The sequence below is a fragment of the Talpa europaea genome, assembly GCF_964194135.1.
Source record: "Talpa europaea genome assembly, chromosome: 15".
NCBI lineage: Eukaryota > Metazoa > Chordata > Mammalia > Eulipotyphla > Talpidae > Talpa > Talpa europaea.
The window spans coordinates 17020614-17092702 of record NC_140083.1 but is presented as its reverse complement, the minus strand read 5'-3'; the positions used below and the strand labels follow the sequence as shown (position 1 = coordinate 17092702).

The 72089-nt window shown below is 37.9% G+C and overlaps 2 protein-coding genes across 5 annotated transcripts; one reads left to right on the top strand and one right to left on the bottom strand.

Annotated features, from left to right (window-relative positions):
* Positions 1 to 21170: 21170 nt before the first annotated feature.
* On the top strand, positions 21171 to 48122 carry METAP2 (methionyl aminopeptidase 2; the record flags this gene model as incomplete). Of its 4 annotated transcripts, none has more annotated exons than XM_084256457.1 (11): positions 21171 to 21388; positions 23101 to 23205; positions 29507 to 29572; positions 33314 to 33416; positions 39586 to 39747; positions 40515 to 40696; positions 41484 to 41578; positions 41813 to 41909; positions 45555 to 45658; positions 46484 to 46599; positions 47870 to 48122. In XM_084256457.1, the coding sequence occupies exons 1-11, from the start codon at positions 21238 to 21240 to the stop codon at positions 48120 to 48122; spliced, it is 1434 nt and encodes a 477-aa protein (XP_084112583.1). In that variant the 5' UTR covers positions 21171 to 21237. The 4 variants fall into 4 exon arrangements, with proteins under 4 accessions (XP_084112583.1, XP_084112584.1, XP_084112582.1 ...); XM_084256458.1 differs by having other exon boundaries at positions 23098 to 23205; positions 33383 to 33416; XM_084256456.1 differs by having other exon boundaries at positions 23098 to 23205.
* Positions 48123 to 51984: 3862 nt separating this feature from the next.
* On the bottom strand, positions 51985 to 63539 carry USP44 (ubiquitin specific peptidase 44; the record flags this gene model as incomplete). The annotated part of the gene is made up of 5 exons (XM_084254643.1): positions 51985 to 52184; positions 53054 to 53259; positions 56144 to 56252; positions 58224 to 58419; positions 62115 to 63539. 5 exons carry the CDS (start codon positions 63537 to 63539, stop codon positions 51985 to 51987), a joined length of 2136 nt encoding a protein of 711 aa, XP_084110769.1.
* Positions 63540 to 72089: the final 8550 nt, after the last annotated feature.

Genomic DNA, 72089 nt, shown 5'->3' with positions numbered 1-72089 from the left:
TATCTAATCCTATTTTACAGATACAGAAAAGGGGATACAAAATTGCTAACTAATGGTTACTGTCTATTACTCATTACTATATTCTGCAGATTGTGCCATTATTTAGCAGCATTATTTCATTGAATGCTATCAGCAACTTTATGAGGCAGATTCTAGTAGGATGCCCATTTTATATGAGGAAAGTAAGGCTTTGAGAAGTAGAGTAATTGCTTCAAATGCCAATGTGGGCAAGGGAGGTGCATGAGGGGCATGTGAACGCCAAAGCTTGGGCTCTAAACATTTCACACAACCTAGACCCTTGAACACTGCTCAGGAGCTGCAGAGTCAGGGTTGGCAGCAAGCCTAGGATGGCCAGACTACTTTCATACCACCAAGCTCTACCAGTGAAGATGAGTTAACTCAGAGTACCCTCCTTCACCAACTACAAGTCAGAAATTCAGGCCCAGACAAAAGGTCAGGGAGAGAGACCCTTTCTAGAGAATGTACTTGGCTTCAAAGAGTAATTTGGGGTGCTCTGGGATGGGAGGTTTCATTACGTTTGTCAGATCCGACTTCCTGGGATAAATCCAGAGTCCATACCTGCCATTCAGATTAGAGAAGAACGTTTTTCACTGTCCTTCATTTCCTTGAATGTGACATGATATTAAAACTTCTATAATGTACTGTTAAACGAATGTGATAGAAATTTGTTTGAGTAAAAAAAGTGAGAGTTCTGATTCGCTTAAAATTTCATTTTATCCAGCAAACATACATTTCAACTCCATGCTATCTCTAACCCCAGTGACCAGAGGATGCTAAGATTTGGCTGCTTTTCTTTAAAATGTTTTATAATGCACATATGGTAAAATGACATGTCTGGGTTCTGGATATATGACAGATCACTTGGAAACAAATTCTACCAAGGTTAGTAGTTCTCATTGTTAAAAAAAAAAACAAAAAAAAACAACCACTCTTGACAGTTTATTTCGATGGGTCATGCATAATAGCCTCTTACTCATCCCTGTTGCTGGGTGTCGGCTAAATTCTCCTCCTCTATCTACTCTGCCAAGACATTTCTTCTTGGTTCTAAACTTATTTGTTTCTAGAAATCACTTTTAATGATATTGGATTGTTATTTAAAATGATTTTTACTTGCTTTGTGCTTTAGTGTCTACAAAGCATATTTATATATTTTACATCACAACAATTTGCTGCAGTAAATAGAAAACATGTTATTATCCATAAGTGGCTGTAGAAACAGAGGCTCAGGGACTTACACAAGATCCTCCAACCACTGACTAATGAACCAGAGTGATAGGACTCAAATTTGGGTTTTCTTTGTTCAATATTACTTAGACTTGATTTTATTTTTTAATCTTCTATTTCCTATCCCAGACAACCTATTTCAGAATGGAAGGCAACATACTGTATTTATTTAACCTAGAATAGTGATTTAAAATAGCATCTCCAGCTAAAAAAGTGTGCCAGACAACTATTGGGTACTTATCCAACAGCCACTTCACTTCTTCCTTATTCTTTTTCAAAAATTTATTTCTTTATTTATCTATTGGCTTGACATTCTAAAAAAAGCATTTTTTACAATGAGGTAGATTTCTTTATTTTTTTAGAGCTGCTTTAGGTTCATAGCAAAATTAAACAGAGAGTAGATAGAGTTCTCAGACACTCCCCACAAATTTGGTTTTCTTTCCATTAAAATATGGTTCCTGTTCCATATCATTTTGAGGCCTTTTTAAACTTAAGAAATGAATTCTAATTTCTGCTGTAAGAATAAATTATAGTAACTGACTAATGGGCTTCCTTGGTGGCACAATGGGTTAAGACGCAACATATGAAGCAGTCCGCAGCCACTGCAGCACGAGCTCGACCCCCTGACCAGCCAAGGAACAGCACACACAGCACAGCAGAACTCTCCTGACTCGCCCACTGCTCCCCTCAGCAGTGTACTTCGGTCGGTCTGCCTGTTCTGTTCCCCACTGTGTCTCTGGTGAATCCTCTCACCCCCACACCTCTGGCCTGTGCCCTGGTTCTTGTATGCATAGATAAATAAATCTTTAAGAAAAAAAAGAAACTGACTAATGTTTTAATGTAGAAAGAGTACCCAGGGAATATTTGCTATACCAGATATTAAAATAGTAATAACATCCATCCAGTGCTAGGAATCTTTACAACACTAAAATGTAGCTACTATAATTATCCCCATTTTACAGATGAGGAAAGTGAGGCAAAGGGGTAGTAAGTGAATTTCCCAAAGTGACATGAATGGATGGAGCTGGGATTTTAGCTCAATTAACTGGGCTTCAAGGTCTTCTTAACACCATACTCTTAACACCATACTCTGGCTCTCTCATATAATATGAATAATTAAAATAGCTTAAAACTAAAGGTATGATCAGTTTAAGAATCCAAATCAGGGGATAACAGAGAACGTACTCAATAAATGACTTCAGAGAGATAATAGAATGTTGTGGTTAAATAAATGCACAGGCTTTGGTAAAGACAGACGTAAGCTTATGTAGCAGCTCACCTACTTAATAGCTCTCTGATCTCAACAGCAGCAACTTACTCATGGACGCATGTCAATTGCTTCATGTAGTGCTTCATATAAAACAAGTGCCCAATAAACATTAGTGATCATTGTTAACACTCAATAAATACTTGCTATGATTATTACTGACATGGAAGAAAAAAAGCTATAAGATCATCATCTCCCATCAATACACAACAAAATTCCAGCTAAATGTAGAAAAGAAAAGAAATAAAAATAGGGTAGGTATGTCTAAACTCTAAATGAGGAAAGTTTTTCCAGTTATAAAAACAATGGGGGAAAAAACTGAAAACATTGGTTATTGTATGATAATAAACGTTAGAACACCTATATCTTAATCATAAAGTTAAAAATCAAACAATGAGCTAGAGAAATAAATATTGCCACAAATAAAAAAATTAATATCCTTAATAGATTAAAAAAACTTAAGTGAACAGATAAGAAAAGATAGTAAAAACCACTGAGATTAAAAGATGCACAGATTAGGAAAATCCAGTTCAGAGAATTTTTAACATGAAGAAATTAAAAAGGTAAATCTTTCTAGTTAGCAAAGAAATATATAGTTAATATATTTTGTCCATCAATTTAGCAAAGTTGAGTACTCTTAATAACTATATTCAATGCTGCGTTGCTGAGGTGGGTCCCCACACATTGCTGTGAAGCTGGCATGGTTTTCTTGGAAAACATGGGAAGGAATCAAAGAAATGCCAAGTGTTTATAGGAGAGTTGAGCAAACGCAAATGCTCAATAATAGGAGAATGATTAAAAAAACTGAGTTAAATCGTTTCTTAAGACTTTCACAGCATGGGAAAATGCTCGTGCTTGAGTGAAAGGAAAAAGGCAAGGTAAAATCACCATTCAAAAGACAATATCTATTTGTTTGTTTGTTTTGAAGATTTTATTTTTATTCATACAAGAGCTGGGGTTCAAGCCAGAGTTGTGGGAGGGTGAGAGGATTCCCCAGACAGAGCAGGGAGCAGAGCAGGCAGATGAACCAAAAGCACTGCTGAGGGGAGCAGTGGGCGAGACAGGAGAGGTCTGCTGCGCCATGTGGGATTCTCCCTGGCCGGCCAGGAATAGAACTGGCGCTGTGGAGGCTGTGGACAGCTTCACAGCACTGCACTCAACCCGCTGCGCCACCGGGGAGGCCCAGATAACATATATTTGTAAAGGCAATATACACACATATAAACTACATAGTGTAAAATACATATTTACTACAAGTATGTGTGCATGTATTAGGAAAAGAAAACTGCAAGGAAATATGCCCAAATGTTTTAAAAGGGTGATTTTTTAGGGAAAAGGTTATGTGATTTCAATTTTTTCTTACACTTTTCTAAATAAAAAAAATTTCAAAACAGAGACTGTATTACATCTAAAATACACTTCACTGAGGCCAGGTGAGCAAATGGAACAGAAATAAAGCATGGTAGAAAGTGAACCAACCAGTCAGGTGGTGCTATGTTTCACCCCTGGCTTTGCTGTTGTCTTGCTGAGTAACTATGAACAAATTGCTACACTTAGTGACACACTGACTTTACCATCAATAAATTGGAGTTGAGGGGGGCCTCCCTGGTGGTGCAGGGGTTAAAGACACAGTGCTATCAAGCAATTTCCAGTCGCTGCAACATGAGTTGGATCCTCACCAAGGAGATAACCCACATGGCACAGCAGACCTCTCCTGTCTCGCCTGCTGCTCCCCTCAGAAATGTATTTCAGTCAATCTCCTGTTCTGCTCCCCACTCTGTCTCTGGTGAATCCTCTCACCCCCTCTCCCATACCTCTGGCCTATACCCCAGTTCTTGTATGCATAAATAAATATTTAAAAAAATTGGAATTGAGAATTGTACCTCTCTCATGGGTGGTTGTAAGGAGTATAGACAACACATGTAAAGCCCCAGGTCCACTGTATAGCACTGTTATAGAGTAGATATTTCATCATTACTTGTTATTGTTATTATTACCTCCTCCTAATGGTTTGATTTCTCCTTTGTTGATTGTTACCTTCTGAGATATTCAGTTTCCCATTTAATTAATTAATTAATTAATTTATACAAGTGCTGGGTATAGTCAGAAGCACTGGAGGGTGAGAGAATTCACCAGAGCCAGAGGGGAGAGCAGAGCAGGCAGACTGACGAAGTACACTGCTGAGGGGAGCAGCGGGCGGCAGGAGAGGTCTGCACGCCATGTGGGACCCTCGCCCGGGCGGCCAGGGATCAAACCGGCACTGCAGAGGCTGCGGGCTGCTTCATAACCCAGCACTCAACTGCTGCGCTACCGGGGAGCCCTCAATTTCCCATTTTAGATGACAAGTTCTTTGAATACAAGGCCTGGTTTTACGTTTCCTTAAACAATGCTAAATGAAATAAGTCAGAAGGAGAAAGACAACGAAACTAGAAAGACAAAGAAATGGTGGCTTTTCTTTGCCTAAGGTCTTTTCTTTCCACCTCTTCCCCACTATTTCAAATATGATCCTGGACTGGTTATCTGACAAAGCTGAGTGACAGGTAAGTCATATATCATATAGTGACTCTTGCATGAGTTACCAGGAGAGAAGAGTTAGTGTATGTATTTTTCACATTACAGATACCATAGGCAAATGATAGGGTAACTTGTCCAAGATACCATAGGCTCTGCTTTTTGCTATGGGTAAAAAGCATGCTTGCTTATGCTTCTTGCCTATCTACCTTATCATACGCCTCATAAAAGTACATGACTCCAGGGCCTCCCTGGTGGTGCAAGGCGTTAAGCACAGCTCTATGAAGCAATCCCAAGCCTCTGCAGCACGAGTTCGAGTTTGATCCTGGCCAGCCAGAGAACTACCCATATGGCATAGCAGACCTTTCCTGTCTTACCTGCTGCTCCCCTCAGCAGTGTATTTCAGTCAGTCTGCCTGTTCTGTTCTCTACTCTGTCTCTGGTGAATCCTCTAACCTTCCTCCCCCTGCACCTCTGACCTGTACCCCAGCTCTTGTATGCACAAATAAATGAACCTTAAAAAAAAAAAGTACATGACTCCAAAGACTGCAGAGGGCTCCCTACATTTGAATTATGGCTACTTGTAGTCTCTTCACAGCAACATCGAAGACTGTCTTCCATTTCAGAATTTCTGACGGTGAGTAGGGATGTTGAAAGATCCAACCTTTAAAAAAAGACACACATTAACAGAAAAGAGAGATTTCAAAATTTATACCGAATCAATACTCACTGGGTAAACCTTGTCCAGGCAAGCCTCCCAAAGCTTAGTTGAAAAAGGAAGCAAAATCCATTCATATCCAAGTATAACTAATTATCAGCTTAAAAATTACCTCTCCTTGAGGATTATGCTAAATGAAATAAGTCAGAAGGAGAAAGACAAATACCAGATGATTTTACTCATTTGTGGGATATAGAGAAACAGAATTAGGAACTCACAAAACTACATCCAAACAAACCCTAGAGATATGACTGCAGGATTGAGGCTACCAGGTGGGTGGCTGGGGTGCCCAGTGGTCTCTGTTAAAGGTCTATGGGAGCTCTGATGGTGGGTGTGGTGTGGTGACATTCATCTGAGGTATTCTGAACCTGTTCTAGGTCACATACTGTGTTGTAAACCAATATTTCTTCAATTAAAAAAAAGAAAAGGGAAAAAAAACCTCCCCTCAAGATTAGCATTAAAACAGATCATAGTTGTAATTCCAAGCAATTAAGCCCCTATCGTGACATCTGTAGTATTAGTGGCCTTTCAAGAATCCATCTATATAACCTGGGGGCTTGCACATCAGATTTTTCAGCATCCCCCAGTCGAAGGACAGAATTCTGTCTCCCAGAGAGAACATTTTATCAGAAATTCTTGGATCCCAATCCTGACTCTCTCACTAACCAGAGTCTGGGTACTGGACATGTCTGGATTTCAGATTTCTCATCTCTAAAATGAAAGAACTGAATGAGATGATCTCTAAGTCCTCTCAGCTTTAACATTTTTCTCTTATAAAAATTCTACTCTTGCCCTTCATTCCTCTCAGTGCTGGGTGCCTACTGCCTGCATTCCTTTTTTCTCCGCTGCCAACCAATTCCGTTATAGCCAACACACTGGATTTTGGAGAGCTGAAAAGCCCCATTGGCTTCAACATACTCAACGATTACCTGGCCGACGAGCTACATCAAGGGGTGTGTGCTGGTGTGGCAGTATTTGAAGCAGTTTCAGGTCTACCACCTGCAGTCTTGTATCACACCTTATGCTGGTATACTCACACCAAGTCTTTGGAAAGACAAACCACTTGCCAGGAGTTTGAGCAAGTATGGTCCTGTTAATGTGAAAAACGCCACAGGAAGTGGAGTGACAGATAGTAAAGAGTATGATGACACTGCTCTCTCTGGATCTGAAGAGGAGGAAAGGGAAAAAGCAAGGAGGCTGGGAGAAGAACACCTTGCAATTATGAGTGAAAGAAAATTCCAAACCTTGTACCATTTTTTGCCAAGTTTCCCATCTTATTAGATGTGTGACCTTGGAATGACGAGACAGATATTGCAAACTTAGAGGAGTGCATCAGAAGCAGGCTGCAGTTGGCTTGGTTTGGGGCTCTTTAAACTAGTGTCTGTGGGGCCTCCGTGGTGGCGCAGCGGTTGAGCGCTGGGTTGCGAAGCTGCTCGCAGCCTCTGCAGAGCCGGTTCGATCCCCGTCTGCTCCCCGGCCACCGGTGGAGGGTCCCACATGGCGCGCAGACCTCTCCTGCCGCCCGCTGCTCCCCTCAGCAGTGTACTTCGGTCCTTCTGCCTGCTCTGCTCCCCGCTCTGGCTCTGGTGAATTCTCTCACCCTCCCGTGCTTCTGACTGTACCCAGTGCATGTATAAACAAAACAAACAAACAAACAAACAAATAAATAAATAAATAAACATGCCTCTATAAAAAAAATAATAAAAAATAAAAAAATAAACTAGTGTCTGTGGGCTATGGAATGAAGCTTCAAATAGTATGTGATTGAAGATGACAAAGTTGGAACAGATATAGCATATAGATCCACCCTAATTTCAGTGAGTAAAGGTATCTTACCATTTTCTAAACAGATCTTGGATCTCAGTGAAAAGCGGATGACAGCAGGTATACTGCTATTCTGGGAGGTCTGGGAATTCGGTATTTGTTTAACAAGAACTAGAGAAAAGAAGAAGGAACATGATGAGGAAGAAGGGAAGGAGAACAAAAAGAGCATTTGCTAGATAATTATCAACAGAAATTCAATTGTTAATATTTAAATACTCTTACCAGGGGATAAGCAAAATTTCCCATAAACATCCACAAGAACCCATAAAATATTTTCATCATTTGTTCTGAAAATGAATCATCTCTATAAATTAAAAATTCCTCTGAATAATTTCTTGGTTTATTAAAAGATTGTGCTTCAATTATGCTTTGGATCTAAGAACTGTCCTTCCACATGAGAATTACTGGAACCCATTTGTTTTATTGTCAATACTTCTTTTAGCAATTAGCTAACAGTCAGAAACCTATTGCTAGTGGAAAAAAAAAAGGCTACCTGATATCCTGTATCATTACTTAGTTTTGTGTTAAATTATTATTTTTTAAAAAAGATTTATTTACTTATGCATACAAGAACTGGGGTACAGGCCAGAGGTGCAGGGGGTGAGAGGATTCACCAGAGACAGAGTGGAAAACAGAACAGGCAGAGTGACTGAAATACACTGCTGAGGGGAGCAGCGGGCGAGACAGGAGAGCTCTGCTGTGCCATATGGGTCAGCTCCCTGGCCGGGGATCAAACTCATGCTGCAATGGCTGCAGATAGCTTCACAGTGCTGTGCTTAACTCCTTGCGCCACGAGGGAGGCCCTTGTGCTAAATTATGAATCCAAGACAGGTAGTTTTATTAATCTATAAAACAGAACGAATTTATCCTGTGCAAAAAAAAAAAAAAAAAAAGATGTTTTAAAAGCTGCCTGAAAAACAAGCAAACAGAATGGGGACATTTTGAAAAGAAAGCAAAACTTGTAGGAATTCTTAAACTTCATATATGAATTAGGAGGTTGTAAGTCCAGGACCCAGTCAGGCTGCATCTAAAATAAATAAGACAATACAGTGATTATGATAAGAAAAAAAAAAAGATATAAGGCTACAGGGAAGAATTTGCAAAATAATCGTGACTTATTGAGCATTTACTACATGCTAGGCTCTGTGCTAAGCACCTTACACATATTATATCACTTAATTCTCTCAATAAAGTTCTAGCATTAATTATTCTCATTTTATAGATGAGGAAATCAAGACTTTAATTTCCCCAATAGTACAGAACTGGTCAGCAGCAGAGCTAGGATTCAAAACAAAGTCTTTCTAAGACATTTGCGATCAACTGGATGGATCTTGAGAGGATTATGCTATGTGATAAAAGTCGGAGAGAAAGACAAATACTATATGATTCCACTCATATGTGGAATACAAAGAAACAAAGTAAGTAGACGAACTATACTCTTAGATGCTGAGAACAGATTTGTGGGAAGGGAAGGGATTTGGGGAGTGGGTGAAGTGGGCAAAGTGATCAATTACATGGTTGTAGATGGAAACTAGAATTTTGGTGGTTATCATTATGTAGTATACACAGATGTGAAAGTATAAATGCTTTACGCATGAAACTCATGCAACATTATAAACTAATGTTGTTTCAAAAATGAAAAAAAATTCAAAAGGCTATGACTTTCTAACTCCAAATAAAGGTTGTCTCATATGCTGTTGGTGGGAATGTAGACTGATCCTGCCTTTAAGGAAAACAGTATGGAGATAGCTTAAAATATTAAAAATAGATCTACCACATGATCCAGCAATTCCACTCTTATGTATCTATGCAAAAAAATTAAAAACATTAATTTGAAGGGATATATGCACTCATGTTTACTACAGCACTTATTTACAACAGCCAAGCTGAGGTAAAGTGAAGTTAAGAAATGTGTTTAAAGTTATACACCTGGCAGTGCAACAGCCAGAGAGGAACTCAGGAATCCTAAGTAAAACCCTACACTAGGTTACTCCTCTAGCTCAGATGGATCATTGTAAGGATAGGCGCACTACTATTTATCCTTCTTGTTAATAGTATTACCATTATAATAGCAGAATTGGAGTTAGGGACAAAGTGGCAGAGAGACAGAATATTGGGAGTCAAAAGAACAGGGTTGGCTGAATTATATTCCAGTGTATGCACATACCACATGTTGTTTATCCTTTCATCTATCAATGGGCTTTAGGGTTGTTTCCACTTTTGGCAATTATGAATAATGCTGCTATGTGCATTGGTATACAAGTATATTTGAGTTCCTGCTTTTAATAACATCCAGCTGAAGACAACTTCATTCCAGACTGCATATTATTTTTAGAAACAATTTTCCAAATATGATAACTAACACAAAATAAAAAATAGTCATTTTTACAGGAAGTCAAGAGAACATGAATGAGAATCAGCATTAAAGAGGGGATGGAGGTAGGAGGGACATAGGTGTAGGTTGTGGAAGGACAACTTAAATGATCCTTGCTGTGATGGAAAGGATTTGACTGCGTCACTGTCATATCATGGTTGTGATGTTGTATTACAGTTTCGCAAAATGGAGGAAATGATACATCTGCATGTGGGTCTACAATTACCTTAAAATTAAGACGTTCAATTTAAAATAATACATCTGTGGTTGGCAATGTATTTCTGTTGGACCATGGTGCTATAAGAGAATTTGTAGGACCCCCTGAGGCAGAGTTCATGTCACATGAATGAAGCACAATATTCTATTTAAGTGAAAGCATTATATATTTTTGTATCTTTCTTTTGACAGGCATTTATAAATTTATTAAAATGATCAGCACACAGCCTCCCTGGTGGTGCAGGGGTTAAGTCTCAGTGATACCAAGCTATCGCCAGCCACTGCAGCATGAGTTCGATCCCCAGCCAAGGAGCTAACCCCCATGGCACAGCAGACCTCTCCTGTCTCATCTGCTGTTCCCCTCAACAGTATATTTCAGTAGATCTCCCTGTTCTATTCCTCACTCTGTCTCTGGTGAATCCTCTTACCTCCTGCACCTCTGGTCTACACCCCAGTTCTTGTATGCATACATAAATAAAATAAATCTTAAAAAAAATGATCACATAAACTAAATATCGCTAATATAATGTTTTGTCAGTATCTCACTTGCTGCTTTCGTCCTTTTTTTTTGAAACCTAGAGGACTATTTATAAGTCTAGTAACTTATATTTACATATTTTTTTCCATAGACTTACCTGACACATGTTTTGTTTGCACCAGTTTATTTTCCTTATGATATTCTTCCATGGAAGAGCTGGGGACTTGGTATTCCTTTAAGTCAGCTATAGGCATAGATGTGGACTCTTTTTGCAAGATACTGTGTTTCTTCAACCTTGGAGCTTTGGTTTCACACTTATAAGCACCTTCAGTAAGCTCAGACCAACTGTAATTTATAAGATTTACAATTCCCACAGGGAAAGTAATGTTATACTCAACATATTTCTGCAATATCTCTGCAAGTTCATTCAGTATTTCAGAAGCAGTAAGTTTGTATTCTTCAAGTAGACGCTTTTGCAGGCATATTTTGGCAGATTTAAGATGAGGAGAAAACTTGGAAACACTATAAAATGGTGAGATGCCAGATGAGTGGGACTCATAGTTCTCCTCAGGTATAGTTATTGTAGATAATGCTTCTAGTTCTTTAGATTTTGTATTCTCTGTGTGACTGTAAAAAATATATATAAATCTTAAAGATATTTATACTCTTTAACCTAGCAATCTGATTTACATAAATTCAACTTAAAGTATAATTAAAAAGATATGTAACATATATGCATAAAATTGCTAATTGGTACATCATCTTTTTTCATATTTTAATTAATTTATTTATTTTTAATATTTTATTTTATATAATTCTTACATCATTTTTCATTTTTGCATAATGTATGCATTTTCATTTTGGTTATATTCCCCATACAATTGCACCCCCCCTTATTTTGACCCTAATCCTTCCTCTCCCCACCCTTCCCAGTATCCCCCCTCATAGTGTGTCCCTGGTTTATAGTTGCTTGTTGATTTTGATTTTTACTTTGTATTAATTAGTCTTTTTCCTGGTCCCTTATTTAGGTTTTCTAAATTCCTGCTATGAGTGAGACCATCTGGTATTTTTCTTTTTATTTCTGACTTATTTCGCTGAGCATGATCCCTTCTAGCTCCATCCATGTTGCAGCAAACTGCGTGTGTTTATTTTTTTTTGATTGCTGATTAATATTCCATTGTGTATATGGTACATCATCTTTTGATACAAGAAAAATTGAGAAGAATATTTTAGTATACAATAGTAGTAAGTAAATAATGCCATACTCATACAATGGGAAACCTATAAACAGTGTTTGGAAAGAAAATTGTTTTGAATAAAACAAAATTTGGAAAACTGCTTATGTTATAAAATTATATAAAAAGTATACACAATTAAATATGTGGAATGATCTCAAATGTATAGTATATATATGCTGTATCTGGTAGTAGAAAGATGAAGCAAATTTTCACGAGAAAGTATACTGTGGGATTATGGAGGTCATTAAAAAATTTCTCCTTTATATTATAGTTTTCCACAATGAACATTTACTATGTTTATACACAGAAGATATAAATCAATATTCCGTGTTGTTTATTCACTTGTTTAATTATAAAATAAGACAGAGGTAATTTCTTCTAGAAAGTCCTCCCTGAATTTCTTATGTTGGTTTACAAACACATTCTGTTCCCTCAGTCCATCCTTCAACCCATTAAATATCACTAAATTTATACTGAAATTCCAAAGCAGACAATACAAACAGATCCACAAATGGGGAAAATATATCAAATATTGAAATTTTAAGCCACAGTTTATAAAACACGTATGTTTTATTTAAAATTTATAAGTGATTGTTTCCTTTTGGTAATAGCAATTAGGTAATTCAAAGTAACCTTCCCTTGGAAGACAACTAAAGAAGCAGGGCAAAAAAAAAAATAAATAAACAAACAAAACACCTTCTTAACGGCTATGGAGAGATAACAAGACAGTTAAGAGTTATTGTCTGAGTATCTGAGAGAAGATGGAACTCCAAAGAGAAAAACTTCATATTTCCCCTTAGTGGAGATATACGGGTTGGGAGAGGGAATTTACCAGTTCTAGAAGAGGCATCTGAGAAGCTTAGGGTCTAAACAGGTCTTTCCATAGCTTTGTGGTGATTCAAGTTTGAAAATTTGGTATATGATAGGAGATCATGGGTTTACACCCAAAGGCTATATCCTAGAAGTAAGGGTTACCCAGAAATAGACCTAGACCAGCACACTGAAACACAGCTTCACATGATCTCACTTCTTAAAACTGAATTAATGTGACTCCCAAGGGTTGCCATCTCCAAGGATCTGTCATAAAAAATGTGATCCACAAAGGGAGGCCAGGAGGATAGGAGAGAGAGAGGGAAGGAGGGAGGGAGGGAGTTATGCTGAATTGTTTTTCAAGCAAAAAAAGTTGGAAATGAAGAGACAACATAGTTCTGAAAAGAGCAGCAATTTGCAATGGTCTTGAGAAAAGTTAAAGCAGGACCAAAATTGAAAAATACAGATCTTCTCAACCATGCACTATTTGAATTTTGAGGTAGATAATTCTCTATTGCAGGCGGAGTCCCATGCATTATAGAATATTTAGCAGCATTTATAGTCTCTGTCCCCTAGATGACAATAACATCATCCCCCCATCCCTTGCTGAGCCAACCAAAATGTCTCCAAACATTTCCAAATGTCCCCCACTTGAGAACTCACTGGTATAACTAATGAGTATTATACAGTCTGTGATTTATGCTTTAAGGCAGCGTGGGGGTACTTTAATTTCTACTTCACAAGTAAGGAAACTATAGAAGCCAGAGGAAAAAAACATGAATGACTAGTTTCATTATTTCATTCGTAATTGTGGGCCTGACACAATTTCATGAATGTTAATTACAAATATTCATTAAGCACACTCTATATGCCAATACATATTCTATGTGTTTTGAGGACTGGAGCTAGAGAAGTGATCAAGGAGAGTAAAAAAAAAATCTTCCTTTTGGGCTTCCCTGGTGACCTAGGGGTTCAGTCTCAGCACTATTACTACTAAGGCCTAAGTTTGATCTCAGGCCAGAGAGCTAACCCACATGGCACAGCAGACCTCTCCTGTCTTTCCTGCTGCTCCCCTTAGCAGTGTATTTCATATTTCAGTAAATTTGCCTGTTCTGCTCCTTGCTCTGTCTCTGGAGAATCCTCTCAACCCCCTGTACCTCTGGCTTACACCCTAGTTCTTCTATGCAAAAGTTAAAAAAAAAAATTTAAATCTTGCTTTTGCAGACCCGATACTCTTGTGAGGAAAGAGGGCAAACAAATAAATAGGGGTATCGTTAAAAATGTTAGAAAGCAATAGGTGCAACAGAGAAGTAGGAAGGGGTACAGAAAATGGCAAGAGAACAGGGTGGAAATTTGAGCTAGAAGGTTAGGAAGTCTCATCACAAAGGTGAAATTTAAGTAAAGACTTAAAGGCAACAGAGGTAAACTATGCAGAAAATGGGGTTGAGGGGGAAGAGCCTAAAGTTCGAATGCCCCAAGACAAGAGTGGGGCTGGGTTTGCTGTGGAATTGCAAGAAAACTGGGATCAAGGGTGCCTTAATGAATCATTAATCTGGCTAAAATAAAGTTCTCTGGTTAACTTTATGATCAACTTTGAAGTGGCAATTCCTTGATGTAGTTTCTGGAGGAAAGGAGAATAGGGAAAGATTGATACTGAGCACCTTCTAATTCCTTGAAAGTAACTCCAGCAGCTGAAGAATATCTAAATGTTTTACCTATACTCATGTCTTAAGCGGTATTTCAGATGAGGGATGCAGTCTTCATGTTTTGTCTTTTCCCATCTTTTCCTTTTTGGTTTCATCTAAAATGAAAGAGATCTTTTTGATTAAAAGCTGGAGAAAAATATTGGTTAAAAGTGAATTTAAAGAATACTACAATTTGTTGAGACTGAACAGATTTTACCTGATCAAAGAAATAGATGGGCCCAATGTCCAAAGGTTTAGCTTCAGTAAAGTCTCCCATTTTGCCATGAGATCTAAGAGATCTGAAAACAAATATCATGTCTACAGGTGATATTTCAAAAACATTTAATGGTTTCTGTGTCTCCATTTTCACTTCATAAACAATGGACTTGACATAATTGCACTGGGAAGGATTGTGAGCTATTAACAAACACAGCAATTAGCATATCAATTATCATATCAACCTCATTAGTATTGACATTTTGGCCAAGATAATTTTTTGTGGTAAGGGGCTACCTTCAGCATTGTAGAATGCTTAGTAGCATCCCTGGCCTCTATCTACCTGATACCAGCAGCATAAATCCTTACCCAGTTATGTTACAGGGCAGGGGGAACGAGCATCCCAGGGCCCCCAAATCTGCCTGCTCTAAATGGATTCTGCCATTCACTGCGTAAAGACATAACATACTCTAGTATGTTGTATATATCATAACTCTAGTGTGTAAGACCTTCAGTAAAAAATAACTTTAATACAATAGTATGCAATAAAGAGAAGAGAAAGAATCTAGTTATGAAATTAAGCACCTGAAGTTAGCCATCTCCTTGTGTGTGAATGCCCAGCCAAAGCAGGACTGCTGAGACCCAAAAGCTTGCCACAAATCTGAGGCAACTTCTGGTATGGACCCATAAAAAAGGGGGCAGAATGGGCCAGACAAGTCTGGAAGGAGCAAAATCAAAACCCAAGTCAAGAAAAAGGCTGCCACTGTTAGCCTCCTTGTGGGTTTTTCACCATGTCTGTCTCAAGTGTCTCCTTCCATGTTCCCCAAGTCCCTGGTACTAGTCCAAGGCCCAGATGCAAGCACAGCTTCTTCACATGTCTGCTCCATGTGCCTCTTTAAAAAAAAAAAAAATTACATTTTTACTTATTTATGCATATAAGAACTGAAGTGAAAGCCATAGGTGCAGGGGAGCGAGAAGATTCACCAGAGACAGAGTGGGGAACAGAACAGGCAGACCAACTGAAATACACTGCTGAGGGGAGCAGCAGGCAAGACAGGAGAGGTCTGCTGTGCCATGTGGGTCAGCTCCCTTGCTGGGATCAAACTCATGTTGCAGAGGCTGGTGTTAGCTTGAGAGCACTGAAACCTTAACCCCTGTGCCACCAGGGAGCATGTACTTCCTTCTTGATCTCTTTTCTCCCTCTTGTCTTCTCTAGCTTTTCCTCCCTGCTCAGCTCCGCCCCTCCCTTGGGTGGGGCAGAGAATCCGGGATGTTTCCTTTCCATGGGGATTACCCTGTTACAGTTACAGCAGCTGAAATTGTCTCATGAGATTACTAAATGTGCCTGTGGTATCAAAATTGTTCCCAATTGAGAATGACTGTGCTAGTAGAAAAGCCAAGTAAATAAATAAATAATTAAGGTTTGATAAGGTTTGATAATAAATAATAAATAGGGTTTGATAAGGAATAGTGCCCGTGAAGATGAGTGACACTGTGCAAGGCAGGGTCATGCCATTCAAAATGTTGTCCCTGAAAAGCAGAGAAAGATATCACAGGAAAAGAAAATTAAAAAAGACCAATATCACTGATGAACGTAGATGCAAATATCCTAACCAAATCTTAGCAAACCATTCAATAATGCATTAAAAGGATCATACATCATGACCAAGTGGGACTTATATCAGAGATGCAAGGACGATTTAACATCTAAAAATCGATCAATGTAATTCAAATCAACAAAATTAATGATAAAATGGTAGGATCACCTCAAAAAATGAAACATTCCTCAATATCTATAAAACATTGTTGAAAGAAATTAAAGAAAAATCTTAAGATTATAAATGGAAATGTATTCTGTGTCCATGGGAAGACTTACCATTAAGATGGCAATACTCCCTGAATTGATTTACAGAGTTAAAACACAAGGGTCCTTTTTGCAGAAAATAAGCAAGGTAAAATTTCTAAAATATGCATGGAAATTCAAATACCCAGGATTGCCAAAACAATCTTGAGGACTCACACACTTTCCAACTGCAAAACTTATTCCAAAGGCTATAGTAATCAGATGTAGTACTGGCATAAGAATGGCTATATCAACGGATTAGAATTGAGTGTAGAAATAAATTCTCTGTTATTTATTGTCAATTAATTTTTGACAGGCATGCCAAGACAATTCAATGGGGGAAAAGTAGTCATTTTAACACATGCTAGTGGGACAACTGGATATTCACATGTAAAAGAAGGAAGCTGGACCCCTCATCACAATAGATAGAAAAAATTAACTCAACGGGCCTCCCTGGTGGTTCACTGGGTTAAGGCGCAACCTATGAAGCTATCCACAGCCTCTACGGCATGAGTTCGATCCCCAGCCAGCCAGGGAGAGACCCACATGGCACAGCAGACCTCTCCTGTCTCGCCTGTTGCTCCCCTCAGCAGTGTATTTCAGTAGATCTGCCTGTTCTGTTCCCCACTCTGTCTCTGGTGACTCCTCTCATCCCCCACATCTCTATCCTGTACCCCAGTTCTTGTATGCATAAATTAATAAATCTTAAAAAAATTAACTCAAAATGGGTCATAGAATTTAAAAGTTTGCAACTCTTATATGCAATGATGGCTTAGTATGCAGAATATATACAGAACTCTTAAACTCAACAATAAAAAGACAAATAACTAAATTTTTAAGAAGAAAGGGGTTTGGATAGACATTTCTCCAAAGAGTATAGGCAAATGGCCTATATAGCACATGAAAAGGTATTCTATATCAGATTTAATTTTAGCTGCAAGAGTTGTTGATGAAGGGGATCTGAAATAAAAGATCCTTTGCTCCTTGAGTTGGCGTTCAGCATAGTGCATCCCAATCTCTTATGAAGAGCCTTCTTTTGATGCTCCTTAATAAAATTGTTCTCGTTAAAGTCACCAGTGGCCTCCCAGTGATTAAAATCAATGGTCTATTTTGAGACTTCGTACTACTTGTACTACTACTTTGTACTACTCTTTTCATAGGTGACTAAACTTTTTATTTCATAAAATGTTTTTCTCTCCTCACTTCTATGTAATTATTCTCTATAGCATTTTCTCCTTCTTGTCCTATCATTTTTTTTGCAGCCTCAACAATCTTTACAAATAAGGACTGTCTTTACAACAGTCCTTACAAATAAACAAATGAACAAACGGCCGCCACTCCCAAACCTTAGTGTTCTTCTGGGTTGTGTTTAGTTTTTCTATCCTTTTCTCCTGAACTACCTCATTCATAGCCTTCTAGCACACCTAGGCGCTAATAACTCTTATGCTTCTATCTCTAGGTCCATATTTCTAACTGACTACTAGATATCTTTGCCTGGATGCCCTGCAGGCACCTCAAACTTATAGTGTCCAGAGCTTATCTTCCCCTGCACCCCCTCCTCCTCCCATATTTCCTATCTCAGAGAGTAATACTGCTATCCACTCAGGAAGGCATGTCAAAAACCTGGGTGTTATTCTTGATTCCTCTCTCTCCATGTTTGATGGAGTTGAATTCTTGATTAGTACTTACAAATGTTTCTGCAATCCAACATCTCCTCTATAATCCTCCAACCATATAAATTCTCATCAATATTGTCACCAAAAATAATATATTAACAGGCCTCCCTAAATCCAGCTATCCTGATTTTAATGTTTGCTTTAGAGTTGAGGCCAACATTTCTTACTCCTTAATCTCATTCAATTTTATTTTAATTTTTTTAAATTTATTTTTGCATATTAGAACTGAGGTGTAGGCCATAGGTGCGGTGAGGGGGGTTAAGAGGATTCACCAGAGACAGAGTAAGGAGCAGAACAGGCGTATTTTCTGAAATACACTGCTAAGGGGAGCAGTGGGCAAGATAGGAGAGGTCTGCTGTGCCATATGTGGGTTGGCTCCCTGGGTGGGAATCAAACTCTGGCCACAGCAGTGATAGTGCAATAGCACTGAAACTTAACCCCTATGCCACTAGTGAGGCCATATATTATTTTTCACTAGTACCTTGAAGTTTTATTTATGAAATGAAAGGGAGAGAAATAGTAATACAGTATAACTTTGCAGGGATTTTCATTGCATGTAGCAGCTTTTTTCCCCCTACTGTACAAACTTTATTTTGACATTGATAATTCTGTACATCAACTTGTATCTCAAACACCCCTTTGTTAAAATTCATCAACCCTATAGGTTTTGTTCCCTAGGCTCCTGTGTCTCCTGGGCTGGGTCTGAAGTAGTAGTCAGAACCAGGTGTTCCTACACTTAAAAAGGAACTAGAAAGATTCACAAAAAAGCTAGCAGGCATTTTTGATGTAGTAAGTTTTACCTATAAGGATGTTAGAAAGGTTTCTAACATTTTTACCTTCAAAAAGAATAAATTTTGATTTCTCCTGAGGTTGACCAGCCACATTCTTGCTCCCAATCTGAAGATCATGTAGACCCTTTAAAAATCCTCAGCTTTGTGATAGGTTACCTTGAAATAGAAAATAATTAAGTAATGAAATCAAGAAAGTTTTAATATTTTCATCATTCATGTCTATTTCATTGAATGGTAAACTTTCTTGAAGGTACAGATTTCTCTTAATCATTTTTTATGTGAGCTATCCAGAGATCACTAAATGACCACTCACACTAGAATCCACAGATTCCTCTTTTAAATATAATCTCTTTACTGTTCGCTTTGCTGTGAATATTCTCCCTAAAGCTCTACCCTACCCTTGACTTTTCCTCAGATCTCAGTCTAATTGCCACTTTGTCAGTGAAATCTTACTTGATTACTATGTCTAGAAAAATCCCTTATAAATATGCTCTCATATCACTAGATGTAAATGCCTCTTTATTAGAATTATTGATTAATGCTCTTTATGTTAATTGCTTCCATGACAAGGACTATATCTATTTTTGTTCTATGTATTGCTAGATCCAGGCACACAGTAAGCACTGAATAATTGGATGGATGGATGAGGATCAGTGACTATATTAGCCAAAGAGCTGCACAGATAAAACAAACCATGTGTGCAGTGCTCCAAGGTCAGAAAAACTTTGAAAGCTGGAAGAAGAAAAGGAATAGAAAGACTAAAGAAGCAGACAATGGGACAAATGCTGCATTTAAAAAAATTTGGATAAGTGTAGTTACCTCTATTTTTTTATGTTATTCCTGTACTTTCATATTGCCAGAACATCACTTCAAATAGGGATATGTATAGAGAGAAAGATACGTAAAGAAACGAGAGTCGTTTTTAGTAGGATTACAGAGGCACTGCCAGAACCCTTAAGACAGATAATGTACTTTATACCACAAAAGATTGGAAGTGAAGAAATAGGCAAAATTCAGTTACATTTTGATGTATTTTATGTTTGCATTAATGGGATAGACTGTTTTCTGGTGTGTCAGGACCTGTAATGTGTGTGTGTGTGTGAAGAACTGGAAAATCAGAGGAGCGTGTGTGGGGTGCAGGGGTCTCATCTTGAGTCACATTCTGATGCATTTCATGTTTGCATTAATGGGATAAGCTGTTTTCTGGTGTGTCTGTAATGTGTGTGTGTGTGTGTGTGTGTGTGTGTGTGAAGAACTGGAAAATCAGGAGTAGGTGTGGGGTGCAGGGGTCTCATCTTGAACCAACAGGGGTCCAGAACACAAGCCAACTAACATGGAATTCCAGTTTCTCCAGTGACCCCCTTAAGTGCATGGAGAGTTCATCTTGAGCTCCAATGTTGAGTAACATCACAGTCCTTTTTCATCATAAAAACATCAATTTATGATAACCTCCTCAAATGGGAATAGATGAAACATTCCTCAATATCTATAATACATTGTTGAAAGAAATTAAAGAAAAATCTAAATATTATAAATGGAAATGTATTCTGTATCCATGGGAAGACTATTAAGATGGCAATACTCCCTGAATTGATCTACAGAGTCAAATCCCAAGGGTCCATTTTGCAGAAAATAAGCAAGGTAAAATTTCTAAACTATGCATGGAAATTCAAGTACCCAGGATTGCCAAAACAATCTTGAGGACTCACACACTTTCCAACTGCAAAACTTATTCCAAAGGCTATAGTAATCCCATGTAGTACTGCCATAAGAATGGATACATCAACGGACTAGAATTGAGTCTAGAAGTAAATTCTCTGCTATTTATTGCCAATTAATTTCTGACAAGCATGCCAAGACAATTCAATGGGGGAAAAGCAGTCATTCAACACATGCTAGCGTGCTGATGTACCAGTAAACACATTTTTTGAGCTCTGGCCACGCTTCCTGCGCCTTATAAAACACCGACTATAAAACTGTGATTTCAGCAGAGAAGCCCCCTCCCTCTCGTGAGCTGAGCGGGTCCACAGGGCGGGCTCAAGCTTACTCTGGGTTCCCTTCCAGCTTGGCCCTAAGGTTTCGGGACGCGTCAGGTGTCCAGCGCGGCCCCAGCCAACCGCAGCCAGGCCCGCCCCGCCCGGCTGGAGGCAGCGTGGCGCCCGCGTGGGCCAGCCCGCGAGCCGGTCGCCCCGCCGCGCGCGCGCCCCCGCAGCCCAGTCCTCCGCCGTCCCAGCATGCCCCGCGCCCTACCATCGAGCGCGGCTTCCGGCGTCGCTGGTGGGGGTGGGTGAAGAAGGAGCGGGCCTTTGCCGCTCTGTCTCACTCTCTCGCGCTCTCTCGGGCAACATGGCGGGCGTGGAGGAGGCGGCGTCCTCCGGGAGCCACCTGAATGGCGACCTGGATGCAGACGACCGGGAGGAGGGAGCTGCCTCTACGGCTGAGGAGGCGGCCAAGAAAAAAAGACGGAAGAAGAAGAAGAGTAAAGGAGCTGCCACAGGTAAAGGGAATTTGGTTTTTTCCTGTCCCTACCAGGGATGGCCGAACGGCCGGGCTGAGGCCCGGAGGGCTGACAGGGTGTGGGGACGCGGAGTCCCCGCCTGAGCTTGGCTGCCGGGCCTGTGCGCGTGTCGCTGCGGGACTGCGGGCTCCCCAGGCCTTGGGAGAGCGGCGGCTGCTTCTTCAGCCGGGCTCGGGAGCTGGTGGGCTGGGATGGGAGAGAAAAGTGCCTCAGCCTCGCGGGAGGTGGCTCTGGGGTGCTGGGCCCGAGCCCCTGGATGGCCAGGACTCGGCTCCCGCACTGGCGGCCCCACGGACTTGAAGCTGTGCCCAGGGGCCGGCCTTACCGCCTTGCAGTTGGGCCTGCTCCTCAAAAACCTGGTTCCGACCCATTCTGTCGCCTCTAGGCTGGAGCAGCCTGGAGCTGATTTGCGACCAGGGTGGGGGTGGAGTGGGCCAGTCTTAGTTCCCTGAGCACCTCTGCCCGCCACCAGCCCACGGTGTTGCAGAGGGGTTTGTTGGGGACCACACTCCGGGAGGGGGTGTGTGCCCACGCGCTCGTGTCTCTCAGTAGTAGCTGCAAGACGTGTGGTGTGCTGCGAATTTTCACCTGCCTGATCCCGCAGCATCATGAAGCTTTGAGGGCTGCTAGATCTGAATTTAGACTTGCGGGCACACTAGATGTATACTGTGGCTGTGAATTTCGCTAAAGTCACTGCTGAGGCAGTGAAAGCAGCTGAAACTTTGCGCTTGGGTTAGACGTTAAGAATTAAAATTTATGGAGCAGTCGTTTTTTTTGTTGCCCAGTATCTGCCGGTTTTGGAAAAGTTTTTCTTTATCTGTGTCTAATTAAAAGCAGCTATAGAAGTGAGAGAAAAATGAAGAGAGCAGAAGTGATGAATTTAAGAGTTGAGGAGACATTGGAGAATGTTAATCTATTTCTTTCTGAAATTCTGATTCGGTGGAATTGTAAGATTTGTAGATGCTGGGACACTCCCAGAGCGAAATTTAAACCCAGACATAGTCTGGTGGCTGCTCCTGGCTTTCAGATGAAATCCGAACCCTAGTTTGTATTTTAAGGAGTTCAGTAGATTATTAATGTATTTTTTTCAGTAGTTGTATCTCTCAATATAAATCCTTCACAGTAGCCAGAATATCACTTCAGTAGGTGCTAATACTATCTCATTCTACGCATGCTGTTACTCCTACAGCTAGACTGACTTCCAAAGCAGGTACCTGGTCTTATGCTAAGCTATTCAAGATTTCATTTTTAACAGTGGAATATCTTCCTATTTATTTTGACTTTACTCAGCGCAGCTTGACAATTTAGCCCTCAGTGTCCCATAGAAATCCTCTTTTTACTATGGCTTTCATAATTATTGCCTATCTTACGTGCTTCCTTATTTGATAACTAAAATAAGTGTTGTTTGTTAATACATTAAAAAGTTAATTTGCTTAAGGACAGGGACCAAGTAATGCTTTTTTAAAATCCTTTAGCTGCTAATTCAGAACATGTAATGGGTATTGAATTGAACAACACTTAGATATGAAAGATTTTTCTGTCATTAAATAAATTTTACTATGTTTACAGTGTTTTGTTTCCTGAACACTTTATCAGGAAAGAAGTTGTGTGTTCTTCAGAAACCTTAGAACATATTCTAATGGGAAAGTACTTAATTAAATTTGATTTATGCTGTTTTATTTGATCAGCAGGGCAACAGGAACCTGATAAAGAATCAGGAACCATTGTTGATGAGGTAGCCAAACAATTGGAGAAACAAGCATTAGAAGAGAAAGAAAGAGATGATGATGATGAAGGTAAGTGGTTAATTTGTTTTTTGTTTTGTTTTTCAAAGATTTATTTATTTATACAAGAACTGGGGTATAAGCCAGAAGTGTGGGAGGGTGAAAGGATTTATCAGAGACAGAGCAGAACAGGCAGACAGATAGAACACACTGCTGAGGGGAGCAGCAGGTGAAACAGGAGAGGTCGGCTGCGCCATGTGGGAATCTCTCTGGACATCCAGGAATCGAACCCGCGCTGCAGAGGCTGTGGACAGCTTCACAGCGCTGTGCTGCACTCAACCCGCTGTGCCACCGGGGAGGTCCTAAATGGTTAATTTGATTTTCAGTTTGAAAAGCAAGAAAAATGACAGTCTTTAAATGAAATGTCTTTTTTCCATATAGTCTATTATTAGCTGTTGTTTTACTTAATTATTTGGCATTAAACTTCAGTGTTGTAAGTAGAAGGTCTTTATTAGCAACTCTTTGAAAAGTTGACTATGTTGAATGACTGCTCAAATAGTGCAGATCTCTACTTTTAAAAAACATGTACTTGGTAAAAAGCCAACTACTGGGTATTAGCAAGATAAAATTGAGGAACTTTATTTAACTGATATTTTATTGAATAACTAGTATAAAGTAGACTCTATCCTGGAATACTTTCAAAATGCATTTTCATTTTACCCTCAGAAAACCAAGCAAAGTAGGTATTCATTTTAGGAAATGATGATTATGTGATTTGTCCACTGTAACACAGTAGCATAAAGGTAGAATTTCAAAGCCAGTCCCTGATCCAAAGTTATTCCTTCTATTCTCTATCATAACTACCTCTTTATTTGTGGAAGAAAATATTATAAATTTCCTGACCGTAGCTTCTTGTGATATTTTGATAAGATTTCTTTAAAGATAGTAAATGTTGGAATTCTAGGAATTCATGCTGTCAGTAAAATGGTGGAAGAAGAGATTAGGTAAGAACTATTACAGTTCTGTAGCCTCTTTGGCAGAGTGGGAGATGGAGTTCCATTCTCAGTTATCCTAGCTGTGACCTACCTACCACAGTTCTCTTAAGCATTGGCAGTTTAGGTATATGCCTTTCAACCATTAGCAACAGACTGTAATTATTGTGTTAGTATAATGTAGAAGAGTTGTTTAGAAAGAGATTCTCTGCCTTCAGGGTGCGTACAGTCAATTTTTGGTTAAAAAAGATTACAGGGAATAGTTGGCTTTTTCTCTTCCCTAAACAAAGCTCTTGTCCATCCTATTTTGGTATATGATTCAGATTATGAAGGTATTTGAGCTCTTATTAAGAAAGGGTTTGTAAATTCAAGGTACTTTAATAGACCCACTTTGTGTAGAATGTCACAGTGCTCAATTTGAAAGTGTATCTTACTGCACTTTCACAATATTGTATGACTCTTTCGACATTGGAGGGGAAAATTTTCAACCTTCAGTGTTGAAAAATTTTAGTGTCTTAGTTCGTTTTCTTCAATTTGGGCTAAACATTTTCCTAATTCATTTCAATTATCAATATCAACCAATATCTTTCATCTGTTTTGTGAGATCTTTTAGGGTATGGAAAACTTATATCTCAGGATATTTGTTGTTAAGGAACATTAACAGTGGTTAATGTTAAGACAATGTAGAGGTGTAAAGATATAATCAGTGTCTGCAGTACATTTTATTGACATTTGGAGGTAGAATTGTGGTCTTGAATGTGGAGGAAGGCTCATTGGAAGAAATGGGACTTGAATAAAACTAAACAAGGGGCAATTTTGGGGCAGGAAAAAGCTAACAAAGTATTCAAAACATAGTGAACAGTGCAGACTGGTTGTATGAGATGATTCATTGAGGAAATTTTTGAGCATTTTAAAAAGACAAATGTTATGAAAAAATAGTTTTCATATATATACAGGCTTTTAGAAAGGAGGAAACATACAGGAAACATAACTATGATTCTGGCTGCCACCTAACAATAGCCCAGGCATGTGATAATGATGATTTAAATTGGTGGTTAAAAAAAAAAAAAAGGAAAGGAAGATTCTTTTCCATAGATTGGTGGGGTTATAGAAGCAAAATTCAAAGCACTTAGAGAGTTTGAATCTGGGGAGAAGGAAGAAGAGCTATAAGTAGACTGTTAGGCTTTTGAACTTGAGTGACAGAATGTTGGTACTATTGTCTGAAATAGTGAACTAGAGAGAGAGCTGACTAAGAAATTGGGGGAAGGATTTTGCAAGCAAAGAGGAGGCATTGAGTTTAATTTTAGATGTGGTTAATTTGAAACTGTGGGGTATTGGTGTAAAAAGTTAATGCTGTGGGCATTGGTAATGTGCTAGAAGTAACTCATCCAGTGCATTTTATTTATTTATTTTTTTAATAGAGGCATGCTTTATTTATTTGTTTGCTGGTTTGTTTGTTTGTTTTGTTTATACATGCACTGGGTACAGTCAGAAGTGCGGGAGGGAGGGTGAGAGAATTCACCAGAGCCAGAGCGGGGAGCAGAGCAGGCAGAAGGACCGAAGTACACTGCTGAGGGGAGCAGCGGGCGGCAGGAGAGGTCGGCGCGCCACGTGGGACCCTCCTCCGGTGGCCGGGGAGCAGCCGGGGATCGAACCGGCGCCGCAGAGGATGCAGGCAGCTTCGCAACCCAGCGCTCAACCGCTGCACCACCGGGGAGGCCCCATCCAGTGCATTTTAAAGTCAGGTTTTTTGAAGTATAATTTGCCTAGGATAATATTCACCATTTTTTAAAAAATAGACTTTTAGAGCAATGTTAGGTTCACAGCAAAATTGAGAACAGATAATGTTACCCTGAACAGAAGGTACAGAGATTTCCCATATTCACACCCCCCCCACCCCCCCACCCCCGGCCAACCACCACTACACATGCCTAGCCCAAGCCATTTTCTGCATCCTCACCTTATTGTACATTCATTACAGTTCACCCTACACTGACATCATTACTCATAGTTTACATTAAGGGTATTAGGGTAAACAGAATGTACTCTCAATATTATACTTTCTATATACTCGCCTTTTTAGGTGTATTGTGTGTTGTTTTGACAAATGTTTGCAGTTAAGTAATAACTATCACAACTAAGACATAGACCATTTCTATTTAATATTTCTGTCTCCAGGGGAAAGTTCCTTTGTGCCCCTTGGTAGTCAGTTGTTTTGCAACACATCCTGACCCGTGACAACAACTGATATATTTTCTTCCTGTGGTTTTTTCCTATAGTACAGTGTAAATGGAATTATTACTGTATAAGCTTTTGTGTGTCTGACTTACTTCGCTTAGCATAATACTTCTGCAAGTCACCCAGTTGTTGCAAATATATAAGTAGTTTATTCATTTTTATTGCTGTATTTAAAATTTCTTTATGTATTTACTAGTTGATGGATATTTGGGTTGTTTCCGGTTTTTGCCTATTACAAATAATGTTATCCTGAATATTTGCTACAGGTCTTAGTGTAGACCTGTTTTCATTTATTCTGGGTAAATGCCTACCGTGGTGTTCATAGTCACTTGGTAAGTGTATGTTTGACCTTATAAGAAACTGTCAAAGTATATTTCAAAGTCACTGTGCCATTTTGCATTCCCTGTTAGCCATGGTTGAGAGTTCCAGGATATTTGATCCTCATAAGCACTCTGTGAGTGTGTAGTGGTTGGTCATTGTGATTTTAACTTGCATTTCCCTAATGGGTAATGATTAATGGCATTAAAGATTTTTCAGTTTTTATGTACCTTTCATAATTCTGGTAAAGTGCTCACATTTTTGCCCACATTTTAATTGGATTATAAGATTTAGAGTAGAACTGGGGTGTAGGGCAGAGGTATAGGGGGGTGAGAGGATTCACCAGAGACAGAGTGGGGAGCTGAACAGGAAGGTTTATTGACTAACACTGCTAAGGGGAGCAGCAGGCAAGACTGCTGTGCCATATGTGGGCTAGCTCCCTGGCAGGGGATCACACTCAGGCTGAAGTGGTGATAGCTCTGACTTAACCCCTACGCCAGTAGGAGGCCCTTCATTCAGCAAATATTAATTGATTTGGGCACAGTGCTAATTCAGAAATAAATATAGTCTCAGGCCTCCCTGGTGACACGAAGGGTTAAGTCGCAGCATAATGAAGCTATCAGCAGCTACTGCAGCACAAGTTTGATCCCTGGCCAGGAAGCTACCCACATGGCTCAGCAGACTTCTCCTGTCTTGTCTGCTATTCCCCTCAGCAGTGTATTACAGTCAATCTGCCTGTTCTGTTCTCTACTCTGTCCTTGGTGAATCATCTCACCTCCCACAACTCTGGCCCGTACCCCAGTTATTGTATGCATAAATAAATAAATCTTTTCAAAAAAAGGAAGAAATATAGTCTCAACCAATTAAGAATATCCTGGGATTCTGTGAAAGACATGTAGTATAAAACATAAATTACAGCATGGTATGTTGGGTAGAATTGTAAGCACATATAGTTCAATCTCGCTGTACCACCATCCTGGTACGAGAGTTCAAGAAATGGCTACTATTCTGTACTGAATATAGCCTTAGACATTGGATAAGTAACTAGCTTCAGAAAGATGATTATCAAAGTTTTTCTTATCCCATTTGAAACACAAAACTATGATAGAAAGAAGTTAAATAATTTGTCAAAGATCACACAACTTGAAGGATTTTTATTGTGTATTTAAAACTAGTTTTATATTCTGAACCATTTGTTTTAGGTTGAGTCTGGTGTATGTAGCTGTATACTTGACATTGAATGTTCTTCCAGAGCAGATTATCTTGTTTACTAATTTGTCTCTATTTTCTAACATTAAGAACTCAACAGTTACTGCATGAATGAAGATGATTACTATTAAAATTGTAGTTCAGAGTACATGAATTAGATTGCATTTACACATGAGGAAAATGAAAGTTGTTTTTCAAAATTTTTTCATGTTATTTTGTTAGGCTTTTGAGTCTAATGGGAAAGTCCACAATATTTGTATTTTCAGTGTGTTAATTTTATAAGACTGAACATAAGAAATTGCAGTTTTGTAAGTCATATATTGGTAATTTCATTCCATTTAAATGCTACATCATCTTATCTCCTCCTGCTGTTTTCTCTTTTTCATTTAGGTGAAAAAATGTGTAAACAAGATAGTCACCACATGCTTGATACTAATTTAAAAAATGGTGTCTAAATTGTTAAGGAACTCACAGATGAGTAGGGGTCAGCAACTTTGTTGTAAGAATTATAATAGAAGAATATAGTAGGTAGTGTGGTGAGAAAATTTCTTGTAGGTTTCTCTTTATCAAGCCCAGAATAAAAAGGGATCCTTTGAGCAGAAACTGTAACCAATCATTTGACATTGTTTTATGGATATGAATTTCAGTATTTAAAATGATTGATGCTAGCCATGAGTTACTGCCACTAGGTTAAACATTTACAAGAATTCTGTATGTGGGCATACTTTTATAGATTTCTAATTATTTGGGAAACATCCTATTCATCCTATTTCATAGCAGCATTATTTTGGGGTGGACTAGCATACTTCTGAAATGTTTGTTGAAATTTATTGAGCAGCATTTATAGAAATTCAGACAGGTTTATTTTTAATAACTTTATTTAAAATGTGTAGGTCTCTATTTTGTTTGATCTTTGTTGTAATGGTATCCTTGTTCTTTTCTCAAAGTTCAAGGGTGTGAGCATTGGCTTCAGGGAAAATTGTTAGAAAAAATGATAACGGATCATAACTATTTGGGGTATTATTTTTGCCAACCATTTTCAAAATAGTTTTCAGCCCATTTTTGTGCATTTTGTGCATTTTTTATATATAATTTGACCTAAAAAGATAACTTTTTCTCTAATAACAAGTGTACTGGAAATGATATTTTAAAATGTGAAACCCAAAATACACCTCACTACATGAGGAATCAGGTGTCATAGTCTTAGTTCAGTTCTGCCATTTACCAGTTGAAGTTATCTTGTACACATTCCTTAAACATACCTTGTTACTTCATGGAGTAGCTTTGAGGATCACATGGTGTGATCCCCAGAGGGGAAGGAGATGGGAGGGCATGTGAAGCAGGTAGACGGGGGTCAGCTGGATGGTAATGGATGGAAATTAGACCTTTGGTGATAGGCATGGTGTGGTATACACAGATGTTGAGGTGTGAAGTTGTACATGTGAAAATTATTCAATGTTGGAAACCAGTGTTACCTCAATAAAAAAGGAAAGAAAAAGGTATTTTTAAATATACACACAGATTGTATGTGTGTACTTGTCTGCATGTGCTACTTTGTGCCTCTGCCTCTACTTTGAGGTGTAAATGAGTATGTCCTTGAAATTGTCTTTTCTTAGATGGAGATGGTGATGGAGATGGAACAACTGGAAAGAAGAAGAAAAAGAAGAAGAAGAAGAGAGGACGTTAGTGACTCTTAAGTTGATCTTACTTAATACATTAGATGTAGTTATTAACCAGCAGTTTGGAAGTTAAGACCTTGGTATATGTCAGGAAAATAAACTTGGGCTTAATAAAGATAGGCTTTAGTGAGACTAGTAACTATTTTGCAAGTACTTTGGCCTAACAGCCTTAATGATACTTTGTTTATTTGTTATTCAGCTAAGGGATATTAATAGTAAGTTGGTTGCATTTTACTCCAAGTTAGGGTTGAGTTCCTTAAAACGTTGTAATTTAAAACTTAAGTAATACAAATAATAATTCTGTCAGAGATAACTAAAGTGGTGCCACCGTGTGGTAATAGGCTAAACAATAGTTTGCATTTACCTGTGCCAGCCTTGAAATTATGAGATTTTTTGATGAATATATAATTGTCTCATTTAATGTTTATATGTAAGAAGAAATGTTACTAATCACATGTATATGTTGCACTTTTTCAAATTCACTTAAAATGTTGTTCTACTTGTATTTTATTTCTATAAATTGCATCACCAAACATCTTCAGGGATCTGTAACTATTAGGGAGACAAAGGGGAGACTGCAGTGCACTGGGGAGTAAAAGTTGGGCTAAGAACCAGAACACTTAAATTCTAATCCTGGATGCCTTTTGGACTATTGGGGACCATTGAATATCTGGTTCTACCATCCTTTAAAATCTCTTATGCTAAAATTTTATGAATCAGAATTTTGGGGACTAGCCTTTTACTTTAATTTCTCTTGGGAGAAATATTTAAATTATTTGTAAAAAAGTTCTTGGCTCTTTCAGCTGTTCCTCTGATGATGTCTCCAAGTGGGAACAAGATAGGTTTCCTTCCTTGTTAGTTTTCTACTCTCATAGGCTGACAGTCTTTCCCCTAGCATAGAATGCATTTAGTGAGGGTTATTTGCATTCAGGAATCACCAAGAATTATGATGTCATGTTTCTTCCATTCAAAAATTATTGAAAGTATTATCTGAGAATTATTGCCTGAGAGATTACTGTTTGTTCAAATGCTCTAAAGTTGCCCCCTGTGAAGTAGACCAGCCAGGATTCTGCTAGGGGTGGCTTTGTGTTTGCCCTTGGTAAAATTCTTCTACTGACAGATGTTTTAGTCTGATGTCATCAGCATTTATTGTGCCTCCTCTGAGGATGTTATTGATTATAATAATATACTGTTACATAACTTACTGTTGATTATATGTCTTTATGAGCACTCTCAAGACACACTTTTTTGCCTAGTGTTAGTATCAAGAATGATTGTATTTTTCCTGAGTAATGTGTTTTATCTCAGGGACATCATGGGCTATGCAAATAACCTAGCTTTTCTTTTTTACGTTGGCTGTTAGCAGGCATAGAGCCACATCTGTGGTTTTGTATTTAGCCTTATTTTAGTTCTGTTTCATGCTTTTGATTTTTTGCTCTCTAATTTACTTTGGCTGTTACTTGTGCATTTTAGACTATCTATGTTAGATGATCATTAATCATTTTTAGAATAACCCAAACATAATCATGGGCAGCCACTGCTCTCATTTTCCTCATCTATATACTGAAAGAATTCTATAACTATAACTGCACTACAGATCATTATAGATTATTTGGTTTTAGATAATAAATTGAACATAGTACATTATAATTTTAAAAGGTTATCCAAAATTTCATCTCATTCTTCATTTTGTAGATGAGGAAACTGAGGTGTGGCACATTCAGTCATTTGTCCAAGTCACAACTAATAAGTGGTAAAAGATAGACTTTGATGTTTTTGATTATGTATTCTTTTTTCTTTCTAATCAAGATTTCAAAATATCAGGAAAACTGAGACACTAGGTGAATATTAATAAGCTGGAATTAAATAGACATTTAAGGGCCTCCCCGGTGGCACAGCAGTTGAACGCTGGGTTGCAAAGCTGCCCGCAGCCCCTGCAGCACCTGTTGGATCCCCGGCTGCTCCCCAGTCACCGGAGGAGGGTCCCACATGGCGTGCAGATCTCTCCTGCCGCCTGCTGTGCTCCCCGCTCTGGCTCTGGTGAATTCTCTCACCCTCCCACGCTTCTGACTGTACCCAGTGCATGTATAAATAAATAAATAAATCTTTTAAATAAATTAGATAGATAGATAGATAGATAGATAGATAGATAGACATTTAAAGTTAGTACAGGATTCTAAGGATTTTGAATGCTAGTCCTATGAAAGCCCAAATTAGCAAAAAGTTTTAAAGGTTTTAGTAGCAGAATGAGCTATTGCATATATTAATTTGCTTTAATTGGGCTAGTTATGTCATTTCTACTACTACTTTAAAGGGAGTATCAAGGTTGGGAAATAAGCATGAAAGTGATTAAGAACTATATCCCTTGAAGTGTTTGCTCATAGAGAGGGGAGGAATCAAATGCAAATAATAAAGCTGTAACTAACAGATGAAATTTACTGGGAGACAGATAATTATAGGAAGAGCTTTCTAATACTTCCAACTTCCCCCAAACAAATAGATCCTTTTACTCTCATGGGATGTAAGTTTTGCCCTAGCAAGACTGGGGGTCACTGATTTCCTCCTCTGTCTAGAATTCAGAACCATTTAGTCAGGGGTGTTAGCGGTTTCCTCGATTATGTATGAAGCTAAATTAGAGGACCTCTGATACCTTTTTTGATTTTATAATTCTAATATTCCCTCTTAGGGATAACCTAAGTCAGTGTTTCTCAAGTTACTTGCTCATAGAAAACTTCAAGACATCATGTAAAGGAAGAAAAAGGAGTTGGTACTCATAGATACTGAATGCCTGGATTAAAGGCATGCACAGGTCCATAGATAAATGGTTCACTAAATAAGTGGACATATTTTTGTTTACATGGATCTTTTTTCCCCATTGCAGAACAAAAAGAGTAAAATATGTGTTAAAACTTAAGGCTAAATCCTAAAGACTGGTTAAAATAAGGAAAACTCTGTATTTCCACTCAGTAATTGGGAAATGCTGCGGGTGTTCTTTAAAAGTCATTACTGCATAAATTAGCTGTGACACAACTTACTTGCATTCCTTGGATATAACATTTGCTACTAAAAAGGCAGTTCTTCATATAATAAGAACTATATAACTAGTTTTTAAGTATTTAAAAAATTTTAGAAGAAAAATCTAGATATTTTGTAAAAGCATTTTGGGGAACACTGGAGTCTTTTAGAATGTAGTTTGGGAAATAATTTTCTTAAAACATGTGCCAAGTATTGTAACTTTTTTCAAGTATATGGTAATTTATATATGGCTACCTAGTCTTTTAATACTGGGTATATATATTCCTGTGTATCTGGTAAACCCTTGAAATAAGTTTTTTTTACACATTTTATTAAATACGGATTTATATTTGTACTTTATTGCTGTGGGATTTCCTTCTTAGTTTCTCGTTGCTTCTTTGAATTTTATTTGTGAAAGCCATTTGTGGTTCTATTTCCAGGATAGTAAATGAAGACACAAATAATAGAAGTATGCTTTCTGCCAAGGCATATATTGTTTAAATAGATACTGGACTTATTGAGAAGTTGGCTGTTTTCTATTCCCAAGCATCAGTAAATTAGAAGAGGTGGCCAGTGTGATGAAGTATCTTCTGTTTTTAACTGTAAGGTGACAATAAGAGGAGGTTCCTTGAAATCAGAACAACTATTAGGAACTGGAAAAAACTGTAATGAAAATTGCTGAATTTCATTTTTAACAACAGAAGTTAATGCTTTATTTGTATCTCACAGCAAAAGTTCAAACAGACCCTCCCTCTGTTCCAATATGTGACCTGTATCCTAATGGTGTATTTCCCAAAGGACAAGAATGCGAGTACCCACCCACACAAGATGGGTAAGGATCATAAAATTACTTCCAGTTTGATGTTTGAAAGTTGTAGTTTAGCAGTAAAGCAGATTTGTTTATTCTCAAATTTTTTTGCACCACTATCTTATTTTTATAATAAAACCTATGAATTTGTCGCAGAGAAAATACAGTAGAAGCCATCTTACCAAGATGATTGGGAACAGTAGTAGTTTAGTTAATCAAAAAAATATGTTAAAATGGGGAATGCAGAATCTTTTAAAAATACTGAAAAAAGTTAAACATTTGTTTTTCTTGATAATTTGAGTGTTGATTTTTTTTTTTTAAACTGGGATTTTTTTTTTGCCCATAAGCTGTCTCCATAACTGAATGCATTTATTGTCTGTCCATTCATTTTCTGCAAATGCCATTTTGAGTTTCTGTGAAGAGCAAGATCTGAATAATCTGAAAGCTAATTCCTATCTTTACTTTTTTCCCCTAAAACCACTAAATAATTCTTACTTGTTCTTACTTTAACAGAAGTATTTTTGATGACTTGCCTTTATTGAGACTTTTCAAGAGTAGTCAATAAAGTTTTCATAGAGTGCTTTCCTATAGCATAAAACTATGTAATTATAGTAACAAGTACAGATCATTTAAATAGGTTTGGGAACAGATTCACTAGGTTCTTGGAAGTATTCTCCAAAGATATGTTTAAGCTGGTTAGCAGACACTCAGAGGCATTATGCAGAATGGTTAAGACCATGCAAGCTAGACCCAAACAATCTGCTTAAATCCCAACTGATACTTATTAGCTCTGTGACTTGGGCAAGTAATTTATGTCTGCTTTCATTTCGTCATCCATAAAATGTACACGTGAAAGGGTGATTGTGAGGAATAAAGAATAAATATATGTAAAACAATTAGAAGAGTTACAGACACATACAAAGCATTACGTGTTAGCTTAGTGTGTTTCTATTCTGTAGGGAGTAGGAACATGTCAGCCACTAATATTCAAAATACAGTGGGCATTGGTCAGTATGTTTCACAGAGGGAATCTATAGCATTGGTTAATCCAGTGGTTGCAGTGATTGGTTAAGAAAGCTTCTACTGTAGCATTGTTTATTTGATCAGTGAAGACATTGTTTTTCTTTGAACCTAGATAAGAACATGATGTTACATAGTTTCATTCCTAGTATTCTTAAAGAATAAGTCTCTATAATTCTGTAATTTTATGGCATAGGTATCTTTCCTTTGAATTTGAATTCATCAATCACTGTCCCTATCTTAAAACATCTGTTTTTAAAATGTCACAGACACCTGTAATTTTACATTAATTATATTAATTCTCATAGTACCTATGATGTGATCACATTTATTTTTAAATATAATCTTTTTAATTTTTTTTTTTTTTTTTTTTGGCTTGTTCCCTCTTCCTTCCCTTCCTTCCAGACCCATGTAACCACCTAGCAGGTAGCCTTCCATATTTTTCTATGCTCATATGTGTACATCTATGTCTATTTATGTAAGGGGAAGTGTTTTGGTCATTGATAAAAATGGAATCATAGGCACACTTCCTCTGCCTTGCTTTTCTCATTCATACTGTCTCTTGGAAGTCCCTCCAAATCAATCAAAATACCTCTGATACTCTTTTGAATGTCTTAATTATATTTCATACTGTGACTGTTGCATACTTTTATTCCATTATTTTCTAATTGATGAGCATTCACTTTGTCTCTGGTTATTTTTTTGCAACTGTAAACTCTTCTGCAGTAAACACCTCTCTAAGAGTGTGTGTGTGTGTGTGTGTGTGTGTGTGTGTGTGTGTGTCTTTGTGATGTATCCTTAATTTGCTGGCAGTGTTATTACATGATTGCATCTTTTGATTTTGAGCTTTATTTTTTTTGCTCTTCAGAAGTTTAAAAATTTTAAATACAATATGTATATTTTATTCTTCTGGGTACCTAGCAGCCTTGGATTTTCTTGAGTCCTTATTTCATACTTTATTGCATCTTTAATTGGTCTGGAATGTTTTAAGATTGGGAGCACTAATTTTCTTTCAGCTGGGTAGACAGTTATGCTAGAATTGTTTATTAAAGTAATTCATCCTACTGAATTGAATGACCACCTTTGTCACATATTCTCATATAATGGCACAATATTCTCTGTTGTTTATTCTGTTGATCTATTTGTTTATTTCTGTGCTAATTATATTTTGACCTGGTATCAGAAACTAATATTTTTTTGATATCTGATAAAACAAGTCTTTCTCCTCTGCCACATACAGCCATACAATTCCCCTTTACTCTTTTCTTAGCGATTTACGGTCATAAAATCTTAACACCTGCAGAGAAGTGTGCTTGCTAGATTTCTGATTGGAATTGCACTTGTATTTATGATTTTTGTTTTAGCTTTGTCACATTATCTTTATTTGTTGTTATTGTATGTTTTTCCACTTAAAACTCAGATTTTTTTCTCCAGGTGGGTCCTGTTCCTTTCTTGTTGAATTCTTAAAGTATTTTTGTTCTTTATGTGAATGAGATTTTATTTCTATTGCTATCTGCTTATTGCTACAGTGGAGGAAAGCCATTGATTTCCTATTATTGTTAACATTAAAAATTTTGACAGCATGAATATTGTGGAACATATGAATTATGTTTAATATAAGAAAATATTGAGATTTGTGAATCTTAAATTACTTTCCCCTCCTTATGACCAGTTTCTGCTGTAAATTAAATGTTATATGGGTAAAACGGTAAACTAACTTTTTTTTTTAAAGATTTATTTATGCTACAAAAGCTGGGGCACAGGCCAGAGATGTGGGGGTGTGGAGGGTAAAATGATCCACCAGAGGTAGAGTGGGGAACAGAACAGGCAGATTGACTGAAATACACTGCTGAGAGGAGCAGCGGGCGAGACAGGAGAGATCTGCCTCGCCATGTGGGTTTCTCCGTGGCTGGCCAGGGATCGAACTATTGCTTCATAGTGCGGTGCTTACCCCCTTGCACCACCAGGGAGGCTCCTCTGTTGTATTTAATCACTTGGTTAATGTGGTGACAGCCAGCTGTTTCTTTCTTTTTTTTTTTTTTTTAAGAGCATTTTTTTCATTTTGCAGTTCCAAGTAATCTGTGGGGTATTTTGGTATGGTACCATTGGAATATCCTTTTATTCAGCAAACTTTCACTTTTTTTAATCCATTGATGTTCTGTCAGTTATTTCATTGGAACTGCAAAATGGTGAATTTCTAATTCTGTCATTTCTAATGTCTGTTAACTGACATTCTGTAAGAAGAGTTTTCCCTTTATCAGCTGGGGATCAGTTATAGTTTCTTCTAAAGACAGACTTAAAACATGATTTATTTTTCCTTTTGAGTACCAGTGTTCAAAGAAGGAAATTGGTATCATGTCTTCATGTATGATTATATCTGAGTTAAAGACATGCATTCTTAAATGGTTTTGTACATGTGGTATATAGTCTTTGAAAATATGGTTAGCTTTGGGCCTCCGTGGTGGCGCAAGCAGTTAAGATGCAGCACTTTGAGCCATTGCAGCACAAGTTCGATCCCTCGCCAGGGAGGTGACCCACATGGCACAGCAGACCTCTCCTGTCTCGCCTGCTGCTCCCCTCAGCAGTGTATTTCAGTCAGTCTGCCTGTTATGCTCCTCATTCTGTCTCGTGAATCCTCTCACCGCCCCCCCATATCTCTTGCCTGTACCCCAGCCTTTGTATGCATAAAGAAATAAATCTTTAAGAAAAAAAAGTATGGTTAGCTTTAAAGTTATCCATGCCGTGGGCTTAGAAATGTGAATTGAAATCACACATTTGACTATTTGAAATTAATAATAAGGTAACTTAGTAGATTTTAGTTTTACTTATATTTTTCTGCTCTTCATGCATCCAGTGGTAAAAATGATGAAATATTGAAAATTCATGTATAGGGCCTCCCCTGGTGGCGCAGCGGTTGAGCACTGAGCTGCGAGGTTGCCCGCAGCCTTTGCAGCGCTGGTTCGTTCCCCAGCTGCCAGGCGAGGGTCCCACAAAAAAAAAAAATCATGTATAAAAGAGGTGTAAAGAATTGACTTTCTCTATAAACAAGCAATTATTTTGGTAGTTTTGTTTTATGACATATTAATATACTTAAAAAGTATTTCTGCCCTGCCTCTGTTATTTGCCTTTTGGAATAATTGTTATGAGTGTAGAATTTTTTTTCTCATATCTTATCTCTATTTTTTTTCTTCACTAGACTGAACAGCCAAAGATCAAATTTAGGAGAAGGGAGCGATTCCTTCATAATATTCTTTGTCTTTTGTTGGAACCTGGAGTTATAATCATAGACCCTGGCAGTATGGTTCTTGAACATTACTAATGACTTTCATTTTGAACCCAAAACTTAGCAAAAGAATTTCTCTAATTTAATTTCTGATTGATAGTTCTTTGTCAGTAATTCCAAAATGTTTTAAAGAATTTGTTGCCTTTGAATCACGATGTAACCTTCAGAAGTATAGTATTGGGTACCTTTATTGTATCCTGTTTTGATTCTAAGATGTAGTAAAATAGCATTTGAAATTTAATTACATTTATGTTTTAACTTACAAGAATGGGTTTGTAAAGAATCTGAAGATTGGATTGGGGAAGAGAAATGGTCATTAATAATGATCAGTTACACTTTCACAACCCTAGATGCATGATTTCCATTAGTTCCCTGTGCATAGAATCTCTTCTCTTGCCAGTACAGAGTAAATATTTGCTGATACGTTTACTTTTCACAGCATCTTTAGTTTGTGAGAGAAGGGGTGCTTCAGCCTTTGCTGCAAGATGTGGCTCCTATGGATGTGCCAGAATTATGACCCATATAAGAGATGAACAATTTCCTGAGGTTAGGGTTGGAGTTACCACTAGAGGTCGGGAGAATGTCTTACAGAGTGAGCAACTATAAGTGTATTTCAGCTGAAAAGTTTGACCTTCTTAAGAATATACTTTTTAAAGGTTCTTACCTTTTTATTTTTCAGTCTGAGAGTGTTTGAACACTTTGATTATTGAGTTTTCAGTATTCCTATGAAAGTAAATTTATACACACTTAAGTACTTAGGGAGTATAAAACAATTTAAACTGATGGTAGTATAATATTTTAGTTACCTGATGATATTAGTAGATACAGATACAGCCCAAAAATGTTCTAACAAAATATAAGCTGAAGAAGCCTTTTTGATGCTTATGTACTCCTAAGTTCTCATTAGGACAGCTGCTTTGGGCCTTGGTAGCAAATTAGAGGTATTAAAAGTTGGCATACAACTAACAGCAAGAGTGGGAAGTAATCATAATGTATGTGCCAGTGATAAACAGAAAAGCTCAGAAAGCATTTTGGGGCATTTGCTTAAAACATGTAGTTTATAGCATAGTTCAGTAAAGTTTTTCTTTGAAGAGCCATATGATAAATACAATTTAACCTCAGTGATCACTAAGTTGTAAACTATATGTAGATTTATATATTGCTTCTGAATGTGTGTGTGAAAGGTATAACACATTTTTAAAAGATTTTCATTGTAAAAGTTTGAATTATAGTACTTACTAAGTGGAGGCATAGATCCTTTCATAAGTTTCTGAATATAAAAATCTGTTTATTACCCCTGGCATTTCTAAAACATGAGTTACATCTTTTAAGGAATATAACCTCTGATAGATACGCAGTTAGAAAAGTCTTACAAAAGTACATGTTTTATGTTTTTGAGGAAGGGGTGTGTGTGTGTGAATGTGCGCATGTGCGTATACACATATATATAGTTTGGATTTGTGCTTGCCCTATTGGCAATTAAGTAGTAATTTCTAGTTGCTCTTTTGAAATCTCTTAAAGTAGTATTACCTTGAGTGCAGGGTGACTTCCCCCACCTTCTCAAAATCTGTTTAGTTTCTAGACTCCCCAGGTTCTCTTCTTTCATATCATTTTGAATGTCGGGGCATTAGTCCCTGTGGCCATGAATGAAATCGCTCTTGAGGATATTTTATTTCTCTTAGAACCTTAAAAAATACTCTTTGTGTTAATTGCAAGTGTGTGGCTATTTGCATTTCAGAAACTTTGCTGACATTTAATAAAAGAACTGAATATATAGCTTACTTTTTAAACTAAGATGTCTTATTTTAGTGTATTTTTGTTTCTCTCAGCTTTTATGCTTATTCTTCTGTTTCTTAAATGACTAATACTATGCTATGCCTACTCTATAAGGCGAACAGCTGCTTGGAGAACTACAAGTGAAGAAAAAAAAGCTTTAGATCAAGCTAGTGAAGAGATTTGGAATGATTTTCGAGAAGCTGCAGAAGCACATCGACAAGTTAGAAAATATGTAATGAGCTGGATCAAGCCTGGGATGACAATGATAGAAATTTGGTAAAAAGATATGTTTTTTGTAAGAACATCGTAAAAATTTAGTGCTAACTCCCCACTTTTAATGTTTGGTTTTCATTATCACTTTGCTAAAACTTTAAGCTAAAACTTTAAGTGAAGGTTCTAGAAATATTTTCTAAACTCTTGTAGTGTGCATGTCATGAGGCAGCCATAGAGGAACAAAGATTTGCACCTCAGAACACCCTGTTTTTATTACTTGTATATACTCATCTGTACAAATGTACACATTACTGATTCTTATTTTTTGTCTGAAAATCTGTTATTTTACTACTAACAATTCATATTTAATTAAAATCCTTAGACACAAAACATACTTACATGCAATGAAGAACCAATAAAATAATTGTTTCTCCAGTGTTCCCTTTGAGAAATAGTTATAAAAGGAAACTTAATTGTCTCCGACAATTTTCCAAATGTACAATGTTGAGCAGATAAAGAGCATTAAAATAGTGTTAAGTTGAGACTCTCCTAGAAAACAGTATGTCCACTCAGTTAAATGTGGATTATAACGTTCTGTTTCTCCAGATTCCTAGTGGAATTAAATTTTTTTTTTAAGATATGAACTGTTTTCATAGCATCAGAGAACTGTTTTTTATTCCTATTCAGCAAGTGTTGAGATCTCTCCTAGAAAATAAGAGTTTCAGTAAATCTTTCTAGACTAAATGAGCTGTTAGGTATATAAGATTTATTAGCTATTAGATATATGAATCTGATAATAAACAAGTCCCCCTCACCCGTTTGTTTTTTAGTGAGAAGTTGGAAGACTGTTCACGAAAGCTAATAAAAGAGAATGGATTAAATGCAGGCCTGGCATTTCCTACAGGGTGTTCTCTCAACAACTGTGCTGCCCATTACACTCCCAATGCTGGTGACACAACAGTATTACAGTACGATGACATCTGTAAGATAGACTTTGGAACACATATAAGTGGTGAGTTTTTGGAAATATTTCTCACCCCACCTTCCCTCTAAAATGTGAGACTTGTTTTTGTTGAATGGAGCTCGATACTGAACACCCACATTTTCATGATGCTTTTACTTTCAGTACTGTGTTGAGACAGATCTTGAAATTTACTTTGAAGCATCCTACTAATGAAAACTGCTGGTTAATTGAGATTTATTGCCCTTTATATTGCATGAAAAATACCCTTCTTTATTCAGACATTCAAATACTAACAAGCATACTTAGAATCTTTAAATTTACCAACTTTTACATGTTTGGTAGCTTTTCTAATTTCTCAAAAAAAAAAAACCTGTTAGGTAAGTACCTTTTTTATCTCACTTAACAAGTGAGAAAGCACACAAAGCCTAGATTCAGTACTTAGTTGCTGTTCTACTAAATTGGAGAAGCTGGAACTGACAGTGCCTGTGGTCCTATATATTTTCTCTGCCCTGCATTACTGTTCTTGGTTCCCTGGGCTTTTCTCACTTTTGTTTCTGTTTATATTTTTACATAACCACTTGGGTGAGTGTTGAACTGGTTCTGTCTTGAAGCAACACATACATACTAGCTCTGGAATTAATCTTTTCATTCCAAAGCCTTTATATAACTTAATTATACTTTTTTCTCCTTTGATTATGAATGTTTCTGGGTACTTGGACTACTGCCCTCATTTGGGTCTGTGTTTCATTTTCCTGTTTACTTGCAAGATTAATAGAATACATGCTATAAAATAAAGACTATCTGATAAAGTAAACTTAAGTATTTTCTCTTTCAGGTAGGATTATTGACTGTGCTTTTACTGTCACGTTTAATCCCAAATATGATACATTATTAAAAGCTGTAAAAGATGCCACTAACACCGGAATAAAGGTAAATGAACTATAAGCCCCATTTTAGTCAACATATTTGAGCACTTTGTAGCTGTTTTAGGTCTTTGATTATATAAGACTGATCTGCTGCCCTTACAGTCTTAAGTGGACAGTAGAGGAAATTATAATGTGTAAAGCAGTTTTTCCAAATGTCCCTTATTTTAAATATTAAGAACTTAATATTCCTGTGAAATTATGACTTTGATTAACAAAGTATACACTGTCCTGGTTTTAGTGTGCTGGAATTGATGTCCGTCTATGTGATGTTGGTGAGGCTATACAAGAAGTTATGGAGTCCTATGAAGTTGAAATAGATGGGAAGACTTATCAAGGTGTGTTCTTTAAAAATGTATCTTGTTTTGAAGTGTGTTTGACTTCTGCAGATTCATTTTGTAAAATAGTGTTGAGTGCTTTTTTTAGGTTAGCTGCTTTACCTTTATCTCTTGAGAATATAAAGAAGGAAAGCAGGGAAATGACCTACTCATTTGTGCTGTGGACTGCTGTGGCCAGATACTATTGCCGACTACTCTGGTAGTTGATAAAAAGACACCTGGGAATTTTATCTCTGGGTGACCAAGATGCTGACTAGGTTTTCTGTGACTAGGCGAATCAAGTGTGAGACAGAAACTAGAGGCCTTTTCCACTGATGACTGAATTTTTTTTTTTTTCCCTAGTTCAGAATTTAGAGACCAGATGATTCCTTGAGAGTCGCTCCTTTAACTTTATTCTCTTTGCATCTTGCACTTTCCCAGACACTGCCTTCCTCCCACTCTATCTGACCAGCAGCCTCTCTCTCCTCCTTCCTGATGTGTGCTCTTTACTTCCTGGTCATGTATTTTCTAGTAACTTTCTTAGGGAATATTTCTTAAAGAATAAGGAATGTTAAATGAGTACCTAGCTTTTAGGATTTCCTATAATTGAATCCTGTCCCGCTTTATAATTCTTTGAGATTCTCATGCTTCCTTCTCCTTAGGAAATTCACAACATTCAATATTTGCATTCTTCTCTTGACACTGAAAGAACATTTTGTTTCTACCAAGTGCAGAATACTGAGGGTTGACAGTGCTTGTCCTTGTTGCTCCCTTAGAGATTCCTAATCCTCTGAACATCAGTACCAAATGGAAAATTTTTAACACTACTTACTCATAGCTTGGGTGGGAGGTGTTGGATATGGAAGAAAATATGCTTTGGGGTCAGGCAGGTTCAACCCTGAGCTTATATAAATCCTGTAACTTCTAAGAAACAGCAATTCATGGCTTGTTTTGAAAAATACAGTTTTATGGAATTTATAGGTATTCAACAAATACTTGTAATTTCCTACCTCTGTTTTTGGTTTTGGTGCTACAACAAATACTGCTGAAGTCTCAGATCATCCTTCCTTTGTATTTCTCCTAATTCTGCAACTTTGAGTGGTATATCATCTGCCTTTAAAAGTATAATACATAAAGGGCCTCCCCGGTGGCGCAGCGGTTGAGCGCTGGGTTGCAAAGCTGCCCGCAGCCTCTGCAGCACCAGTTCCATCCCTGGCTGCTCCACGGCCACCAGAGGAGGGTCCCACATGGCACGCAGACCTCTTCTGCCGCCCACTGCTCCCCTCAGCAGTGTATTTCCACACTCTGCCTGTTCTGCTCTCCGCTCTGGCTCTGGTGAATTCTCTCACCCTCCCACGCTTCTGACTGTACCCAGTGCTTATGTAAATAAATAAATAAATCTTAAAAAAAAAAAGGTATAATACTTAGGGACCTCCCTGGTGGCACACGGGGTTAAGCATCAGCACTATGAAGCAGTCCGCAGCAACTGTAGCACAAGTTCGATTCCCGGCCAGGGAGGTGACCCTCATGGTGCAGCAGACCGCTCCTGTCTCACCCACTGCTCCCCTCAGCAGTGTATTTTAGTCATTCTGCCTGTTCTGCTCCCCACTCTGTCTCTGATGAATCTTCTCATCTGCTGCCCCTCTGGCCCATACCCCAGTTCTTGTATGCATAAATAAATAAATCTTTTTTCAAAAAAAAAGTATAATACTAGGTAACAATTTAACTTAATGTTAGTCACCATCTAACAGTTACAGGCTGCAATTTTGGAATACCTAATATCCCTGTCATCTTTCTTCATTTACTAAGCCAGGAACATTTAGGTTCTTATTTTAGCACCCCTTTTTAATACCACTTATTGTATTGATCAGTGTTGTTAATTGAAGGTTATAGTATTTTTATATTTTATGCAGAAAGGGTATAGACACATCATGATGTTGGGACAGTGAATTGTACTTTGGGATAAACTTTCAGGAACAGTTTCAGTATCATAGAACTCAAGGGAGTGATTTTATCTACCTTGATCAAGAAATTACTTTTATAGCTATTGGTCCCAGAATAGCTTGCCGTTGTCATACCTGTGTGTCCTGCTTCTTCTGTGTAACTTGGTTAATGTTAGGTTGGTATGGCAAATCTTTATATTTATTTAAACTTTTCTGCCTTTGTTTTTTTTCATTTAAGTAAGTTCTGATTGATCTCTGGGGTCAATTTGCCAACTTTCAAAGAAATAGAAATGCTTTCTGAATTTTAAAATTATTTTTCTTATGTAAGGACTTTTTGAAGAGCTAATTGAGTTTTATATATATATATATATATATATAGAAATATGCTTCTCAGTATTTTTTTTTTAAGATTTATTTATTTATTTATTTATTTATTTATCTATCTATCTATTTATTTATACAAGCACTGGGTACAGTCAGAAGCGCGGGAGGGTGAGAGAATTCACCAGGGCCAGAGCGGGGAGCAGAGCAGGCAGAAGGACCGAAGTACACTGCTGAGGGGAGCAGCGGGCAGCAGGAGAGGTCTGCGCGCCATGTGGGACCCTCCTCCGGTGGCTGGGGAGCATCCGTGGCCGGGGAGCAGCAGGCAGCTTCGCAACCCAGCGCTCAACCGCTGCGCCACCAGGGAGGCCCAAGAGCTAATTGAGTTTTAATTTTCTGTACCACCCCCAACTTTGTAATGTCCTTGTCATTGTTTTATTGTTACAGATTTGAAAAAACTTTGCTTCCTAATTTTGCTCATGAAGAATGGTAGCTCATACTGGTGATTTTAGTGCTAAAGCTAGATTTTTTTCAAACTTTTCAGTATTTGCACTAAACACTGAAAGTACACACCACATAAAAATTCAAATAATTGTAAAGGTTATGTAACCTCATTCCTCAAGAAATAAAATACTGACAGCATTCCAGAGCTCTCAATTCCAGATATCCCTTCTTAACTCCAGCACACTTTCTCTAGTAAGCCCCTATCTTAAGTACTAAAGTATTTGTATTTGGTTTTTTTAATGTCTTCACTATCTAATTACGCATTCATAAATTCTAGTCTAATTTTGTGTGCATCTATAGAATACTGATTTTGAATGCTGCATGTATGGAATTGCACAATATGTAGATAATGTACACTTTGTGGTAATTTAGGGTTTATTTCAGTTGTTAAATGAATACCTAGCTTTTAGTTTTTATTAATTAACATTCCATTATGTGGAAATACCACATTTTGTTTATTCTGTCATTCATCTCAGGACTTTGGGGTTGTTTAGATTAAAATTTGAAGAGTTGATGTAGTAATAAAACGTATGGTTTGTAAGCTGTTATTTTGACACAGATTTCTCATTTTCACATTACCTTTGGTCTGTGTATACATATTTTTCACGTTATTATGTACATGGCATTTTATAACTTTTACTTGCAGTATCTCCTTTGATGACATTATTTTTCCACCATCTCCCCTTACTCCTTTCTAGTTTATCAGTAACATTGCAGTGAACATCTTTTCGCATCCCACTAGTTTTTTTGGTTTGTACTTGACTATCTTAGTGTGAGGGTTAATTAGCCAGAACAGTGTCTTTTTTCAAAATAAATGCTTGAACTCGTACCCTAGTGTCAAGAAGCTCTGTTTATGTTTCCAGAGACCATGAGTAACTTTTTTTTTCTGTTATTCCAGTGAAACCAATACGTAATCTAAATGGGCATTCAATTGGGCCATATAGAATACATGCTGGGAAAACAGTGCCCATTGTGAAAGGAGGAGAGGCAACGAGAATGGAGGTATGAATGCCATTAATATTGCTCCTTGTGAAAAAGATTTTGATTTCTTTCCCCCCACCAAACTAAAACTAGTGATAGTTGAGTCTGTAGTATATTGAGCAAAATTATAGTATCTTGAGCCTTTCACAATGATCCCAAGAGGAATTGGGCCATGTGAGTATGCATGTTGTTTCTGATCCATTGGGACTCAAAATAGCTGTGGAAGTGAATATGTCAAAGGATTGCTTATTCGACACTTGGTGAGTAATCTATTGAGCATATTGTAGGTATCAGTCTTTTTATTAGGCACTGAGGATGTAGCAGTAGAAAAATTGCTTGTCTGTGTAAAGTCTGCGTTCTAGTAGCATACAGAAAGACCACAAATTGCTAAGGTGATAAAACAGGGAAAGGTGGATGATGCCTGCCACGGAAGATTTCCTGTTGTTCCTTACAGGACGTAGGGGATTTTTCATCCCGAAGATGATAATTTTGTTTTGTTTTAAATTCTTTTAAAGATTTATTTATTTATGCATACAAGTGCTGGGGTACAGGCCAGAGATGCAGAAGGTGAGAGCATTCACCAGAGACGGTGGGGAGCAGACCAGGCAGATGTACTGAAATACACTGCTGAGGGGAGCAGTGGGTGAGTCAGGAGAGGTCTGCTGCGCCATGTGGGTCACCTCCCTGGCCAGGGATTGAAATTGTGCTGCAGTGGCTGTAGATAGCTTCATAGTGCTGCATCTTAACCCCTTGTGCCACCAGGGAGGCCCCTGAAGATGATAATTTTGATTAGTTTTGAATTTTTCTTCTCTTTCCTTAACCTTATTTATTTATTTATTTATTTAGGAAGGAGAAGTATATGCCATCGAAACTTTTGGAAGCACAGGAAAAGGTGTTGTTCATGATGATATGGAATGTTCACATTACATGAAAAATTTTGATGTAGGACATGTGCCAATAAGGTAAGAGACTATTTTATGTGAATAAGAAATTTCTTTTCATAGTGAACAGTATTTTCAAAAATGGTAACTATTGGGCCTCCCTGGTGGCGCAGGGTTTGAGCGCTGGGTTGCGAAGCTGCCCACAGCCTCTGCAGCGCCGGTTTGATCCCCAGCCGCCGGGCGAGGATCCCACATGGCGCGCAGACCTCTCCTGCCACCCGCTGCTCCCCTCAGCAGTGTACTTCGTCATTCCGCCTGTTCTACTCTCCGCTCTGGCTCTGGTGAATTCTCTCACCCTCCCGCACCTCTTACTGTACCCAGTGCTTGTATAAATAAGTAAATAAATCTTTAAAAAAAAAAAAAAGATAACTATCTACAGTGGTACATTCGTATACATTCATATAATATAAATATACATATATAAATATATGTAATTATACATTCATAAATAAACGTTCATTATATAGTTATATAACCTAACAGTAAATTTTGTGGAGTTTTACAATACAGAAAAGAAATTGCCTCATTAAAAATTTTAATGAGGGACTTCCCTGGAGGCCTGGGGGTTAAGTCTCAGTGCTGTCACCACTATGGCCTGAGTTCAGTCCCCAGTCAGGGAGCTAACCCACATATGGCGCAGCAGACTTCTGTCTCACCCACTGCTCCCCTTAGCTGTGTAGCTCAGTAAATCTACCTGTTCTGCTCCCCACTCTGTCTCTGGTAAATCCTCTACCCTCTCCCCCACCCCCCACCCCGCACCTCTAGCCTAAACCCCAATTTTTCTATGCAATAAATACTAAAAAAAAAAACTGAGATGAAAATCATATTGGCAAGTATTCTCTCTTCAGATCTAATTTCCAATAATTGGGTAATAGTTTCAGAGATTATTTTACTAACATTTCTAAGTATTTCTGTATTTTCCCACTTGTAGATTTTATATATTTATTTACTTTTTTCCTTTAACTTTTTGGAGATGTCAGATTCATACCTATTTTCGATGTGCAAGTCTTTCAGTTTGATTTACAAAAAGGAAATTCCCACCACAATGTTGATACTAGGAGTTTAAAACAGGTGTGCAAACACATAAACATGATAAGACAGCCTTCAGCTAGTCTCTTGCTTCACTTGCATTTGCCATTAGGTATGCGCTATTACATATATTGTTGAAAGGTGACAAAAGATTTTTGAACTTTAATAACTAAGGGCTACAGTTTGCTTTTGCCTTTATTAAAGGGGGAAATGAGTTGGTAACATTTTAGGTGATTATTAATCTTTGATTTTCTTCTCTTAGGCTTCCAAGAACAAAACACTTATTGAATGTTATCAATGAAAACTTTGGTACCCTTGCCTTCTGCCGCAGATGGCTGGATCGCTTGGGAGAAAGTAAATACTTGATGGCTCTGAAGAATCTGTGTGACTTGGGCATTGTAGATCCATATCCACCATTATGTGACATTAAAGGATCATACACAGCGCAGTTTGAACATACCATACTATTGCGTCCAACATGTAAAGAAGTTGTCAGCAGAGGAGATGACTATTAAACTTAGTCCAAAGCCACCACATCATCTTTTATTTCCTAAGCTTTGTTGGAATACATTATACCAGAATTTATTTGCTGCATATTGTTGTCTGTTTAATGGTGGACCTATGTAAAACTTCTATCCATGTTTAAGAGGGAAGGAAAGGTATTTGATCAAAGGCAAATTGTCTAATTAACCAAGGAAAAAAGCTTTCAGGACTTTCAATGTTAACTGTTTCTCCTGTCCCCTCCCCCCACCCCCCTCCCCTTTTAGGAAATGCTATAAAGCTCATTTAGTTAAGGAATGACTTATACATTTTGTTTTGAACACAAGAAATGCTTTTCAGATATTTATATTGCCATATTCTTAATTGAATGCTTTGAATGACTACATCCAATTCTGCAACTCTATCCTCTGATATTGCTTTTTAACCTTCCTGGAATCCATTTTCTAAAAAATAAAGACATTTTCAGATCTGAGAGTTACATTTCAATGTCTGTGGTTATAATTCTGCATAGAAAATAACTTCACTCAATGTAAGGAAATGTAGTCTTTCATTTGAATGGCAGACCTCTACTGAAACTACCCTTCTGACATAGTGGCTAAAAGGAGGTGGCATGCATATTAAGTGGGAGTAGAATCTTTGTAATGTTATAGATAGAATATTTTGCCTTTTTCTTCTTTGTAGGATTTTATAGACTTTTACATATCTTTCCCTGACATTGGATTTACTGATTTAAATATGATCTAATAGGAACATTGTACAGACTCCAAACATTAATATATCAATTGTAAAATTGCAACATTTAGGTCCTTTGTCAAATGGTAGTATTTATAGGGAAATGTATATCAGCTTATTCAGTCAACCAAAAGGCATCTAATTTAAAGTCAAAAGCAAAGAAAAACAATACAATTTACCATGTTTGGATCTTATTCTATAACTAGAAAAATTGATTTTTGGGTTTTTTTTTTTGTCAGTCAAATTCTTTAACACTCTGTCCTATGGCAAGGATTCTTAACATTATAGGATTATGGATTCATAACATTACATTTCAGGACGTGAGTACAGTGACACTTAGAGCAGCTGAGTGCCTAAATTGAATGTAAGATGCATATTTGCTTGCTTGAACTGAGCCCCACTACCCATTCTTTAATACTGCTTAAATTCTTTTATGTAAATGATTTGCTGGGAATGTTCCAACATAATTTCAAAACTGTTATGTACCAAGGTAAAGCCTTAATTCATATATGCTTTAACACAGTATTGCCTCTAGGATGTTGTTTAGCTAATGTTTTGTTTAAAGTTTTCCTCATAGCAAGAGAAACCTATGACTTAGATCATTTATTATATATTACAAAGCTGCTCTTTCAGCATTATAGCTAGAAATGTTACCTTGTGGGATAAGCAATTAGTGTTTAGCTTTATGAGCCATGTTTATGGTGCTAATGTTCAATAGCTACCTTTGAATAAGTTCTCCATCTTTTGTGATGTGGTAGTGGGAGAACTCACCAATTCATACGTGAATGTGTTACATGAGGTTTGGGCCCTCCAGCTAGGTCTTTTGGGTTTTTGAATTTGTACCTTTTGTAGGAGGTATAATGTGCATATCTTGATTTGTAAGTTCAAGAACTTCAGAACTGACCCTATAAGTGAAGAATTTTGGAGCTTTAATGAGCTCCACTTCCCAGGTACCTGCTGGATCAATGAATGGCATTACTGCCATAGGATTGGCTGGAAGGGATGGGATATTGTAAATAGGAAAGCTGTCACTTAAAAGATTGTATTGTTTACCTGCTAGCCATGTATCTTGAAATAATTTTGTCATGTTTACAATGATGTACCTTATTGGTAACAAATTATTAGTTTGATGTTTTAACAATAGTGCCTTTAGTAAATTATTTTATAACCAAAACATGGTGTTTTTTGTTAGAATGTGAAAGTCAACAAAGATGTATAGTAAGAAATTAAATTTTTGTTCATTGTTTAGGTTTTCTGTTCTTTTTTCCCCCCATCAGTTTTAGGCTTATAGCAAATTGAGCATAAAGTGATTCCCTCCTTGACACCATCCTCTCCCCTCAGCCTCCTCCATAGATTAAGAAGTTAAGGGCTAAGTCACTTTATTTTTTTCTCATGTATTTTTACAGTGAAGTAAGTACCGAAACAAGCAAATTCTATTACAAACATCCAGTGTTTTTAAAAAGTCCCACTAAAATTAGTTTAACTATTATACATTTTAGCACTAAGTAAAAAGTAGTTTTTGAAATTAAAAAAGGCTAGACCCTGGTATCTTGACCACATAAATCTTTAATGAGGTATAATTGCTATAACAGTTGAGGTAACAACTTGCATAGGTATTTACAAATGATTTTAAACCATAGCCATTTAATACTCAAGCTATATTTTTGGCATAAATGATTTGTCTATTCAGTGATAAATTCTCATTGCACTTCATGATCAGCTGCCACAAATGACATTCTCTGCGATTTAAAGAAAATTTGCTAGTAGAGATTCCTTTCAAGTTTATACTTAAAGATGATCGCTAGTGGAAAACAACATTTTACAGTACTTTTCATTTAGATTTCAACCTGCAAATAAGTTGACTTTATATGGATAAATGATCTTCAGATGGTTAACACCAAGATAGGATTTTATACAGCTGACCTAAAGGTTGGGCTCTTTCTGAATAAGATTAAGTTAGCAACAGAACTTTAAAAGAAATTATTTAAGGTTATTAGGGAAGAGCAAAGAGTGATTTCATACTATCTTATTAATAAAATCAAGTCTAGATAAGTTTAAATTAAAAAAAATGTCAGGGCCCAGTGTTTGTTTGAATATCTAAGAGGCTCCTAGTATTCACATAATTGAGCAAGAGTAAGTAATCCAGGCTTTGGTCATTTAGGAAAAAGATGCTGAATATGTTACCCAACCAATTGTGAATAATTACCATTTGTGCCCTATGCAAATTTTTTCTTGCAAGACTTTATTTTAAAAATATCAAGATGTGTATGATAATAGTACAAGATCTTCTGGAAATTTAATGTTAAACATAAAATGAACGTGTATCCAAGTTAAACTGTATTTGTATAATCTCATAATACACTGTTTGCTAAATACAAATTTTTGATAAGACTGCTTTATTAGACAAACCTGTTTGCTGCCAAACTAAGTCCCAGCCATCATTTGTTTTTTTAAGTCCACAGTTCTGAAGTCATTTAATCATGCTATTTAGAAAGCTGTCATTTTCATTTGTAAAATGTGATATGCCAAATAAAGAACAATTACTAAACTTGATACATTTTTGAAAAATGAAGTTCCATTAACCAAAGTAATATCTATTTTGAGCCCTGTAATAGTCTAGGAATATCAGTGTGATTGATAAATATTTAGGTGATAGCTTGATATTTCACTTTCAATGCAGTAGTTTAACTTGCTTCAATGGCCTGAAATGTTTTCTATTATTTTTGGTAAGACTATTAGGAAAGAAAGTGTCTAATTTTTCCATCTAATAAAAATTTATATAGAAAATAGCTATAAAAGATAAATAAGAAATGTATAAAATGTTGCATTCTGAACTTCAGGAGATTGCACAAATTCATGATATGAGCCAATTAAGACATCAAAATATAAAAGAGGTAACACAGGTCTGAGGTAAATGCTAAAAATTGAAAACTCCAAGTACTTGAAAAAGGTGTCATTACCTGTTGATATACATGTATTTATGCTTTGTCTCCATAAAAAGAATTTTGCTGTAGTTAGATACAAAAATATATAAACATAGTGTGCACTGATTCATAAGTAAAAAATAAAAACAAGCTAAAATTATAAGTCAGCCCTTTTAAAAAGTATATATACAAATCACAAGAAAGCCCCACTGTCTTTGAATCAGCTAAGGATTTCATTAGAAGAGGTATCAGCTTCTTCACTGGGATGTTGGCTGCCAGACAGGAGTTCGGGAGGCAAGAGTTTAGAATGTCCATTCTCGGTAATTCGCTGGGTATAAAACAAGATATAAGCTTGGGCCTTGCATACTTCATCCATAGTGCACATGCTTAGCTTGGAATCATTGCAGTGTACCCAGAACCCTAGAGTGAAAAATACACCTTAATGTTTATAAAGAAACTTCAGAAATTTCTAATATAAATCAAAGCATGAATTTAAAGGCATTTGTTTCACTGACAAACTTAAGTTTTTGTTGAAGTAACTGTCTAGTCAATTCATTCTCTTTTCATGAAAAATACAGCTTTGGGCAGCATGTTTCTCATTATCTACCACTATCCTTGAAGAAATACGTAGTTAGAGATCTGACTGATTTATTCACTCGAGAATTCCTGGTTATAATCTTAGCAATTAAAGTTAAGCAAATATTTTACAAGTGTTGACAGTCTAGTGTTAAATTAATTGCCTTAATGGAGCATCTGGGCTTTTTGTCTACTTTTTGTTTTGTTTTTGTCAGGGGTTAGGGGTTGGCAGTTGGAGTGAGATGGGAGGCAAAAGGAAAGTAAGTGAAACCTAAATCAAATCATTTTTGTTAACTATGAAGTAAGTACTAGAAAGGCATGCATGGAGGCAGTAACTGAAAGTTTACATGTTCAAACCTGAACTCAAATGTTCCAAGTATCTGTGATCGCCCAGTTCATCAAATGCCATTTAACAAAAAACAGTAAATAGGACCTGCCTTTAGAAGAGATAATCGCTCTTTTTGACCTAACAAGATCATCCTTATTATCTTACTTCCACAGCTAACCACTAATATTCTACAGAAAATATATTCCACTTCCTACACAAACCCTCAGTGTTTTTATTAATATTCTGGAAGCCTTCTTCTTCAAAGAAAACAAAAGTTCAAGTGTCGTTGCTTAAGATGATGTTTGTGGCCAATTTAGAAATCACTAAAGCCTGAATTTCAGCTTCCAAGTACGACCCAAGATAAAATAATTTTTCCCATCTGTACCTCCTTCAGAATTATAGCAGTAGGCAGTGTAGTGTCCTGAGCCAAAGCCTTTCCCATGGTGCATTACTACAGCAGATAAGTCATAGATAAAACATTCTGGCCGGAGGGATTTCAGGGACTCCCTGCAGCAATAAGGTTCCATATTTAAGATTTCTTCAAAGCCAACATGAACACCAATCTTCTCTCGGTTATTTCGTCCTGACCACCTGTGAACAAATCAGGGTAAATTTATCCACAAAATCAAAGGAAAATGAACATGTTCTAGGTTCAGACTGTCTCTGGTGAATCCTCTCACACCCCCCCTCACCTTTGGCCTACACCCCAGCTCTTGTATGCATAAATAAAAATCTTTAAAAAAGTAATGAACTTCAAATGCTAGAGCTTCAAATGAATAAAAAGCTTCAAATGAATAACAGGAAGTTCTTTAATAGTTTATAGTAGCCAACTTTATAGTGCCAATTTTTTTTTCTTTTTTTTTTAGATTATGTTTTTGTTTTGTTTTAAAGATTTTATTTATTTATACAAGCACTGGGTACAGTCAGAAGCGCGGGAAGGTGAGAGAATTCACCAGAGCCAGAGCGGGGAGCAGAACAGGCAGAAGGACCAAAGTACACTGCTGAGGGGAGCAGCGGGCGGCAGGAGAGGTCTGCGCACCTTGTGGGATCCTCCTCCAGTGGCTGAGGAGCAGCCGGGGATCAAACCGGCGATGCAGAGGCTGCAGGTAGCTTCGCAACCCAGCGCTCAACTGCTGCGCCACCGGGGAGGCCCTATAGTGCCAATTTTAATAACAAAATTTAAGTTTTCTCAAGTCTATATTTACAGTACTTTGTATGTTCTTACCTTTCCACTCTTTCAGGCCCGTGTTAATGGCCCTGAAATATGACATTAACTAATCTCACTGTTTTCTTTCCACTTGATTTTTAGACACAATGGCAGGTCTCACCTGACGTTTCACTCAACTTTTTGTTGCATATACCATTCCTTGTTTCTTCCTCCATATCTTTGTTTATGTTGCTCCCTTAAAGTGTTCCTGCTGTGTACACTCTATTTGTCCACTCAATACATGTTTTTGGACACCTACTATGTGCAGAGCTTTTCTGGGTCTTGGGGTACAGGGATGTCATTACTGAGTTTCTGTCTACGAGAAGTTGGGCAGAAGTAAATTAATTGCAGATAATGGTTTTTGTCTTTAAGTAAAAATAGGGTAATATGAAACTGAGGGGTTGGGTGATGCTACTTTTTTTTTTTAAGATTTATTTATGCATACAAGAACTGGGGTACAGGTCAGAGGTATGGGAGGTGAGAAGATTCACCAGAGACAGAGTGAGGAACAGAACAGGCAGACTGACTGAAACACACTGCTGAGGGGAACAGCACGTGAGACAGGAGAGGTCTGCTGAGCCATGTGGGTATCTGCCAGGATAGGTAGCTCTCTGGCCAGCAGGGTATCAAACTTGTGCTGCAGAGGCTGCAGATAGCTTCATAGTGCTGTATTTAACCCCTTGTGCCACCAGGGAAGGCCCCAGTTTATTGACATGTTCTTTTAATAAAAGAAAGGAATTAATCATTGTCCCTAGCCTTCACCAGCAGACACCATATTTAATAATTCATCTTCTGATTAGCTGTTCTTGTAGATTGTGTTGCTGATCAACAAACTCCTCACACTTGGTCTGCTAGTAATCCTTCTTGTAAGTTTAAATCTCCTCATACTATTTAATCACGCCAGCATAGTTTAGGCGTGAAATTTTAATTTCAATTTATAACTGATTTAGGCCAGTTGCTTTGTGGTTGGAAAATATTTGAACAAAGGTACAAGATGTTCAATTAAAGCAGTAAAAAAAAAAAAGACCTCAAAAGTACATTTAGTAAGGTATTCAAATCTGTTGCAAATCTGTTGGTTAGACTATTGGTTTCATTACTTTGTATTAACTATGTGAACTCAGACCTTATTTTTGTAGGGGATGTGAAGTTACTTTATGTTCTATGATTTGAAAAATATTAAGACCAGGTTTCTCATCCATGCTAGTTGCTAGGTTGAATTTTTTTTTTAATTTAAGGAATACATGGGCTTTTTTTTAATTCAAACTTTACAGAAGGTAAAGTACCTTTCTTCCTTTTAACCCTGTTTCCCAGAGATAATTACTGTTAACTTGAAGTTTTCTTGAAGCTGGGAGAATTCCAATCAGCAAGTATCCTGTGTTTGCTTCTTAATGCAAGCTACTGCTCTCTCTCTCTTTTTTTTAGATTTATTTATTTATACAAGAGCTGGGGTACAGGCCAGAGGAACAGGAAGGTGAGAGGATTCACCAGAGACAGAGCGGGCAGCAGAACAGGCAGACGGACCAAAAGCACTGCTGAGGGGAGCAGCGGGCGAGACAGGAGAGGTCTGCTGTGCCATGTGGGTATCTCCCTGGCCGGCAGGGAATTGAACCCACGCTGCAGAGATTGCAGACAGCTCCACAGTGCTGTGCTCAACCCGCTGCACCACCAGGGAGGCCCTGTTCTATATTCTTTGGAGAATATTAACTAGGCATGTACAGAAATAATGGAGAACCAGAAGTACTAAGTATCGCAAACCTGATAAAGTGATTTATCAGAGATTTGGAGGACATTAACCAATGCTTACATGTGCCTAAAGCCTCTTTGACGGCACAGCGAACTTTTTATTCTTCAAGTCTCAGTTCACATGTTAGCCCTTTAGAAAGTTCCTGACCATCCTAATTAAAAGTAGCTCCACTGGGGCCTCCCTGGTGGCACAAGGGGTTAAGATGCAACCTATGAAGCTGTCCGTAGCCACTGCAGCACGAATTTGATCCCAGCCAGCCAGGAAGCAACCCACATGGTGCAGCAGACCTCTCCTGACTCGCCCACTGGTCCCCTCAGCAGTGTATTTCAGTCAATCCGCCTGTTCTGCTTCCCACTCTGGTGAATCTTCTCACCCCCCCACCTCTGGCCTGTACCCCAGTTCTTGTATGCAAATATATAGTACTGGAATCTAATTAATTGCATATATTAAAGTTTTGAAGCACGGTGAGCACAAGATTAGGAGTGAACATTTGGCAGGCAACTGGCAATACTGCTACTACTAACCTGAATCGTTTGAGATGTAGTCTGAGAACTTGAGGTAGGTGGCATATCATCAGCTGTTTTTGGGCTTCTGTGAGTATAACTGGTTTTGAGGAAAACCTTCTACGCTTTGCTGTGATATCAAAGAGAGAATGAGAATAAAATTTAAGGATACAAGGAAAAACTGAGTACACCATTAAAATCATTTAGACATATATCATCAGTTAACATGGCCTTGCTCTGAGGAAGCTTACATAAAAAGATACCTTGTGAGCTAGAAAAGATAGTGGACATGTAGACAAGTATATAATTTAACATAATCCTGAGAATAAGGCAAAAGAATGATACAGTGTTGGCAATATTTAAAACCAGACATGGCTATACTAATTAAATTTCTCCAAAGACATACTTTAGTACACTCTTCCCATATTCTTAACTAAAAAAAGTTTCATAGTTCATATATTAAGGCTAATCAGGATCTGAGAGGGCATGGGCCCTTACTGACCAGAACACTCTCTCCCCTACTTCCTGGGGATCCACGGACCTTTACTAACTGCATCTGAGGTCTCCCTCAGTATTTTGCTTTTACTATTCTAGCACCAGATCATAAATAAGTGAAACTTAGGATTCATTTCAAACTTAGGAGGTAACATCTATGAATTGTGCCCTGCAGCTTCTGGCTGAGGCATCACTACCCATGTTTGCTCTGGTTGGGCAGAAGCTGTACTTTAACTTCTATACCAGCTCCAACCCAGCAACAGTAGCAGCTGCTTCTCACAGAGGAAGTAGAATCAATCTACCATCAGGCCATCCTCTAGCCATCTTCTCTTGTTCCTGGAAGGCTTTCCTCTAGTTCTACAGCCCTGAGATCCTGCTGCTAAGTGTCCTTGACCTACCTCTGGATTGTCTTCTGGAATATGTCATGGGATGTCAACCCCTGACTTGTAACTTTAAACATTTAGCTTATATATATTAAAGCAGTTTTTTAGGGCTTTATTTGCTAAACCCAGTAGACACACATAAACTTGTTTCAAAACCATGTTGTACAATCACTCAGTATTTTTTTTTATCGCCCAGATTTAGTGATCAAAGAACCTAGACCATTCACATTTATGTCTAAGGGGGAAAATACTTCACTATGCAAATTTGATAAAGGTTAATTTTTTTCTAGCACCTTATACAATATATCCTTAGAGCAGAGTTCATGTTAAGACAGCACTCGGAAAACCACATTAGTATAAGTTGTTCTAGAAAACCATCAATTGATATTTTATAGCTGGTACATCCAGTTTTTTTTTTCTTTTTTTAATTACCTTAGAAATTTAATTACCTTCGAAGTTACCTAGAATCATTTTTTCAGACATGCAAATTAAGGAGAATGCCTAAAAATATGTAGTATAAATACTAACATGCCATATATACATCGATGGACAACATTTTCCTGGACGATGCTTTTCTTTAATTGAAATGCTGAGTTCACTCCCCGCCCCCACTCTTGTTAGGTTCTTGTTCTCCTCTATTAGAGTGCTTATTGCAGTAGATATTGTTTGTTTCCTCCATTGAGTACATGAATGAGCACACCCTGAAACTCTCTTACCTCTATCCATAGCAACCACCGACTAATATAGGAGATAGTACATATTTTTAATAAGTGTTTTTATAAAGCCATTCTCCACAGCAGCAGTCCAGCTATATATTATTTTCTCTATTACATACAGATGTATAAGCAGATATATCAGTGTTCTGGTATGTAGTAAAGACTTAAAAGCAAACATTTTATTTAGTACTAAATGACATACTTTTCTTTTGCAGAATGTTCCCCTTTGCTACTTTACTTTGCCTTACATATTAAATTTATTTTATGAATCTTTTCTCTCTGCAATTGGCTATGGGAATCAAAAAAATTTTTTAATGTCATTAATAAGGCAGAACAAACATAGTTCACAGATGCCAATTATACAGTATATATGTCTAGTCTGGTTTCTTTTGATGAGCTAAAAAAGCTTTATTTCATTAAAAAAGTTTATTTTCATAACGATTCCTCTCATTTGTGTTTCTCTTTGCTAATCTTAGAAAGCAAAGTGAATATACAGTGTCTACTCACAGTTACACTGGTCACATACGTAGATTTTTCCTTCTAAAGCTTCAGTTTCTGTGAATTTGGCCAACATTTCAGTAACCAGACATGGCTGGGAAGCATTATCTTTTCCACTGCATTGATATCTTTCTGGAAATTCCAGTGACAAGTCCCAGAAAGGTTCTATGGTATTTGATTTGTTGTCACATGCAAGACATGTAACCTGCAAATAAACATATTTGTTTCTCAGATTATAATCCTAATGTCAAACATTTACTCCTCTCACTAGAAGTTATCACCAATAAGTTAGCTTTCCTTCTGAAAATGCACCATCAGAATTCTGAGTAATTGGCTTTATTTTTCCAGGAATTTTTTTATTTTTTAACTTTTTCTTTCCAAAAGACTTATTAAAACACTTTATGCGCTGGTAGCCATACATTCAGAAAACTCAAAGGGCATTAGTCAAATCTGAATTTAAGTAAAAAACTACTGTGCACTCATTTATATATAGTGTGTGTTATGTATATACATGTATGATGTGCACTTAAAGGCATTTAATTTAATATGTTTAGGTTATTAGACTTGAGGTTCTCCACCCTTTCCATTCATGTTCCACTAATTTTCTCCCCAAATCCCTACAAACTTCTTACAAGCAAATTTTCACTAAACAGATTTTATAACATTGCCTACTGCTAATTTTAAGACAATAAATAAATGTAATGTTATACTCCCACTTTAGTCCAACAACCGCTACATTAAAATCCTTACAAAATATAGGAATCAAAGGGTATGGGGCAGTTCTAACAATGTACATAGGAAATACAGTAACTGGAAAGGGACAAGTGACTTCAGGGAAATAATCAGCAGGATTTAATGTCAACAAACAGCACATAATTGAAGACAGACTCTACAGGACTAATAATCCACACATGATAGGAAATATCACCAAGCCTTTTCATATAGGCTACATTCCTGAAACAGGCAGAAAATAAATGAGGGGCCTCCCTGGTGGCACAAGGGGTAGCACAAGGGGTTGTGTCTCAGCACTATTAAGCTATCAGAGCTACTGTAGCTTGATAGATTGAACTGTAGTTCAATCCCTGGCCAGGGAGCTACCCGCATGGCACAGGAGACCTCTCCAGTGTCACCCGCTGCTCCCCTTAGCAGTGTATTTCAGTCAATCTGCCTGTTCTGCTCCTTACTCTGTCTCTGGTGAATCCTCTCACCCCCCCCACCCCCCGCACCTCTGGCTTACAGCCCAGCTCTTGTATGCATAAATAAAATAAATCCTTTAAAAAATAAAAAAAATAAACTAGTTCTAATATAAAATTTATATATAAAAAATGGACACAAAGACAATACTTTGGGTGTTTACTCTGGGGACTCAGTAGGGCCAGGGTCTGATGTTTTTAAAGAACAGTTTCTTGAATTAAGGGGAAAAAAGTGAGCCCAGCAACCAACCATCTAAAACTACTGAGATAACCAGTTTCCTTAGACATTATTACATGTTGAAAGACAAGAGAGCAAAAAGCTGGCACAAGGATTTCCAATAATATCAAAATTCATTAATAGGGCCTCCCCGGTGGCGCAGCGGTTGAGCGCTGGGTTGCGAAGCTGCCCGCGGCCTCTGCCGCGCCGGTTCGATCCCCGGCTGCTCCCCGGCCACCAGAGGAGGGTCCCACATGGCGCGCAGACCTCTCCTGCCGCCCGCTGCTCCCCTCAGCAGTGTACTTCGCTCCTTCTGCCTGCTCTGCTCCCTGCTCTGGCTCTGGTGAATTCTCTCACCCTCCCACGCTTCTGACTGTACCCAGTGCATGTATAAACAAAAACAAACAAATAAAAAAAGAAAGAAAGAAAACATGCCTCTATATAAAAAAAAAATAAAATAAACAAAAAAAATTCATTAATAAATGAAAAACAAGCACCCACTCTCACAATGTTCACAATATAAAATGGTTAATTTCAGAAAAGAAATTTGTTAACATGTATCAAAAGTCCTATTCTTTGACAAAGTAATTCTACAACTCTAAAGGAAATTATTAGAAAAAAAGGTTACTACTTGAATGTGACATTTTATTTTTCATTTTTATTTTTTTTAAAGATTCATTCATCTATGCATACAAGTCCTGGGGTATATGTCAGAGGTGTGGAGGGTGAGAGGACTCATCAGAGACAGAGTGGGGAGCAGAACAGGCTGACTGACCGAAAACACCCCTTGCTCCACCAGGGAGGCCCAAACGTGACATTTTAATGGAAAAATTGAAAATGGTTTACAAATCAGCAATAGGGAAAATGGTAAAATTACATACTTAGGATGACCATTGAAATGTTGGCAAGACGATAATAAAATATATATATATATTTTTTAAAGATTTATTTATTTATTTATACAAAGCACTGGGTACAGTCAGAAGTGTGGGAGGGAGAGAGAATTCACCAGAGCCAGAGCAGGGAACAGAAGAGGCAGACTGACAAAATACACTGCTGAGGGGAGCAGCTGGGCGGCAGGAGAGATCTGTGCGTCATGTGGGACCCTCGCCCAGTGGCTGGGGATCGAACCGGTGCTGCGGAGGCTGTGGGCAGCTTCGCAACCCAGCGCTCAACTGCTGTGCCACCGGGGAGGCCCAATCAAATATTTTTAATGACTGAAAAAATCCTTATGTTATTAAGTAAAAAAATGAAAAAAAAAAAAAAGGATGGTGATGGGGGGATCACAAAACAAGGGGGATGACATAATTAGGGGGGAAATATGTATAAATATATAGAAAAAAAAGGACTGGAAGGAAAAATACCAAAATGCTAAGTTTTTATATGTGGGTCGTGGGGTTATGGTATTTGGTGAGGATTTTTCTTTTCTTCTGCATAGATTTATTGTATTGTATAGATTTTCTAGAACTTTATGTTACCTTTATTTATTAGAATGTATCTTAAGTTTTTGCATAAGAAATGACAGGAACAATAAAATCACATGCAAAATATGAAGCATTAACTCATTTGCTCGTTGGCACAATGTAGAATATTTATACTTCTGAAACGTGATTTCCTTAAAATTTTCTGGAAAATACAATTTCCCTATGAAAAATTATATTTGAAATATCACAGCTATATTTAAAAAAAACTGTTTAGTATTATTCTAGATAAAAATCACAATTACTTTCCTCAAAATTTTCCTTCCTACTTGTGAAAAGTTTTCAGACCACACTTAGTTTGATAGGAAGTTCTCTATGCCTACTCCTTAAATTACTCTGTGCACCAACGCATTCCAAGTATAGCAGCATCTTCAAATCTGTTCCCTCAGGGATTAAATCCTCCTTGTCCCCTCCCTGGTGGCACAAGGGGTTAAGAAGCAACCTATGTAGCTATCCACAGCCCCTGCAACATGAGTTCGATCCCTGGCCAGGGAGCTACCCACATGGCACAGCAGACCTCTCCCGACTCACTGCTGCTCCCCTTAGCAGTGTATTTCGGTCGATCTGCCTGTTCTGTTCCCCACTCTGTCTCTGGTGAATCCTCTTACCCACCACTCCTCTGGCCTATATCCCAGTTCTTGTATGCATAATAAATCTTAAAAAAAATAAGCTGGGGGAGGGGGCGGCGGGGAAAGGAGGGGTAGGGGCCAGAATAAGGGGGTTGCAATTGTATGGGGAATATAAAAATAAAATTAAAAAAAAAAATAAACTAAGAAGCTATGTTTCCTGATCCCTTCTCTCCACAAAAAAATACACGACTACTTCAAAAGATTCATGAAGCAAAGAAGAGTAAGTCACTCATTTTCTAAAGACATTTATAAAAGCTATCTTACTTTGAGGAGAAAATGGTACTCGTGCTAACACACTGGATATATGAAGAATTTGCACTTCTGGGATGACTTCACTTTAATAAGCCAAATGAAAATAATTTTTTTTTAAAAATCCATACCTGACTGAGAAGTTGCCCATGGAAAATGTTATTCACAACATTCAGAACCTGTTTGATAAGTTTCCGCTGAGAAGTGGGAATAAGAGCTGGTAATCTGGTACCAGTTGTCTCTAGTTCATCTTGTATTTTATCCAAAAGTTCACAAAGAAATTCCTGAGCATCTTGTTGTCCGTAACCACGAAAAGCAGGAATTAGTCTCCATACTGAGTGTAGCATAGCGAATGGGGAGACTAAGGCCCACTTTCCAGACCACATGACTTGGAACAAAATGTGCAATTCATGACAGAGAGAAATGTACTGTGAACTTGGTTCCCTTGGTTGAATAAGTTCCATTTTTCTGCTCGTTGAAGCCCCACCACTTAGTCCTGATGAAAAACTGGGGTGTCTGGAGTGAACAGAGCCTGTATCTTTTTCTTGGCACTCGCTCATTTGATGCACCGTATCTGTGATGGGTGGATGCTTATAAGATGATCTTGTCTTATCACTGGCTGTCACAGCTAACCATCGGTTCAGGTCTAGTTTTAAAAAACATTGTCGAAAAATAAGTAAATGACTCAACACTTGAAGGACAGAATTCATATAGCAAGTATTTCCCAGATTTCTCAATCCAGTTACACCAGGAGTTACTATTGGCCTTCGTTGAACTGAAGAATCACTGGCTTTTTTAAATCTGACGTCTTCTGAGGTAGACACTATTTTATCTTTTGCTGGTGATGCTGGGGTTTGTAGTGGTGTGTGAACAGGAACTATTTCTATAGTAGTGGACTGCACAGGACCTTGCAAACGTAAACTCTTTCTTGGAGGCGTCCTTTCCAACTCTGCTTTTACTTGATTCTCTAATTCTTGGTGTCTTTTCTTCACTTCTCTTTTTGCTATTTTTTCCTGAAATTGTTCCTCTAGCCTTTTTCTTCCAATTGGTGATTGTTTAAACCAAGTTCGGAAGATTTTACCCATCAGTATCCTCCTTCTGTGCCAAAGAGCAGTATGCATTTGATCTTCATTTTGAAGCAGAGATTGGGTGCCATCGTGTAAGAAATAAGGATCATCATTCATACCCACAGACCTTAAAACTCTTCCACGACGAGTGGTACAGTGATAATTTTGAGTTTTGATTGCACTTAATGTGTTTCGTAGTAACTTCAGCTCTTCAGTTGCATTATCATTAAGAACATAATCATCACAAAGGTAACAAAAAACATACATCTCATTCACCTCAAAGGCAACAGGATGACTGCTTTCTTGAAAGTGCTTGAGTGCATGCTCTTCAATGTACCTTCCACAGGCAACATGGGAACAGCTCAGGCAAGCCCAGATCGACTCAGTCGTATGGCAGTCTACACAATGCCACTTCTCTGGGTTCAGGATGGAATGATCTTGAGCAAGCTGCAACTGCCCAATGTGTTTGCATTTATCCATTGTTATCATTTATTTAGTCTATCTGAGGTGCACATAATCCAAACAACTCTCTGTTCATGACACTTGAAGCATCTGAAAACTAAGCAGAATATCAATTTTTAATACAATGAAAAAGAAACCAATATTTTTCTTTTAAAAATAGGGTATTTTTGGGCCTCCCCTGTGGCGCAGCGGTTGAGCGCTGGGTTGCGAAGCTGCCTGCATCCTCTGCGGCGCCGGTTCGATCCCCGGCTGCTCCCTGGCCACCAGAGGAGGGTCCCACATGGTGCGCAGACCTCTCCTGCTGCCTGCTGCTCCCCTCAGCAGTGTACTTCGGTCCTTCTGCCTGCTCTGCTCCCCGCTCTGGCTCTGGTGAATTTTCTCACCCTCCCGCGCTTCTGACTGTACCCAGTGCTTGTATAAATAAATAAATAAAATAAATCTTTTAAAAAAAAAAAAAAGGGTATTTTTCCCAGAAGAATTTTATAAATTCGCTACCTCTTCTTCCAATTTGTGGGCTGCCTGTTATAACACAGTTCCCTTGTTCTAGACTTCTCTAATTTCACCTTGCTTTGAAAGAATATACACATTTCACCAAACTTTCTCTGATGGGGGGTTGGGGGAAGAGTCTCTTTAAAAAGTTTATTTTTAATTTTCTACTACCATCTAGTGGTGGAGACTGGGTAGTGACCACTTTTCAGTGGATAAGTATACCATTCACTCGTCTGAGAAGAGTTTTAAAACTATACTTTTTCTTTAAAATTGGGGCTGGAAATACCCAAATATATCTCAGTTTCTGCATTCTAAGAGCCTTCACGTAAAGTTACTAAAGCAAAATCATAGTTAAAAGCACAGATTTTGAAGGGCCTCCCTGGTGGCACAAGGTTAGGTTAAGTCTCAGAACTATGAATTTGATCCCTGGCCAGGGAGATAACCCACATTTGGTGCAGCAGACTTCTCCTTTCTTTCCCACTGCTCCCCTCAGCAGTGTATGTCAGTCGATCTGCCTGTTCTGTTCCCCACTCTGTCTCTGGCGAATCCTCTCACCACCCCCACACCTCTGGCCTGCACCTCCAGCCCTTGTATGTATAAATAAATCTTAAAAAAAAAATAAAAGCACAGATTTTGAAGCAGAAAAACACATTTAAATACTGCCTTGTGTCTGACATGAGCAAATATTTTAATTTCCCTAAACTTCATTTGTGGGCCTCCCTAGTGGCGCAGGTGGTTGAACATAGCACTGTGAAGCTGTCCGCAGCCTCTGCAGTGCTGGTTCCATCCCCGCAGGCCTCAGAGCAACCCACATGGCGAGCAGACCTCTCCTGTCTTGCCCGCTGCTCCCCTCAGCAGTGTATTCTGTCAGTCTGCCTGTTCTGTTCCCGGCCCTGTCTCTGGTGAATCCTCTCACCCTCCCACGTATCTGGCCTGTAACTGGTTCTTATATAAATGAAATAAATCTTTAAAAAAAAAATAAAAAAAATAAACTTCATTTGTAACACAGATCATCCCAACTTCAGTGAATTGTGGAAGATATGCAGTATGTTATGGAGGGATTTGAATGGCAGGTTGATGATGGGTGATCAAAACTTTCTACTACTCCAAACATTATAAGGAAATTAAAGCTATAGCAGTGTTGAAGCAAAGATGAGGACAGAGGTAAATCTATGCTTAATGATGGGGACAGAGGTAAATCTATGTTTAATAAAGTGTTGGTTGAAAGAACTGACTCTGTATGGAGATTAAGAGGGCATCCCTGGTGGCGCAAGGGGTTAAGCACAGCACTATGAAGCTATTATCCCCAGCCTCTGCAACACAAGTTCAATACCCAGCCCGCCAGCGAGCTACCACATGGCACAGCAGACCTCTCCTGTCTCGCCCGCTGATCCCCTCAGCAGTGTATTTCAGTCACTCTGTCTATTCTGTTCCCTACTCTGTCTCTGGTGAATCCTCTTACCCCCTCCATCTCTGGCCTGTACCCCAGTTCTTGTATACATAAGTAAATAAATAAATCTTTTTTAAAAAAGAGAAGAATCTGGGGTTCTCCTGTGTACTTTTTATTTTAAAAGGGTCATATAAAGAACAAAGAGGCAATTCAGTTAAATATTTGTTTCTGGCATGTCATAGACAATAATTATTCAACTTCTTGTACAGAAAAATAGAAAATGCCATTAATTTACATTCACGGAAAATAATTTCATTCTCAAATTTTATTTTACTTTAAAGATTTATTTATTTATGCATACAAGAACTGGGGTACAGGCCAGAGGTGTGGGGGGTGAGAGGATTCACCAGAGACAGAGTGGGGGGCAAAACAGGCAGATCTACTGAAATACACTGCTGAGGGGAACAGTGGGCGAGACAGGAGAAATCTGCCTTGCTATGTGGGTTCTCCCTGGCCAGGGATCAAACTCATGCTGCACTGGCTGTGGACAGCTTCATAGGAGAGCTTCACAGATTGCGTCTTAACCCCTTGCGCCACCAAGGAGGCCCAATTCTCTAATTTTAAAGAGGTGGTATAAGTCACACCTTGCACAATAGTCAAGAAAGATGACATAAGAGAAAACCTAGACAGAATATAAATATGGAGAGAATTTATTCTGGGGCTATCCCTGGGTACAGGGAATGCAAATAATCTTACCTTCCTTTTATCAATCCATATTATAATTTTCAAAAATACAAAAGTAATGGATATGTCACTTGTAAAATAAAATAAGTTTTAAATGGGAAAGAGAGTCTATGTGCTAAGTTACAATGGCATGTTTACTCCCTTTTCTAATTGGTAAATACATTTCCTTGGTTACAAGCAATGTGCCTATTTCATTCCAGTTGTTACTAAAAAAAAGAAATCTACTTAGATGATAGAAAGGTCCTTGACCTTCAACAGGAAGTAGCCTATAATTGAACAGCAGGGTTCTCCATTTGATGCAAAATGGTGCAAAGTGTGAAATGATGATCAAATGCCATCACTCTGAGAGGCGCTATAATAGGGGAGGTTTCATGGCATTTGGTGAAAGCACACTCCGGAATGCAAATGCCTTAGTTTAGCACTTGTCTGCAGTTATTGTGTGATCTAGATACATTATTTATGCTCCACATACCTCAAGTTTTCTTACCTGTAAAATAGCAGTGGTCATCATGCCACCAGGGTTGTTGAGGAAATTCGAAATTTATTTGTAAAGCACTTAGCACAATTCCTGGCACTTAATAATATCACCCGCAGTACATCTCCAGCTGCCAATAATCAAACTAATAATGTTACTACTAATACTATAATAAACGCTAGGTTCCTCTTAGTATAAACACTTTTAGTTAAGCGTTACTTCTTAGCTAAATGCATAGTAAGTCCAACTAAGGTGCTAACTGATAACTAAAATATTAGCTGAGAAACGAGGTCTGACCTCTCCCAGGGTATTTGCATTTTAAAAGGGGATCTCTCAAAGATAAAATCTTTTTAAAAATCCAAAAAGGGAAACCAGAATGGTAGAATGACAGACCATGAGATTAATATTTTAGAGAAGGGGGTCGGTCCCCTGACCTCTCTACTTATGAAAGAAACCAGTAGGGGGTGGACGACTAAGGGAAAGGCAGGGTGAGACAGGAGCTGGACAAACCTTTGCCACCAGCACCCCCAGTTAGCTCTGCAGCCTGAAGATAAAGCTCAGTCGCAGTTACTAGGGTACCCCCAAAGGGGTGTCATCACACAAAGATCTAATAGCTTGGTGGAAAAGAAAGGGGGGTGGGAGTATATTCCTGACACTTCCTATTTTCCTCTACTGGGTTCAAAGCACTTCTTTTCATTTGCTAATCCACTGCTGAGAAGCTATGTATTAACTCTGGCTCCAGCAGATGGGGTAAGTTATTTCTGGCAACATAGTCATTTAAAAGAGAGATAAAGTATTTTTGCATTCCTTCACACAGATTCTGATAAAATATAACCTGTATCTGTATGTAATAAAACCACACAAATAGTCGAGATATTTTGAGTCGGCCTATATATAGATTAAACTTAGAACTCTATATAGATTAAAGTAATTTATACTCTAATTTTCTAATATAGTTATTTCACACTGGAAATTCCAATTAATAGCTATGAAGTGGATTTTAAAAAATGAAGCATGTTATGTTAACTCAAAAATTATATTAAAAAAATGGTATATGGAAATTTTACAAAATGAAGTATGCTATTCTTTATTTTAAAGAAAGATGATCCATCAATATTCTGAAGGCTTCTTATTGTCCTTCTTCACAGATTCTGGACAACAAAATTTTTATTTTTTCAAAGAAAAACATCCAAGCTATTAAAATTGCTTATGCTTGGGCCTCCCTGGTGGTGCAAGGGGTTAAGCATCAGCACTATGAAGCAATCCATAGCTACTGCAGCACGAGTTCAATCCCCTGCCAGGGAGGTGACCCACATGGCAATAGCTGACCTCTCCTGTCTCAACTGAAGCTCCCCTTAGCAGTGTATTTCAACAGATCTGCCTGTTCTGCTCCCACTCTGTCTCTGGTGAATCCTCTGACCCCCCACACTTCTGGCCAACACGCTAGTTCTTCTATGCATTTTTAAAAAAAGTCTAAGAATAAAGGTTTATTAATTTAAAAAATGCTTATACTTATCACCTAGTAAGTAATCTCTAAAATTAATGTTCACTTACTCAAATTATACCTTGCAACATACAATCCATATTTTAAGCATGTAGCAATAACATTCTGATCTATTTTATTTAATGCCTCTTAAGCTACTTCTCATTCTCAGTTCATCCCACCAGAAGAGACTCAATGATCAGCTCTAGAAGTTGGCTACCAAGACTTTATCCTGAGCCCTAACTTTTTGGACCCAGTCTCAGGCACACTTTAAGCACAATTTTACCTGAGTAGCTTGCCTTCACAGAATGACTTCCCCAATATTGTCTTGTTAAAGACACTATGTATCATTTATGTACCAAATCCAGATATTTTAAGGTAATTTTTTGATTCCTCCCTCCCATCTTTTCCCTGGTCAGGGAGATAACCCAGATGGTGCAGCAGTCCTCTCGCCTGCTGCTCCCCTCAGCAGTGTATTTCAGTAGATCTGCTTGTTCTGCTCTCCATTCTGTCTCAGGTGAATCTTCTCAAGTCCCTCTACCCCTGCACCTCTCTGGCCTACACCCCAGCTCTTATATGCACAAATAAATAAATCTTTAAAAAAAAAAAAGCAAACTCAGACATACTTCTCCAACCCTAATTGGGTTCTTTAAAATTTTAGATCAGGGCCTCCCCTGGTGGCACAGGCCATTGAGCACCGCACTGTGAAGCTGTCTGCAGCCTCTGCAGCACTGGTTCTATCCCAGCCGGCTGGGGAGGGTCCCACATGGCGCTGCAGACCTCTCCTGTCTCGCCTGCTGCTCCCCTCAGCAGTATATTTCATCAGTCTGCTTGTTCTGTTCCCCACTCTGTCTCTGGTGAGTCCTCTCACCCTCCCGTGCATCTGGCCCATACCCCGGTTCTTGTATGAATGAATGAATAAATCTTTAAAAAAAATTTTAGATCATAGTAACCCATTTATAAATAAAGATTGGTGCTCCAACTCTAAGAATTACTAAGAACTGTAACAATCACTGAAAATTAGAGGGAAGCTAATCTTTACACCAAAAATTAACATTCTGTTGTAAATTTTTATTATTTTCAACAATTTTTTCAGCTAATCATCCCGTTTCCAACTTAGTTTCTTAACAAGACACCTGGAAAGGTACATTATAGTCACAAGCTTTGGAAGTTCCTACAGGAGGTGAGGTACCAAAGATCAATTATGAGTGTAATCTATATTGATTTTTTTTTAAAATAAAGGCATGTTTTATTTATTTATTTGTTTGTTTGTTTGTTTTGTTTATACATGCACTGGGTACAGTCAGAAGCAAGCGCGGGAGGGTGAGAGAATTCACCAGAGTCAGAGCGGGGAGCAGAGCAGGCAGAAGGACCGAAGTACACTGCTGAGGGGAGCAGCGGGCGGCAGGAGAGGTCTGCGCACCATGTGGGACCCTCCTCCGGTGGTCGGGGAGCAGCCGGGGATCGAACTGGCGCCTCAGAGGCTGCGGGCAGCTTCTCAACCCAGCGCTCAACCGCTGCGCCACGGGGGAGGCCCCTATATTGATTTTTTAATTAGTCAAGTAGCAGCACAGTTTTCAGATGGTATGCTTTAAAAAATGTAACATGCATCTGAGGAGGTATGAACCTATTCCTCTGAATCATATAGTGTTGTAAGCCTATGTTACCACAATTAAAAATAATAAAAAATTTTTATGAAAATCTGGAAGTAAACATGTAAAACACACAAAATATAGCCAAATTATGATTTAGAAAGGTGACAAAGAATGAGGGAATGGCTAATATACATTCATAAGTAAAATTAAAGCAATCTACATGTAAATATCTGAATTGATACTAAAATAACATCATTATGCTCTATTAAGCTTTTCTCTTCATAATTGGTCAAATAGTCATCACATAATAACATGTGCATTTGATATAATCCCTTATGAGTCTTATAGGCAATTTTACAATTATTAAAAGATTATTTAAAAGTCTTAAATGGGCCTCCCTCTTGGCACAGGTGGTTGAGTGCAGCACTATGAAGCTGTCCACAGCCTCTGCAGCACGGGTTTGATGATGGTGGGGAGATATCCACATGGCTCTCTTGCCTTGCCTGCTGCTCCCCTCAGCACTGTATTTCATCACTCTGTCTGTTCTGTTCCCTGCTCTGTCTCTGGTGAATCTTCTCACCCTCCCGCGCATCTGGCCTGTACCCTGGTTCTTGTATGCATTAATAAAATAAATCTTAAAAAAAAAAAGTCTTAAAAGACCACAAGATAAATCTAAACTGCTTGGCAAGGCACATTTAGAGCCTTCAAGTTTGTGGAGCAATATATACTTTTCTCCACTCATCAACTAGCCACTTTCCAGACAGCTTTTGTTAAAATGATTTTATATATGATGGTGAATAAGTTTGATTTTTAAAACTTTTCATAACTGGGATATGAATGTTTTATAGGAAATATTTTATGTATTTATATATATTCAATTACTTCTATTCAAGAACATAAATGCCACTGGGCATAAAGTAGAATAATCATTTCAATAAAATTGTGTCACAGTAAAGATCTTTATCCCATTAAAGAAAATCCTCCTGAGACTCCCAGAAGGATGGTTATTAAAGAGGAGGCATATGTTGGATCTTTATTTTAACAAAGGCAATTTTTGTTACAAAACTTATTTTTCTTTTCATAGTACCAAATAACCTAGACTGATCCTACAGGGGCTATTAGAAGCAGGATGATTTGCTATTTTCCATAATAAAAGATAGGAGGAAATGGCAATCCCAATTGGAAATAGGCCTCAGGAATTACTAACCATGACAATCTTTATACGCATTTGGCTAAGAATGAAAATAACTTCATCCATTAAGTAATTAGGGCAAACCCTACCCATTCCTTAGGAACCGTTTTCAATTTTCCATTCTTTTCATGGAACCACCATAGTACCCTGTCCTCTCAAGAGCTGTCTGTAAAATGTCAAGGGTCAAGCATATTGCCTGGTACACATAAAAAAGGGGTTCAATATTTTTGAAAGAACAAATTATTGAATAAATGAACACAATGGGCTCTCAAACTCCCCCAGCTCCCTCTTAGGTATGCTATTATGCTTGTTTTGTGCTTTGGCAGCTCTCCTTGTCAATCATGATGTATTCCCTTTCCTTTATATCCCTAGAAAGGCCCTGGCTATTCTTTCTTCCTCTAAAAGATATAGAATCTGCAACTACCCTGACCTCGCTTGAAACAAAAAAGGATACCATTTTCTTCTGGGCTTGCTTCATGTCTAACATTCTCTCCTGAAGCACAGAGAGGTTGGCTCTAGTTGATTTTCTAAGAAAAGTTACTCAAAATCAAGCTCTGCCTCCGCATTACTTGGTTTACTCATCCATCACTACTTACAAGTATTTCATTCATCGGCAAAATATTTATCCTTAGAGTCATACTGCTATACTCCTATACCACCAGTTAACTTCGTAACAATGAGGAAAACATTCACAAAAAGACTGAGTGTTCTACGATGGGGCTAATATACTGAGTTCAAATACCACGTGCAAAATGCCTAGATTCTATCATTCTAGTACTTTCACCACTGGCCAAACAAAAACATTCTTGGATGCTTAGAAAATTCATTTCTTCCCTTGATATGTAACACTCCATTAAAATGAATTCTTTATAGTAATTTTTTTTTTGTCTGAAAGAGCTGTGAAAAGTCAAAAGCACTCTTACAATAATCTTAATATTTGCCAGAAAGCCAGTATTTGTAGAATCCGTCTATATTTTAGTTATTTATCACATATTGAGGCGGGGTCTAATGGCAAAACTATCCCACATTACTGGATCCAGAGAATGACTGGGCATATGTTTGATTAGGCTCCTGGCTCTTCTATTTAATCTCCTTCAGACGACTCCATTAGAATCTGGCAACCACGTTTGTTCTAATGTTGCAGAAAGGAGAAAAACTTCAAAGCACTTTTTTTTTTTTTGCTACACCTCTATACCATTCAAAAATCCA